The sequence below is a fragment of the Pelodiscus sinensis genome, chromosome 1, assembly GCF_049634645.1.
Source record: "Pelodiscus sinensis isolate JC-2024 chromosome 1, ASM4963464v1, whole genome shotgun sequence".
Taxonomy (NCBI): Eukaryota; Metazoa; Chordata; order Testudines; family Trionychidae; genus Pelodiscus; species Pelodiscus sinensis.
The window spans coordinates 20,540,899-20,612,987 of NC_134711.1; the positions used below are offsets into that span (position 1 = coordinate 20,540,899).

The window sequence follows — 72,089 nt, forward strand, 5'->3', positions numbered from 1 at the left end:
ATTGCAAGAAAGAACATTTAATGCTTGGTCTTTAGAAAAACCTGTTCTTCCACCCAAAATCAAGGGAGAATTATATTTCTAACTAAACCTCCAACTACAGGAAATGCAAAGTGGGAAACCAGGAAAGTCAAACTGCTCTTGTTGGGTAAATAAATAATAATAATCTACTACTCCTTCGACTGAAGAATTGTTTCACAATGAAACTAAATGGGGTAGTAGGAATTGGCAGGGAATGCCATAGCTTTTCCCAAAAGGTACCACACAAAAGTGTACTCCTGCAGCTACATATTGTTACAGAGTTTGAATAGGAGTCAATTCATATGCTCATATGTGTGGGCATGTTAATAATTAATTCATTCTTAAAAGATGTGATGTCATCAATAACTACTCCTAACCTCGACATTTCTATGGGGATAACAAGAACAATCTGAGCTACATTTGTATGGATTAAAAAAAATAAATACAGCCAAATGTTTGGAAGGGATTAATAAACCTGTAGGCTTCAGGGCATAACACAGCCACTGACTTCTGGGAAGAGAGACTAACTTTCTGCATAACTAAGTTATTCTGTAATTGCCCACTTCTGGTTTCTTGCACCTTCCTCTGAACCATCTGGTACCTACCACTGTCACAGACTGAATACTGGACTAGATGTACTCCTGCTGTTATCCGGTATGGAAATTCCTGTATCATGATTCTCCAGAGCTATAATAGCCGAGTAGGGCATTTTAATTTTTTGACATCATAACACACTAATTCCATGTACCTATGTAAATCTTTTTTTTTGTGCCATCTCTGTATCATGTGATGAATCAAAAGCAACTGCTTAGTCTGAAAGCAATCTGCAGTTAAGAGTCTGAATGGGAATTTTAGACTCCCTGATAACATTGCTTTTGCAGGGGCTCTTTGAACAAAAGCAGATCTTCTAATTAGAAATCAACCAGCTAGGTCAATAAACGGATTCTGTTACACCACACCATGGGTAGTGGTGTCAGTTCAGAGAGTAAGGAGTCTGCGAGAAGATCTAAAGAACTAGAAAAGAAACTCCAGGAAGATGCAGAGCGGGATGCCAGGACAGTCAAATTGCTCTTGTTGGGTAAATAAATAATAATAATCTATTACTCCTTCTATTGAAGAATTACTTCACAATGAAACTAAATTTCAATACAGTGATCAACCAGCTCTTACAATTTTACTTTAAAACAGACGATGATGTAAATATTTTTTTGTGATTTTACAGTGACTCCTGGCACCTACTTTATGTCATGAAATGGATGATTAGGGACAAGCAATTAAGGGGAGATAAATGGGTTGAAAATGAATGTGGTTTTATAATATTTAATCATTTTAGATCATTTAAATAATTGGAATGACAGAATATGAGGAACAGAAATAACTTTTAGAATAATTAGAGTAATTGCTGTTGTCATTTGCAATGTGTAATACATGAAGTAAAAGGTAATGGTACGATAAGCACACCATAAATGTCCTAGTAAACGGACTGACACATACATCTGATTAAACCACAAATCAACAGATATGACTGTCTAATAAAAATTAATTAATTGTTTTAAATGTGCAAAACTGTTTCAACTTTTGTATGCAGTAAAAACAGATGGTTTAATGAAAATTTCTATATGTAAAAGTGCTTCTGTGTAAAATCATTTTATAGCAGATTATACAAAATTAATACACAAGGATTTTGCTATGTACCATTTCCTCTAATAGAAACTGTGTACTAAGGAATGCTTGATGGCAAGCAACATGGGCAATATCACAATATTAGTTCTATGCAAGAAAAAGTGTGGAATATATCAGACCACTTATCAGTATGTATGTACTTCTATAGATTTTCTTAATATTCTTCTTAATAATTCCTACTTGTGTAATAGTTGGCATAACAATGAATTTGATCAGCTGAATAGGACTCATTAAAACTGTATTTATGTAATACTAACAAAAACTTTACCATTATAGTTTATTCATACCAGATCCTCAGCTAATGTACATGAGTTTAGCTCCATTAATTTCAACTTTATGCCAGACCTCAATTTAGACCAGCTGAAGATTGAACCATCATTATTTAAATACATTATGGAGTAAATATAACAACTTAGGTATCATGAGCAATAATGAGAAGGTTCCAGTTTAGTAAACATTATTATATTAAAATATTGATTGATTATATGATATTAAGGATATGATGTATTTTAAGTGGGAAAAGTTGTAAATATATTAAGATCTGTTTAGTTGCATATCACTTTGGCAAAGACTATATACATGAAAGGTTTCTCCCTGGAAAATTAACAAAGCAACAATGTTAAAGGAATATATCTCTATAATCTACTGATGAAAAGTGCTACCTAAGGGTATGTCTACACTACAGCACTAATTCGAACTAACTTAGTACGAATTAGTTAATTCGATCTAAGCTAATTCGAATTAGCGCATCTAGACTTAAAAACTAGTTCGAATTAGCATTTTGATAATTCGAACTAGCATGTCCACATTAAGTGGACCCTGAACCAGGGTTAAGGATGGCTGGAAGAAGTGCCGGCAGGACATCAGGTTAGGACTTAGAGCGTGGAGCTGCTGTCTCAAGCTAGCCGAGGGCTGTGCTTAAAGGGTCCTGACCCCCACCCCGGACAGACAGTTCTCAGGGATTCCCCACTTGCAAACCAGTCCTGGCTTGGAGTGCCCTGAATGCCCACACTGGGCACATCACAGCACTCGGCCATCAGCCCGGCTGCACTTGCCACAGCCTGCCATCTGGAGGGGGGGTCAATCAAGGGGCTTCAGGAGAGCTTCCACTCCGAGGAGCCCACAGAGCCAGCCCAGTCCTCCCCATCGGGGGCTCGTACTCCATTCCTCCCTCACCTCCTTCCACTTATCCATCCCTAGCCCCCCATCCTCATGTACAAAATAAAGGACACGTGTGTTCAAAAATAGAAACTCTCTTTATTGAACAAAACTCGGGGAGACTGGGAAAAGGAGGTGGGAGAGGGGAAGACAGACGGTGGGAGAGGGGAGGGCAACTAAAATAATCAGGGGTTTGGAACAGGTCCCATATGAAGAGAGGCTAAAGAGACTGGGACTTTTCAGCTTAGAAAAGAGGAGACTGAGGGGGGATATGATAGAGGTCTATAAAAACATGAGTGGTGTGGAGAGGGTGCATAAAGAAAAGTTCTTCATTAGTTCCCATAATAGAAGGACTAGAGGACACCAAATGAAATGAATGGGTAGCAGGCTTCAAACTAACAACAGAAAGTTCTTCTTCACAAAGCAAATAGTCAACCTGTGGAACTCCTTGCTGCAGGAGGCTGTGAAGGCTAGAAGTTTAACAGAGTTTAAAGAGAAGTGAGATAAATTCATGGAGGTTGGGTCCATGGAGTGGTATTAGCCAGGGGGTAGAAATGGTGTCCCTGACCTCTGTTTGTGGAAGGCTGGAGATGGATGGCACGAGACTAATGGCTTGGTTATTGTCTTCGGTCCATCCCTTCCAGGGTCCCTAGTGTTGGCCACTGTTGACAGACAGGCTAGTGGGCTAGATGGACCTTTGGTCTGACCCAGTACGGCCATTCTAAGCTCAGGGCTCAGGGTCAGGGGTCTCAGTGGACCACCTTGATTTTCATGCACACCTCCACCTGGGTGGCCAGGCTGGCAGCTATCCTGCCCTAGATAGCCACTTTCCTGTGCCTAGTGCGGAGGTCATGGATGAGGTCCACGATGTCTGCACTAGACCAGGCAGGCACCCGCCTCTTGCGGACCTGGGCAGGCTCCCAGGAGCCGCCAGCCTGGTCCCGGGAAGAGGCGGAGGGCTGGGTGGCAGCGGGTGGCTGGCTCGAGCCGTGCCAGGTGCATGGTCTGCTGGCTGGGTGCTGGCAGGCTTGCACCTGGCACGGGCACCGTAGCCAGCCCGTGCCCCTTTAAGGGCTCCGGGGCCGGGAGGGGGGCATACGAGTTTCCCTGGTGGTGCCCAGAGTGGCCACCAGGGAAAGCTGGGGAGGGCTAGCCTCCCACTAGTTCGAATTAAGTGGCTACACGGCCCTTAATTCGAGCTAGTTAATTCGAACTAGGAGTTAGTCCTCGTAGAATGAAGTTTACCTAGTTCGAATTAAGCGCTCCGCTAGTTCGAATTAAGTAACGCCTATCAAAGTTACGTCTGTTAGTAACGTCTGTTAGTTCGAATTAACTTTGTAGTGTAGACATGCCCTCAGAGCTGAATAGTTATTGAAAAGGCAGAGCTGTGTGTGACCTTAAAGAACCATGAGAAACTATGTTCCCTGAATTTTCTGATCACAGGTTAAAAAGCTTTAATTGTGAAGAACATGCAGGTCAACTGTGCAAAACAATTAATTAAAATTCTAAAAGTTGACAAAGATTTATTCAAAAACAAAAAAAATTGACTAGGTGTGCCAAAAAAATTGTTGTCCCCAAAAAAAGATTAGATAGATAGATAGATAGATAGATAGATAGATAGATAGATAGATAGATAGATAGATAGATACTTGTGGGAAATATTAGAATTGCCATACTGGATCACACGTCTGCTAGCTTTGGTCCAGTATACTGACACTGACTTGCATTGGTTCCTGCATAGTATGGTGTGGGAAAACACACAGAAGGATAGGACATAGGATAACCTGTAACCAGGAAAATTTTATTTTCAAACTTCCATTATTTAGAGTATTTATACTTTGAATCATATGCAGTTTTATCCCTACCAGTACTTTTCTTTTTCAGGTTTTATTATTATAACTCTGGATATGCTTCTCCAGATAAGAGTTCATTGCCTAGTGGAATCCCATTAAGAACTTAGCCTCAATGATATTCTGTGGCAATGAGTTCCACAATCTAACTGAATGTTTTATGAAACATAGTATTAGAGATGTAGCCGTGTTAGTCTGGTCTTGCTGAAACAAAAGACAGGCCTATGCAGCACTTTAAAGACTAACAAGATGGTTTATTAGGTGATGAGCTTTCGTGGGCCAGACCCACTTCCTCAGATCAAAGTGGATCTGTCCCACTAAAGCTCATCACCTAATAAACGATCCTGTTATTCTTTAAAGTGCTGCATAGGCCTGTCTTTTGTTTTATGAAACAGTGTGTCTTTTAATCATTTTAAATTTGTCACCTTTCAATTTTGTTCACTGTCCTCTTGTTTTTGTCTGTGGAAGCAGGGAAAGTAGCCTGGTCTATCTTCACAAAATTGTTCATTATGTTTAAGCCCCTTAAACTGATTTTTACTGAAATTTACTAGTTTTTACAAAAAGTTCTATTCAGTTTTTTCCAATTTTCACTCTACCAAATGCATAAAAATAACTTGTTTATTAGAAAAATACAATACACTGCATGAGATACATGTACTGTATTACAATAATACAGTAGTCTGTGTGTATACACAAAGATGACTGTTGAAGTAAAACTATGTATTAATCTAGAACATACACCCAATAAATCAACAGGCATGCATGTAAGCTCAGAAGTGCTGAGCATCTGAACATACTGGTGAATCTCAAAACTACCATGTACACATTTTAAATTGTTATCACGTTAACAATTTAACACAAAAAAAGGAAGAAAATGAATATCTGTATCAGAATACATTTTGGAACGCAAGGAAGTATTTGAAAGTGTAAACAATATATATTTATTGGCTAGTAGTTCTAAGTCTACAACAGTAAACTGTTTATTCAAATGAAAAGTTTTATTTGGGAATTAGAGATATATTGTTTTCTTAAATTCTGACATGTGTTTTGAGTTCTGTCATACTTCTGGAGCAAACCACACTGATGAACAGAATTCATAGCATTAATCTGAATACTTTTCTCCCTGCCTATCTGTCCACCAAAACCCTGGGGCAGAGAACCTGGTGACATGGGAGCAGGGGAGCCTGGTGATCCGCTGACAGACCACGGGAGAGCCCAGAGTCTGTCAGCAGAGGGGCCAGAATTGACCTCCCTTGGTCCAGCAAACTCCCTCCTCTGGGACCATTATTTAAATCGCGGCTTCATTTCTCTTTGCCGATCAGCCTAATCTACATGGCTTCATCAATGGAGCCGTGTAGTTTAAACATACCCCAACTGCAGTACTTGAATGGAGTTGTTTATTCATCACAACTTGTGGCAGTTGACAGTGTGACTAAAAAAGAGTAAATGACTGGTACCCAGAGATAAAAGACCTGGGATATGGTGAGGAGTCTTGGGCTTTGGGATAGGGTGAGACCATTTGGCCTTCACAGGCTGAGATCAGATCTTATGGGCCAAGGTCCCCATCCTTCTGCAGGGGCAAAGGTACTAAGACTCAGAGAATTGAGTAATGGGGGACTGGTTAAGAAAAGCCTAGCCCAACTTATGGGTTATATGCTAAAAAGCTTTGTGGCCTTCATAGTGGAACAAACTGACTGGTATAGATGAATATAGGTGGTGAGTAAGTAGTGCTCCTCCCATGCTGAAATGTAATACAGTTGTGTCTTGCTGCTTAATTTGAAGCATGGGTCTATCCTCATTTCACTACATCAATCAATAGTTGCTTTTTTGAACTCACAGACATTCATAATCTGTTGAATATATTTCCTTCCTTTCTTCCTTTCTTCCTTCCTTCCTTTTGTCATTCATTCCTAATCAGCATTATTCTTTAAAATTATCAAAGGGACGCATTCATCATGGTGGCATTAATTCTGTCAAGGTTAGTGGACTTCCACTTATAACAATTCACTATCCTAGGTATTGAAGAATCAAGTTTTATGTTTAGCTATTTATACCAGTCTGAGCATAAATGAAGAGTGTATTTTAAATTAGAAATGACCTATTATGGGTTTAAAAGTTTCATCAGCTTAGTTCTAAAAAGCACCCGATAATTTTTCAGGAATCTAAAAGGGTGTCATGAGGAGGAGAGAGAAAACTTGTTCATCTTGGCCTCTGAGGCTAGAAAAGAAGCAATGGGCTTAAACTGCAGCTAGGGAGGGGAGGTTTAGGTTGGACATTAGGAAAAAGTTCCTAACTGTCAGGGTAGTTAAACACTGGAATAAATTGCCCAGGGAGGTTGTGGAATCCCCATCTCTGGAGATATTTAAGAGTAGGTTAGATAAATATCTAGCAAGGATGGTCTAGACAGTATTTGGTCCTGCCATGGGAGCAGAGGACTGGACTCGATGACCTCTCGAGGTCCCTTCCAGTCCTAGTATTCTATGATTCTATTATTAGGATGTTTTTGCAAACTTTATCCCTGTAACTCAAACATCTTCACACTCCAAATATCACAGGAGCTTTCTTTCTAGAACATTTCCATCACTGCATTTCATATTCCTTTAAGGAAGAAAATGCTAAGAGAAGTCTTTTCTTATATAGTCAACAAGTTCTGATGGACTGAGTATGGGGCTCAGGGCCAGGAATCTGTATTTTTTATCCTGTTTTACCAGTGAGTCACTGTGTGATCTTAGGCAAAGCAAATAAACATTCTGTACCTAAATAATAAAATACTTCTCTAGCTCACAGTAATGTTGTAGCAGCCCTATCCTGGCCAGAGGATCTGGCTGAACATGAGGAAAGAAGGAAGGAAAGATTCAGGACTGCAATAAATTCTTACTATTCTGCTTCCTTGGGAGTCAGAGCTCCTCCTGAGGCAGTGTATCTAGGAGCAACTGAACCTAAAAGTTCCATGTAGCAAATGACTAAGTATTTCTTAGATATTAATTAAGAGTATACACAGAGAAGGAGAAATGAATATAAATTCCTGCTCCTAGTATAAATTAACTTTGTTGGATATTGAACAAGGACTAAATTATGTATTATTTTCACTAACATTGTTCAGGCTAGCATAGGCATTTTGCATGAATGTCCTAAGACCAAACCTGAGGAAGACTCTTCTTGGCTTGAAAGCTTGTTTCCCTCCTGAACAAAAGTTGGCCCTCCTCACTGCTTGTCTCTCTTTGGGCATGTCTACACAGCAGGTTATTTTGTAATAACTGATGTTTTTTCCGAAATAACATAATGGACATCTACACTACAAGCCTTCATTTTGAAATAGTGTTGAGCTGGAGGACTTCTTATTCTGATTCATGATAACCCTCATTTCATGAGGAGTAAAGCGTGTTCTTCCTTCAACTTCCTGCTGTGTAGACAGTGCCAAAAGCCGAATTAAGCTATTTCAACTTAAGCTATGCAATTGACATAGCTAAAGTTGAGCAGCTTAATTTGACTTTAGCCCTGCTATGCAGACATACCCTAATATCCTTCCAACACAGCTATAACTACACTGCATAAGAACACTCTGTCAAACAGTGAAATTCTGGTAAGAATTGCACAATTGGCAGGGGCCTGCTGTGGTTTGCTCAGTTCCTTAAATGGGTATTCAGACGATACTGACCTATACAAAATTTGCAAGTTCCAGATGCAAAACCAATTGTTGACACAGTCGTAATTAATCACAGAGAGTGGCAGATGGCAGCATCAGCCAATGATAGTACAATCATGGTATTTTTCACCAGTGCTCTCTGCCACTCACTTTCGGGGTTTTAGAAGAATGTTTTGCATGTGTTTTGCTAGTTGTTATGACTCATTTGGTGACATTTAAATGCTGTTAACTTTTTTAAAAAATCTGTTTAGAAAATGCTTGCCATGAACTCATTCTGTCCAGTCGATGAACATCCAGCTAGAATAGCAATGACATGATTCTCCACTGTCTGTAGCCATGTACACCTGTGCCAAAGGAGGTTATATCAAAAATATTGTGCACAGGTGCTGTAGTAGACAAAAGGCATAGCAATGGAAACTCATGTTCCTTTAATTCCTTGCGGTTAGCCCCCACATTTATTCCCCCATTGAAACACTAGGGCCTAAAACCCAGTAAGTTGCTCACCTGACCTGCTAACATTGCTACTCCTGGATATCTGTACTTACACTGTATCAGGCAAGCAAAGGCACGTACCACTTCTTTTGCAGCAGGGGGATATCATGCTGTGATTGTTAGGCATTTCAGTATGAGGGCCAGATTCAAGTATATAAGACTACCCATGGCTGAAACTTGGTCCTACTTCTGCAAATGACTTTACCTGGGCAGACCCATGCCCCGAGGCAGAACCTCAGTGAAGTCAATGAGGGCTCTGTGCAGACACAGATTTCTTCTTAAACTGAGCAAGCCTGACTTTACACATACTCTCTCTCTCTCTATGTCTCTCTTCTACACAAGAGTCCAAGGTCATGGTACATAGGATGTGTAGTTTTATATCCACTACAAGGAGTTTGCACCCATGATGCTTCTATATATAGATGAAATGCAACCCTTCCCCACTCCCCTCCCCACCATGCAATGGGATGCAGGATTGAGGGCTGTTTGTTCACTGAAATGAGCTTTCACATGCTTCAAGTGCCCAGTGGATGCTGACAGAATATAATTATGGCCCGTGTTCTTTTCTCTTTGTTTCCAAAATCTATATTCTTTTAATTATATCATTGTTCTTTTAGCTTTTACAATGACATTTGTATTAGGATTTCAGTGCAAAATACACCTTGATTGAAAAAGAAAGCAGATTCTAGGAGATAAAATGATGCCTCTGCAGATTGTATGTGTCTCTCACCTTCCCAGTTTTTGTCCATGAAAATTACAGACTTTGCAAGATGAATTTGATTGCCTGTTAGAGTTATGTGTATATCAGTAACAGTTTTGAATGTTCTTTTTCTGCAGGTGCTGGAGAATCAGGAAAGAGCACTATTGTGAAGCAAATGAAGTAGGTTCATGAATATTAATTTCAGTTATAAAATTTGAATATTTGCAGCTTCTGCAGCAAATGTCTTAGCTACAAGTAATTTTATTCTCAAATAAAATGCAAAAAACAATGAATATCAACTTCCAATTCCAACACACAAACCAAAATACAAAACGATCAGAGATATACAGCTGATTTTCTAATCAAATATATTGGGAAAATATTGCACTGATCCAACTACTTTGGAAGTCAAGCAAAGTCTTTCCACTAGCTTCTGCAGGAGTTGCATGACACCATGAATATTAGATCAAGGAGTGTAATTGAATTTATAAACTTATAAATCAATGCTTTGCTTCTTCAAGTGTCTGTCACGGTTGATCTTCACAGAATTCTCTAATTCCTACCCACAGCCAACCCTCTAGTGAATGGGAAATTGAATCTAGCCCTTGTGTTCTGTGCAGAGTGGGAGGTGCAAGGATACCCCCATTACATATTTTGCACCAAGGCTAGACACAATTGCAGGGAATTATGTCTTTGTGCACCCAAGGATACTAACCACTCCAAAGAGCTAAGGAAGAAGTTAGCATGATTGTCCTATCCCACTTCTATGGTCCCAGCTGAAAGATGCTGGGAAGAGGAGGTGAGATCACCCAAAGGGCAATATCCCCTTCTTGTTGGGGATCTGGACAAAAAGCTATTTTGATTGTGCCATTATCTAAGAGACACCTAGTGCAGTAACTGTTCACTCAACAAGGGTCTGATCCCATTCCCATTGAATGCAATGTATAGTATTTCCATTGTTCTCAAAGGGAGTTGGATTCGGCACTGAATGAGCTTCAATATAGGCTATATTATTATATTAATATCTAGGCTGTACACATTTCTTTGCATGTGTTTAAGCAAGCCAATTTTTCTAAAGGTAACTAAAATAGTAGTTTAAAGAATAACTCAACTGAGTCAAGCCAATGGCAACATAACTCCTACTTAAACATACAGCCCATGTCCTCCTTTATATTTACAAGCTCAAAAACTCTTTTTGTTTAGCTGAGGCTTCTTTTTACAGGTGAATTTGTGAATTATTGCCTGAAATTCCTTTTTATGGTCATCTGATAAATACAGAGGATGGTTAAAAAATCCCAGAGGCATGATCACTGTAATTATTTGAGCAATGCCTCCACATTTTTGGCATCCATCTGTGCCAATCTACACATTTTTTAAAAGAGTGTTTTTAGTAGAGAGGACCCTTTCTCATTTACATTTTATTGGTTATTTCTTATCCTTATTGACTCATTAAAGAATTATTTGGACAATATTTTGCCTAGGGATAAATGCCATAATGGCAAATTTTTACATTTTTCAGTTCACTTTTCAGCAGGACAATTTTAATAATATAACCATAGTTTTCACCAAATGTTTTGCTAACTTTTCTGCTTCATGTAAAATCAGGTATTTTGTATTTCCTTCATTGTAACTCTGATTGAACAGCTCATCCATACTCAGCAAAGTGCTTTAAAACGTAGTTCCACTGAAGTTGTGCTGAAATGTTTTGCTGAATAGGGCTAAATGTCATCTTGATTATCTGAATTGGAAACGCCAAGAAATGTTGACAGCTAATGTACTTGGATAGCAACAGAGGTAAACCCAAAAAACTCTATGTCTTCAAGATTTAGAGTTTGTTGGAAAATAGGTGGTTTTCTGTGGAAAATTATGACTTTTTTTCATTTTTTAAACAATTTCTATGGAAAATTTTGTGATTTTGGTGAATATCAAAATATGATGGTCAAAACCTGAAATATTTCAGTATTCAAAGGTTTGATTGTCAGGTGTTCATTTTTTCAACAACAAAAAATCTAAATTTTCCATGGAAGTGAACAGTAAAAAAAAATGTGTTGTTGAAACTTTCCTGTCAGAAACAATTTTAAAATAAAATTTTCAGCCAGCATTAATGAGGCCATCCTAATATTATTGATATGATATTTTTAATGACTAGATCACAGTACTATAGTTTCTATTATTCATCATGACAGAAATAGCTTTGGATTTGATCCAAACCTCACAGAAATCTGATTTTTGGATAACATTCTCTGACACATAAAAAAGAGTAACAGTATCTTAAAAGAGAAAAAGCAGAAAATTCCAAAGTATTTAATTGATTGCTCTTGCTCAGATTTAGCTAACTGCACCTATCTCAGGAAAATGCACATACATGTACAGATGTGTACATACAAACACACACAGCTAAACTATACCCTCAAATATGTGTATATAATACCATTTTATCATGAATGGTAGCCCAATCCAATATGCTTCCATCTGAGATTTTTTAAGAGTGCTTAAATTTTCAGATGGGATTAAAGAAAATAATTGTTCAGCTGTTTACACTGTTCTCATCCTTTGTGTATTTACAAGATGATATTACTGCTTTTGAATCTTCTCTAAAGAAGGCTATGCTTTGAAGATGCATTTGAAAATGTTTCCTTGTTTGGTTAGGTCACGCATAAAGGGATTAAGAAACTGCTACTGACTAGCTGTTCTTGTGGTGGATAGAATGGAAATGGCATAATATGTGAATATAAATACAAAAGCCTAACAAATAGTTTTTTTCTTTTTGAAATAACAGTTGCTAGTGCTATTTTGAGACCATCTATTTTCTTCCTCTTGTTGTTCAAATGCTTTTAAGGATAATAACAATATTTAAAATGACTGTTTGAGAATTATAAGTGCACTTGCTTGTCTTTCTTCAGATGTTCACAATCCCCTACATTTCAAAACAGACACTAAAAATGTATTATTTTAATCCCACAACTTCCACACAGTACACATTCCTGTGGGACATGCACACTAAAAGAGCCAAGATTTTGAGTGTTCTGCAGTTTGGAGTTTCCTGTTTTTCATGCACATCCTGCTACAAAGGACCTTGACTCTGAGAAATCTTGCAATGGAGCACATCAATAGAAAGGGTACTTTTATGGTGTTGCAAATACTTGTGGATCACCATGAGCATTTTAATGACATCAAGATGGGATGATCTGGAAAAGTGCATGCTGCATACATCTTCAAGAATGCTGGCCAATAGAGAAAGCTGCAAGCAGGGACTTTCTTTCTAGAAGAGAAGATTCCAGTGGGGGATGTTGAAAATTCCCATTGTGATCCTGGGAGACCAAGCATACCCAGTGCTCATGAAGCCTTACACAGGAAACCAGGACAGCAGCAAGGAGCACTTCAACAATAGGCTTAGCAGGTGCAGAATGATCACAGAATGTGCCTTTGGCAGATTAAAAGCTGTTTTGCTGGTGTTGTCTTTATGGCAGGATAGACCGACATGAGGAAAATATGCCCATGGTCCTAGCATCCTGCTGTGCACTCCATACTATTTCTGGGTATGTCTACACTACCCCGCTAGTTCAAACTAGGAGGGTAATGTAGGCATACCGCACTTGCAAATGAAGCCCGGGATTTGAATTTCCCAGGCTTCATTTGCATAAACTGGGCGCCGCCATTTTTAAATCCCTGCTCGTTCGAACCCCGTGCCTCGCAGCTACATGCGGCATGAACTAGGTAGTTCTGACTAGGCTTCCTAGTCCGAACTACCGTTACTCCTCATTCCACGAGGAGTAACGGTAGTTCGGACTAGGAAGCCTAGTCCGAACTACCTAGTTCGTGCTGCGTGTAGCCGCGCGGCACGGGGTTCGAACGAGCAGGGATTTAAAAATGGCGGCGCCCAGTTTATGCAAATGAAGCCCGGGAAATTCAAATCCCAGGCTTCATTTGCAAGTGCGGTATGCCTACATTACCCTCCTAGTTCAAACTAGGAGGGTAGTATAGACATACCCTCTGATGCTAGCGATTAAATGTTTCCCCTCGGGGTGGGGTATGGCAGAGGATCACCTGGCAGTTGATTTTGAGCAGCCAGAGTCTAAGGCTATTAGAGGGGCAAAATTGGCATGGGGGACTATTCAAATGGAGTTTTTGAGGCAACATTTTTAAAATGAGCACCTGAAATGCTTCTTTTTATGCAACACTCTGTCACGCTTTGTCAACTTGATGCCTTGCATGAAAGTTTTGGTGATTCCTGAATAGGATTTGTTTTTCAGAAAATGATAAAGTTGCCATTGGATATTAATTTCCGCAGTAATACTCATGTTTTGGAAACAAATAAAGATAGGTTATCTTTCAAGAGTTTTAAAATTAAATATCAATTAACAATGCACACACAAAAGGTTTGGTGGGTTGAAGATTATAGTGAAGAGCAGTATGTCTTTATCTGGCTATTATTTTGGATGCTATCTGAAGGGGTGGAGTGAACGGGGTACTTAGGCAGGCTAGGAACTTGCAAGACATATGTGAGAGGAGTTTGGGGAGTGCATAGAAAGCAGACGGTGAGCGTCCATATTTTCTACTGCAGCATGATTAGGAACTTAACATCTCTGTTTGCTCCTACATCACTTTGATCATCTGCTCCTGGCCTGCTATAATTCAATCCTAAATTCTGCTTCACTATTTAAAATCTTTCCTTTAACGTCTCTCCTCATTCCTTGTGGTCCTGTTTTTCAGCCTGGGAATTGGAGCATCTCTCAGAACATGTCCTCCTTGGTTGCTTCCTTAATTTAGGAAGATGCTCCACCAGTGTGTAAGGGGTTCCCCAGAAGGCTACATCTTCAGAAGCACAAGAAACAATAAACTGAAGTGTGATTGTTCATGTTCAACAACCGATTATTATAGTAAAATATGCCTCTTTTTAAATAAGAATCAGTTTTTTACTGTCCACTGGCAAGTACTAAAATCAGCAAATACCCTAAACATGAGGATTTCATCCTGGATGGCGGAGGGGGGCGGGAGCGTGGGACAATGAACCCGGGCCAAAGGATCCAGGTGATTTTTTTAAGGGGATCACTGCATGTTACTAGGGACAATGTTGCAAATTTTGCCACCATTTTCTATAGGCATGGGTCACTGAAGCCAATAGTATACTCCTGAGGATAAGCAAGGATGCAAAGGTGCAGTTCCTGCATTTGAATGCAGGTCCCTGTGCTTCTCACCCGTGTGCCACTTTGGTCCCTGCACAAGGAATTGCTGATTGGTGCAAAAAAGAGTCCTACAGTGGATGAAGGCACAAAGCAGCTCTTCCAAGAAACCTTTGATAGACAATTGGAAACTATCCCCTGAAAAGTTTTCTTGAGATCTCACTGGATGATTCCCATGACATCTCAGTGTTCATTAACACGCTCTTCTGACCCACTCCAAAGCTGCACAGGAGAATGTGAACCAGAACTAGTCCTGTACATTTCTATCCCTTCACACACTTCTAGAATATACAAAGCAAAGGACAGTTCTGTCTCATATAACCAAGCAGCATCAATTCAAATTAAAAAAAAGCATTCACCTGAGCTCTTCTCTCCTGTATCATGAACACCAGAGATGGACTTCTGGGAATGCCTGGAACCCTCTAGAGTGGAAAAGGGGTCCAGACTCACCATGCCACCAGATGATCCTGCCGTCCTCCCCATGGACCTTCAACTCAACCTCCTCATTTGCAGCTTCATCCTTGGGATTGAGTCTACTGTCCACAGTTTCCAATGCCACTGAAGTAACCACAGAGTTAGTGAATTTGGGGTCACTGCAGAGGATGACATCCAGCTCCTTATAAAACATCAGGTCTCTGGCATAGCATAAGAGCAACAGTTTTGCTCCCTCACCTTCTGATATGCTTGCTCCTTTATTTTTGTATGGCACTTCTGTATGTACCATTCATAACCCTTCTCCAGAGTGAAATCTGACCATAGGTATAAAAGTTACTCTGTCTGGAGCAGTGCTAGGAATGCACATCCTCCTCTCCCCACAGTCACAGCAAACGCAACAGTGCAGGTATGCTCCAAGTGAGGAGCCACCATTGTCCTCTGGGACAGTGTGATATGAGCTGTCCATGAGCAAACAGGAAGTAGAAATTCAAAAATTCCCAAGTCTTTAAAGAAAAAGAACCAGATATGTAGCTGGGTGCAGGGCAGCAGAGTTCTAACTACTGGGCAGAGCAGTAATGAAGGTCATTGTGGGATGCATCCTGAAGGCCATTTATAGCAATATAACCAAGTGCAGTCTCTACACTCCGATACAAAAAGCTCATTGCCTCTCATTAAGGTGTTTGTGGGGGTTTTGTTGTTGTTGTCAAAGCAGGAAAGTTTTGTCAGTAGACAGAGCATTGCAGTGTGTACATCTGACTTTTGTCAACAACTGTGTAGTGTAAACAAGGCCCTAGAATAAGCTTGTCCCTTGCAAAACAAGTGTCCCTGTGCACTTCTGTTCATTTAGAGCAGGGGTGTCCAAACTTTTTTCAAAGAGGGCCAGATTTGATGAAGTGAACATGCGTGAGGGCCAGCCATTTTGCCTGACATTCTTTGAACGATTAAAATTAAATGCAAATTAACTATTTTATGCAAAGTTTATTGCAAACGGCATACTTTTCATTTCGTCACATGGATGACAAATCTAAACAGGTGTTAAATCACTCTGCCTTTCATATCTGAAGGCCAGATGAAAAAAAAATCCAGGAAGCTGAAATATATGTCAGGAACATTGTAAAGTACATTACATATTATTGATAATAAAGGTTGTCTGTCAATTTTAAGTTCAAAAAATATGAACAGGAACATAACACCAAGTATACATGTTGTGTCTAAATATATTTATAACTGATTTAGACCAACTGACATTAACTGAGATTTTACAATGTATTCATCTCAATACATATGGATTCGTTGGGGGCCATAAAAGATAGATATTGCCAAATTACCTGGGGGGCCGTATTAAACTGGAACACGGGCCCAATTGGCCCGCGGGCCGGACTTTGGACATGTCTGATTTAGAGCAACGTTGTCACAACCCTTATTCTTCTAGGCAGAGAGTCCTACCTAGGCCTGTTCAGTTTGCAACTCTGACTTTGTCTGGAAATGGATGACAGGGGAGGGATCATATGAGGATTACCTGTTGTGGTCCCTTCCCCTGGGGCATCTGGCATTGGCCACAGTTGGCAGACAGGATACTGGGCTGGATGGACCTTTGGTCTGTCCCAGTATGGCCATTCTTATGTTCTTATGTACAAGAAAATAGCAGGAACACCTCACTCAGTATTCCTGCACCTTTAAGTAAGTGGGGAGGAAGGGTGCAGGAAGTAGGAGTAGCCTTGCCTCTCGGCTCTTTATTTGCAGCCAAATGGCTGGATGGATGCACAGGAGAGAATAAGCTACACATCAAAATAGGGGGAAGCAACTTATTCCCCCCCCCCCCAGAGTCCATGAGGAACTGGGTTAGATGGCTTGCCTTTATATAGAACTTAAGTGAAGACACTGCTATACTGAAGGGGAGCTTCTACTTTTGCTATAATTCATCTGCCTCCCTAAGAGATGGTAGCTATGTTGACAGCCAACATTCTCCCATCAAGATAACGCCATCTACATGGGAGTGGGGGAAGTCAGTATAACTATGTTGCTCAGGAGCATGGACTTTTCACGCCTCTGAGCAACATCATTATACCTATAGAAGTCGGAAGTGTAAATCTGGCCTGAGTAAAAATTTGTTCTCTGGGCTGCTCCTGGAGAAGTGTAGTTAAATGCTACCCCTATCTCTGTCAGATCATAAAGTCCCAATGGTATCCCTCAGTGTTAGAGCTTCCATTCACTCTCACTGTTCATCTACCTATTCACCTTTTCACCATCCAGAAGAGCTGGCTGATTTCAGAGACTCACACTTAGCTTTATATTTCCTGAATTGCAAATGATTCTCCTAGGGCAGGCTATAATAAGTTCTTTGTAATATTCAAACAGAATTCAAAAGCACTTGTCATCCTTTACTTGAAAATTGTCTTAGATCAGTTTTTCTGTTTGCATCACAGGATCATCCATAAACAAGGATTCACAGATCAGGAATACATGGAATTCAAATCGGTCATTTACAGTAACGTGTTGCAATCCATCCTGGCTATCGTGAAGGCAATGTCAACATTAGGGATTGATTTTAAAAACCCAGCCAGTAAAGTGAGTATGACACCTGTGCCTTTGAAACAGGCATACAAATATAAACTTGTGTATTAAAATCTTGAATCTCTATGGGATAGCAAGAGAACTCAGCCTTTGTTTCCCAGTAGTGGACACATTTATTCTGCTTCAATTTTGTTTGTGTCACAATGTCCTTGGTCTTTTGAACTCTAACACTTATCCATTAAATTAACCTTTTGTGAAGGATGAAACAAAAGATTTGAGATTTAAACTTTTATGCAAAATGTTATTCAATTTGTACAAACATTAACCAGAATCGAAACCAGTAACTCAGTATAATTCAGCTTCTGACAAACAGAAGCTAGAGACACCATTTCTACCCATACTGGTGAATAGACATTGATGGACCTATCCTCCATGAATTTGTCTAGTTCTTTTTCGAACCTTGCTAAGTCCCAATATTTACAACATCCCCTTGGCAAGAGGTTCCACAGGTTGGCTGTATGTTGTGTGAAGAAATACTTCCTTTTATTTGTTTTAAACCAGCTACCTATTAATTTCATTTGGTGACCCTTCATTCTTATGTTATGGGAATAAGTAAATAATTTTTCCTTGTTTACTTTCTCCACACCAGTCATGATTTTATAGCCTTCTATCATATCCCCCTTTATTCTTCTCTTTTCTAAGCCAAAAAAAATCTCAATTTTATTAATCTCTCCTCATATGGCAGCTATTCCAAACCCCTAATTATTTTTGTCACTTTTTTCTGAACTTTTTCCATGTCAAGATACCTTTTTTTGAAATGAGGTGACCATGTCTCTTTGCTCTATTCAAGATATGGGCCTAGCATGGATTTATACAGAGGCAATAAGATATTATCTGTTTTATTCTCTAAAAAAGCTGTTTGCTTTTTTGACTGCTTGCTGCACATTGAGTGGATGTTTCTAGAGAACTATCCACAATGACTCCAAGATCTCTCTCGACTGATAATAGCTAATTTAGTCTCCATCATTTTGTACATATAGTCGGGATTGTGTTTTCCAGTATGCATTACTTTGCATTTATCAACATTAAAATTCATCTGCCATTTTGTTGCTCAGTCACCTGGTTTTCTATCACCTGGTTTTCTGAGATCCTTTCGAAGATCTACACAGTTTGGTTTGGTTTTAACTATTTAAGCAGTTTAGTATTATCTGAAAATTTTGCCACTTCACTGTTTTCCCCTTCATCCACGTCATTTCTGAATATGTCAAATAGTCTTGGTCCTATTGAATGGTTCACTGCCATGAAGAAACTACAATGCAGGTATGTTGCTGGACCTGATAGTATAATACCTACATTTCTCAGGTGCATGGCCTGTGAGTGAAGCATCTTGACAAAGTGCCCTTTATTTCTAAATATATTTCGAAATAATTGGCGCACTATTCCGGCATGCCTGAGGGTCAAGGGACTTGTTGGGCTAGCAGAGGCGTAGCGAAGGGGAGGCAAGGGGGGCATTTGCCCTCGGGTGCCATGCCAGGGAGCGCAGGGCTGGGCTGGGAGCAAAGCACACGCTGCTCTGGCCCACATGATACTTTTGAACAGAGACTGAGAGTTGGCTAAATGCTCCTGGCTCTCTACACACTGTGAGTTGAGGCAGCAGGGCCGGGTGGCAGCAGTGGCCACTGTAAAGATTAGAATCCCTTACCCGGCTGTTCCGTTACTCCCGTGCCTGGCTCTGGGGGGGGGGGAGGATTTGATGGGGGCACTCCCGGTGCTGGGGAGAGGCTCATTCAGGGGGAGAGGTGAGTTCATTTGGATGCGGGTTCTGGGGAGTCGGACTCGGGGGAGGAGTGAGTACTTTGGGATGGGGCACTGAGGGGGCTGGCTCTGAGGGAGGTCTGAGTGCCTCAGGATGGGGGGACACTGGTGAGGGGCTGGCTATGGGGGGAGAGGTGGGTGCATTAGGGTTACTTATAATTTTTTAAAATAAAAGATACTTTATACCAAAAGGAAAACTTAAAAAAAAATCTGGTTACATTTTAAAGACTAACAAACATATAGATCAGGCATGTCAAAATTGAAGCCCACTGAGGGCCACAAATGAAAACTGATAGCTTTCAGGGACACCAAAGAAAATGTACTTCCATTGGAAAGTTGTTATTATGTATTGTTATAGATTATGTTTTAGTAAATTTTATAATATTTTTATAATTATAATATAATTAATATATTTTATAATCTAATATTATAGATTATGTTTTAGGTATATTTTATAAGGGTTTTCAGGTCTTTTTTAATACAGTACAATAATTTGATGTGTAAAATTGTTATTTACTCATAAAATAATTTTTAATTTAAATATAAATTTAAGGTACGTTTAAATTTTGTATATGATACATAACTTGTTTTGTTGAAATAAAAACAAGTATAGACCATGGTCAATCAAATAGAACAGGCTTCTGTACAAATTTCAGATACTTTGTAAGTTTGAGATTTTGCATAAACGTATAATTATTTGTGCAATTGCAAAAATTTGACATATATTCGATATAAAACTAATATACATTTTGTGATTTTATTTGGAAATAAATAAATAAATAAATAAATAAATAAAAACCAAAACAGTAACAAAATATCCCCCTCCACTGCCCCAGAGCCAGGCACTCCCATATCCCCGTTCTAATCCAATTCCCCTCTGTTCCCCCAGAGAACCCCCCCTCTAACCCAATGCCTCCTCCCTCCCCAAGACCCAGGCACTCCCAGCCCCTCCCCCCCATACCTAATGCCTGGGTCCCAGAGCCAGTGTCACTGCCACCACACGTTTCTTCCTCAGGTGCTGGCGAGGTGTGAGCACAGCAGCCAGCTGTGAGCAGGCACCTCATATTCGTCTTTCCTAGGAATTGAGGGACCGGCCCTAGCCTGATATGCTGGAGTTGAGAGGCACAGAAAGGGGGTAAAAATTGTACCTGGATCTGTACTTTGTCTTAAGTGTACACATAGACTTAGAGCTCTTTAAAGATTAAGCTGTCACTTGGTACCATTATTTCTATTTTCTATCTTTATTTTCTTTGTAACCATTTTTAAGATCTATATTTGCTAGCAGTTAAGAAATAGAGCAATAGCCATTGTAACCATATGATTTATAAACTTCTTTAATAAACCTGTAACTGTTTAAGCTTTAACCTGACTCCTTCAGTTGCTGTAACAGAACCAAGCACAATTTAAAAGAACTCCAGCCGGTCACAGGGAGCAGACGCAGGCAGAGTTGGGCATTTGGATCGTGTCACCTCCAGGGGACAGATCCGTAGGGGCATCCGTCAGCCTTCTCAAGGCTGCCCGCTGCGATGGGACCTTGGTCCTAGCAGCTAAAGACACGGGTGTAATAAGCTCTCTCTGCAAACTTTGGGGCATCTGTCAGCCTGTTGGCTGCCCGCCGCGAAGGGACCCCGGTCCTAAAAGTCAAAGATATGGACGTAAAACTTCTCGGGGCACCCGTTGGCCTCCCCTAAGCCCGCCCGCTGCGACAGGACCTCGTGTCCTAGTAGTTGAAGACTCGAGTGTATAACACACACACACACACACACACTGCTCTGGCCATCGGCTGACAAGCAGTCTGCTCAAGGCAAAGTTGGCCTTGAATCTTGATATCTATGGCTTCAATTGTATGTCTTATGTGAAATTTGGAAGATCAGCTCAAAGAGACCTCTCTCCTTTACTTAAATATAGAATGGCATGGCAGCCAGAAGGAAAAAGTCCTCATGGCAAACAGAAAGCCACTCTTGCAGGGTATCTTCAGCCTTAGGCTACTTATTGCTTCAAGTGCCTTCAAGAGAGCGAGTGTGTGTGTTGTGTGTTAGTTTTATTTAAAAGTTTTTTGGCGTGTTAGTTTAACAGGTAAGTTAATCTCTTACACTGATAACTCTTGTGTAGTTTTTTGCTGTGCGATTATGTGAAAAACAATTAGGTTAAGTAGGTAAGTAAATGGGCAGTTAAGAAACACTACAGATTGCTTATAATGCATTTATTAGGTATCTCGTTAGTCTTTAAAGGGCCATATAACTTTTTTTCTTTTTGTTTTACCAAGATTCGACTAACATAGCTACCTCTCTATTACAATACATTTGATATGCTCAAAATCTTTTTTTACTTTTATTCATTAAAGCAATGTGTTACTCGTTTGCTATAACAGTGGTTTTAAATGCTTGAATGAAATATAGTGATGAAATTCATATTTAGGTTGTATAACATTAACGTCTCATGTTTTATAAAACTTATATATTTAAGAATTTGACTTTTTTTATGTAAAACACATGAACCTAATAAGAACGGGATATGAACAAATTAAAGAGATTTTTTTTAACAGAATGTAAACCACAAAACTATATAATTTATATATCTGTAGTTAGTAAAATAAGTAATTCATTAAACAATAAATATCCTAAGAGGTGGATTATTTACAGTGGGGTAGTGAGAAAGGTGTAGGGAAGGGGGATGGGAAGTGGTCCCTGGGTGCCACACTAGTGAGATGCCTGTATAGTCCCTCTACACTCCCTCTGTCATCCCCCTGCTCACCTGCTCCTCCTCTGCCTGCCACCACCGGCTGGAGCTACCTCCTCCCTGTCTTTCTGCCCCCAGCCCGACTCCCTCCACCTCTGCCAAAGTATTAGTGTGTGCGGGACCTAGCCCCAAACTGGAGGGGGTCAGGTAAGACTCGGTACAAGCTCCCCCCACTCCTCCCAGGGTCGCGCTCAGCTATACACCAGTATTGGGGCCCCACCATATGGCAGGAGGGGGCACCAATTTTGTCTTCGCCCCCGGGCGCATAACACCCTCGCTATGCCTCTGTGGACTAGTGCTTTATTTTGAAATTTGGCACTGTGTAGACAGCACCAAATTTTGAAATAAGCTATTTCGAGGTATGGGTGGTGTGTAAATGCACCCGGAGTCCTAAATGTTATTCTGAGATCAGAAGGTGGCATTGCTTGGCTATAGACTGGCAGCAGCCAAATGGTCATCCATGCTTAACTTGGCAGATCAGTACTTTTAGACACCTGGAATAAAGCTATACAATTTGGCCATGGACATTTGATGCCACAGATCTTTGCTGTCAAACACATTGTTGTTGCTATATAATTCACATCCTGTTACAAATTTCTCAAAGGTTTAATCATAGCCAGAATTTCTATTGGCTTTTTTCATTATGGAATGAGCTGCTTATTGAATGTTACTCTTGCATTCAATATAGATATTCTCCAAAGATTTATTTTATATTGAATTGAAACCATTTATGTGAAATTAACTTCTTATTCCAAAAGGCAGCATTTTATGATAATGGCATATGGCATATTGGCCTAAAAATTATAAACAAACACTTAGCAGTTTGAAGAAAATGAAGAATGATGAAATGTAGAAAAATATAAATTCTGCTAGTTTATAACACAATGAGCCTGTTCCAGAGCTCACTGGCATTAATAATAAAATGGTTCTCTAGAATCAGAGCTGGACCCTGCAGATACAATGTTTTATTCATAACGAGAGATGTGAAATGTTTCTGATGAAGCCTCAAACCATTTGAGTTTCATTATGAATGTGAAATGGAGATCATGTTTGTTCCAAAGTCCATCAATTCATATCCCTCCTTGGTGAGCCTGGACTAAATTATGCTTTCTATTGCACCATTCATAGTTTTTGGAAAAGAAACAATTTCCATATGAGGAGAGGTTTAAAAGACTGGGACTTTTCAGCTTGGAAAAGAGATGACTAAGGGGGGATATGTTAGAACAGTATAAACTCATGACCGGTGTGGAAAAAGTAAATAAGGCTGTGTTATTTAGTCCTGCTAATAACACAAAAACTAAAGGTCATTAAAAACAAAGGAAATTAATAGGTAGCAGGTTTAAATAAACAAAAGGAAGTATTTTTCCACACAGTGCAGTCAATGACTATGTCTAGACTATGGGGTTTTTCCAAGATACCTCTTGTATTCCAAAGAAACTCCACCACGTCCAGGGAACGCATCTGCTCTTCCGCTTTTTTTTGCAGAAGAGCAGACTCACTCTTTCAGAAGCACTGTTTTCCTCCTCCCACGAGGAAGAAGTACTCTTCTGAAAGACGGTTTTTTTTCCAAAATTTGGCCCAGTGTAGATGGGACAAATTTCAGAAAAGACTCTTCCAAAAAAATATGGGAAAAAGTACACAAATTGCAAAGCGTAATTTGCATACCTTTTTCCGATAAAGCCCCATAGTGTAGACATAGCCAATGTATGGAACTTGTTGCCAGAGGAAAGGGTTCAAAAGAGAATTAGAACTAATAGAAGACAGGTCCATCATTGGCTAGTAGTCAGGATGTGCAGGGATGAAAAGCCATGTTCGGAAGTGTTCCCTGCCTCTGTTTGCCAGAAGCTGGGAATGGGCACTGCAGGATGGATCACCTGATTACTTGTATTGTTCATTTCCTCTGAAGCACCTGGTATCAACCACTGTTGGGTGAAAGGATACTAGGTTAGATGGACTGTTGGCCAGATCCTGTATGGCTTTCTTATAGCCTTATGTTCTTACCCTTTCTTGGAGTTTCAACCTGAGACTTGGAAATACTCATAGATTTCAACAGGGCTTTGCTTTTAGTTGCAAGTTTTGGCCAAACTCAAACCTATGAAGACTGAAGCAAGAAAAAAATGTTTGCACAAATTTGTGTGGGTAAAACTACTGAGCTTCAGAGACCTCTCACGGCTACTGTAACCGGTGCTCCAAGCCGTTTAAAAATCACTAATGTCTAGAGGAGCAGCATGCTTTGGGCAGCACACTCTGGGCAGCGCTGAGGGCCTATGGTTATACATAGCCTTTGTACTTGTCTGCTGCATGGAGATGAAGACACAAAACCATGGGTAAGGAAGAGAAATAGGGGAGTGGCTAAACAGTAAAAAATGGATAAAACAATTTCACCAAAATCTTTCAATATTTGGAAACTCTTTCTGTTATGCAGAGTTCAAGATTAAACATTTTTTAAAACCACAAAATATTTTTATCAAAATGTTTTGGATTTTCACTAATTGAAATTTTATTTTCTCCCTCTCCTTCCCTTCTCCTCCTGTGTTCACCACTGAACATAATAAAATAAATGGGGTTTTAAAATTCTGTTTCTTATTTTTTCATTATAACTTGTCAAAAATTAGTCCAACTTTTGGAAAAGTTCTAGTGTCAAAATTCCAATGTTTGAATTTTGCCTGTCTGTAACTTTCACAAGACTTAATGCAATTTTGAAAAATTACAGAGAGGAGAAAAGAAAAAGGAAAAGTGGGAACCAAAAACTAGTCTTTTTAGTGAATTCAATGTCAAAACAGGAAAATGGGGCATAAAGAGAATAAAAACATAAATCAGAAGTTTAAACAAACTCTTTTTGAAAATGGAAACAAAAAAAAATTGAAATTGAATGAAATAAAAATGTCTTTCATTTCTAAATTTCTCATTTGAAAAATTGAAATTTAGAATTAAAAAATGACATTTCCTGTGGGGGAAAACAATTTTTGACGAATCCATCATTTTTGGTTGAAAATTGTAATGCAGCTATGCTGCTACCTGGTTACAGTCATTTCAGGTGTGTAACTATATTACTTGGTTTGGTGAGAAATTATTCTGATAATTTTCTATAGTTATCCATTCTAGCAAAGTGTATAAATTGATCCTAATATGATCACACTCTTTATTTAAACTCTGAGTCTAAGCTATTAGCTATTGAAACGTTTTCCATACAGACATTGCCTGTAGTTTTTTAAAATTAATTACAATAGGACACACACAACTAGAAAGTATATCTAAACTGTTCATCTTTGCTATTTCAATTACAGTCTTCTACCCTAAAGTCGAGATCAGAAAGGAAATGCATTAGCTAGATTCACTTAGTAGTTTTGGGGCAGGAGTTTGAGAGGGCTGTAGTGCCTTAAAGCAGCAAAACCTATGTAATTTTTTCAGCTACATTAAAAATATCCTTAAGAAATATTTAAGTCTTCAATCTCACTAACACTTTCGCTTAGAAGACATGACTCCTACACTACATAATAAAAATCTTTCTTGTCATGTGGATCTGCTGTGAATAGTTCTAATAGGATGAAATTGACCTATAGTACAGAAAGCCACAGGAAGTCTCTCAACCATGTAAGTCCTGATTTGGACCTGCACCAGAAGATGGTGTGATAGCCTGGAAGGTCATGAAGGTGTGTGCCCCCCAGAACTCTGTGATTTGTTATAAGTACACTTTAGAAAGAGATCAAGGACCTCAATATGTTTGAATTATACTTATTGTAATTTCTCTTTAGGAGGATGAAAGTCAACTGTACACTATGGCAAATACTACAGAGGATGGCACCATGACTCCTGAATTGGCTGAAATCATAAAACGACTGTGGCAAGACCCAGGGATCCGGACCTGCTGTGAAAGGGCAGCAGAATATCAGCTCAACGACTCAGCAGTTTAGTAAGTGACAAGAATTATAGCTTCAGAGCATCTAGATAGTATAATATTGTGCTCTCAAGAAAGACCTAAAATTAGATGATCTTTCCCAGAGCTTTAAAAGATTGTGTAAAGCAGTATAGCTCCACTGACTTCTATGAAGATACTCCACTTTATGCCTCCTGAGGATCTGGCTCAAAAAGTTTCATTGATGAATCTTTGAACCTTTCTGTTGGGTGAGTGCAGTAAGTTTGTACACTCTCTTTCTTTGTGGTGTTTTTATTGTTTGTTATTTTTCTTAAACTTCTCAAGCTCTGGGGAGTGTCTCTACTATTAGGGAGTTATAATTTAGAAATTCCTTGTCCAAATCAGTTCAAATTTGGCTGAAATTATTTACCTTGGAATCAGACATAATTTATCTAGATTTAATGTCAGTATAAGGTACAAAATTAGGATTATAATAAAAATGCAGTTGCTGCCGTAATCATGGAATGAGTAAGACTAGCAGTTAATACTTCCTGCATGTTCAGGCACTTCACTGTTTTTGGTTTAAAAAGATCCAAAGTGTGTGTATATTGACTAGCATCTACTTTACTACTTCAGTATCTACTGAAGACTGCTGTGGCTGCTGACTTGCATAGAACTGACCACTGGCTAGAATAACTGATAGCCCAGATGCTCGGAGAATGGGAATTTAGGCTTAATACATAATAGTTAGACTGAAATTTTAAAATACTAATTTGGCCATTGTCTGCTGAACATATACATCAGGCTGACATTGAAATGCTGAGAAGAGCGGAATTACACCTTCCTTCTTCTGATCCGGCTTTTCAGTTTACAGTGTGAAAATCCTATTTCAAAACATATATTTACTAATCTGCAAGGTCAGAAAAATCCCAGCACTTGCACTTTTTAAATGTGCAGTTCTGTTAATATTGCCAGATTAGAATGGTGAGCTGTGGAGTTTGCTTGGAGTTGAACTGTATGTATCCCTCACTGAGCAGACCTTGTGTGAGAAATGAAAAAAAGTACAAAGCCTAACAAACATCAGAGAGACTTCCACCTGGGCTACATTCCCGGTTTGCCTTTGCTTAAACAAATCACTGTCAAAGTGCCAGCTCAGAGAAAGCCTAGGGGTCTGAAGATGTTGACGACATTGTTGAGACACATATCAAAACTAATGTATTTTACCTTTACATTGTGTTCCCTGTTTGGATATCAGTTGTAAGAGTCAATGTATTTATAAGCCAAAAACAATCTTGCCTTCCTTTTTTGTTGCTAGCTCACAACTCTCTTTATGTTAGCTTCTAAGCTCTGAATGAAAAGAATCTTTACATGTTAGGGAGTTGGGTTACTGATGAGCCCTTTCTCAACCTTTTCTTGAAGTTAAAAGTGACAAGAGAAAGGTGGGTTTAAGGACAATCCAGGCATTTAAGATTCAGGAGATCTGATTAAATCCCTGACTGAGCCACAGACTTCCTGTGTGATTTCAGGAAAGGCAGTTAAACCTACATGCCTCAGTTTACCCACTCTGTAAAATGGGGATATTTGAGGATATAAAAAAAATGGGGCTCCCAACTTGGGTTAAGGTTCCCCCTAGCACTACTATAATATAAATTTTAATTAACAATAGTAATTTATAATAAAGAGCACACACACATTCCTGGACCTTCAACTTGTGAATTCATGCATGTGCAGGGAAATGAACCTTAGCTGTGAATTCTTCTGAAGCATTATGTTGTCTCATTATGGCATTATTCCATTTAGAAGCTGAAAGATATTATACGAACAACCTGGCAGCATTGTCTGATGCTCAGTTTCCTGGCAGATCTGCCTCTATCAGGGATTTTGTCTCAATGGCAATTTCTACTTGATTGAACTGATTTTAGTAGACAAACTACCTTTCTTACCTGTTCTTCTATAAAGCAATCTTGAAGAATATTAAAGAGATTAAAGATTAAATCTGTCCTGAATCTGAAGTTTTCCAGTAAACATTGAATTCATGGGGCTAAATTCTTGTGGGTATCCCATAGATCCCCACTGATATCTATGAGATTCCACTATGTATGTGAGAGTAGAATTACTTCAGTGGAGTTTCTCTCAATTTACCGGTGTGCAAGAGAGAAAGAGAAGTAAATACAGGTCCATTTATACTGGGAAAAACACTTTATTGGTATCAGAAATCCCTTTTGATTAATGGATTATTAATCTCTCTTCAATTTCTTTAGCTATCTCAATGATCTGTCCAGGCTGACAGCTCCTGGATATATTCCTAATGAACAAGATATTTTGCGCTCACGAGTGAAAACAAGTGGAATTATTGAGACTCAGTTTTCCTTCAAGGATTTGAACTTCAGGTATAAAACCGTCTGAAACTTCTTCCTGGATTTGTCACATTTGAAGCTCTTTGTATAAAGTTGAGAGAATAATTACAAAAGGCTGATTCCTCTGGATGCTATATATATAAAAAGTCTGGGATATTAATAACTCAGGTGTGACATTTCTGAAACTTCTCTTAGGGTATATCTACACTACCCCGCTAGTTCGAACTAGTGGGGTAATGTAGGCAAACCGCACTTGCAAATGAAACCCGGGATTTGAATTTCCCGGGCTTCATTTGCATAAGCCGGCCGGCGCCATTTTTAAATGCCGGCTTGTTCGAACCCCGTGCCTTGCGGCTACATGCGGCACGGGCTAGATAGTGGAACGAGGCGTACAGATAGTTCGGAATGGCTTGCTAGTTCGAACTATCTAGCCCGTGCCGCATGTAGCCGCAAGGCACGGGGTTCGAACAAGCCGGCATTTAAAAATGGCGCCGGCCGGCTTATGCAAATGAAGCCCGGGAAATTCAAATCCCGGGCTTCATTTGCAAGTGCGGTTTGCCTACATTACCCCGCTAGTTCGAACTAGGGTGGTAGTGTAGACATACCCTTACTTATTTGATAGTTCATAGATGAAACAAGGCAAATACTGGGCTGTAAACTTATCTCATTTAAGTTCATAGTGAAATGACTTGCACGTGTCAAAGAATCAGGTTCTTTGTGACTTTGTGATTTTTGACTTCAGTGCCATTTGCCTATCTAAATGACTTTAGCAGCATGCAAACATTCTACCAGTACTGATTTGCATCAACTTTCTTTCTTTCTTTTTTCCCATAAGAAGAACTACACTTGCATTGATATTGAAAATTATTAGTGTGGGTCAAAAATTGGAATTTCTGTCCAGTGGGAAATTCTGTCCCCTGCTGAACTACCTCCCACCATTGTCTTGAAATTCTCATGATGCACTGTGACTGTTCAACTAGGTGAGGGGGGTGGGGGAACTGGAGGTGTAGTCCAGCCAAGGAGCCCAGCACATAAGGAATAGTAGGGGCATGAGTCACCTCAACTACAACTCTGGTGATTAATTCAAACAAAAGCAGATTAATGTGCACAGGCCACAACAAAATGTTTCAATTTGACAAACTAATATGTTTACATTTGAGTTGTCCCCACTTGGATTTTCTCTATTATGAATTTTTTTTAAATCAGCAAATTCAAAATTGTTCTATAGAAAATTTGATTTTGAATCAACTGAACATTTCATTGTAAAAACATAACCAACTGTTGTAGTTATGTCTGCTTCCAACTAAAGTCTTTTCCATAAAGACTAAAGAGTAAAGCAACCCCCAACCAACTGATCTGTACTTCCAACTATACAATTTTTGAAAGGATTCATATTAAAAATATACAAGTACCTATACAGCTGGGTGACCAAAGGTTCTTGAGTGATTAAGTACCTGTTAAAAAGTAGATATTTTACTCTTAATTCAGTTAAGCATTTTGATTCTGAGCGTAGCAATATCTAAACACCTTTAAAAATCAGAGCCTTAATTGTTACTGCTAAGTCAGCCTGGCTTTTCCTGGTCCCTATGTTTCCTATTGATCAGTTTGCCCATTTTCTACATGCAAAAGAATTAAACAAACAAAATGCTAATGGATCTGTGTTGCTTGCTTTCTCCCTGCCTGTTTCTGTTACAAAGAGACCCTTCCCCATTCATTTCAATGGGAAATTTAAGGTGCACTCCTGCACTGAGCTCTGGATAGATGGATTCCTTCACCCATGTGATGTAACAGAAGCCCTAGTGATGTAACAGAAGCTCTGCATGAATGCATGGTGCCAGCCACATACAGTTCCTTGCAGAATTAGGGCTTTAGTTTGTACTGGATCCCCAATACATATTTGGAAGAAAAATGCCAATGTGCTTGGCTTCCATGAGGAGAAACAAGAATTCATGCCCACCCATGGCTTGAGCCAGCTGGGGATTTCAATATCCATCCATCCATCTAGTAACTTTATGTACTTTAGAAGTGTGAGTGTGTCTTCAGTACCTATTGACATACATGAGATGTATATTATTCTTTTCTGCCCAGAATGTTTGATGTGGGTGGACAACGATCAGAGAGAAAGAAGTGGATTCACTGCTTTGAAGGAGTTACTTGCATCATATTTTGTGCTGCACTCAGTGCGTATGACATGGTCCTGGTGGAAGATGAAGAAGTGGTGAGTCAGAAGTTGGGGGGGGGGGGACTTGTGAGTTGGGAAGATTTAATGTCTTCCCTGATAGCACATTAGACTCCTCCCCTTTCCTTTTCCTAATACCCTTATTTGAATGGCTAACACACTGTAGTGGTATAATGCTAGAAGAGCACAGCAAAATAAAAGCACCATGAGGCAATGGACTCTATCAGATTCTAATGGGTACTGTTTGCATTTTAACAGAACAGAATGCATGAAAGCCTTCAGCTCTTCAATAGTATCTGTAACCACAAATACTTTGCTACCACCTCCATTGTGCTGTTTCTAAATAAAAAGGATCTCTTCCAAGAAAAACTAACAAAGGTTCATCTCAGCGTCTGCTTTCCAGAATACAATGGTAAGTTATAGGTTTTAAGAGGAAAAATACATTAAAATAGTCAGCATTGGCAAAGCTGCCGAGAGCTGTCAGTAGACTATTAGGACAAAGGGCCACTGTTTAATTTTCATTCTGTGTAAATGCTCTATGGATACATATCAAACCAAATGCAGACCAACAAAAGTGGGTTCAGTGCTACTGAAATTGATGGAGTTTCACCACAGCCATATCCACACTACAGATAAGATCAAAGCAGCTGCAGTCAATCTTTCAGGGTTCAAATTAGCAGGTCTAGTGAAGACATGCTAATTCAAACTGACAGAGGTGCTCCCATCAATGCCAGTAGTGCTGCTTCCACGAGGAGTAAGGGACATGCTCCCTTCAACTTCCCACAATGTGAATGACGTCGAAATTCGAGTTAAGATACTTTGACTTAAGCTGCGCAATTAACATAGCTGTAGTTGCATATCTTAATTCAAATTTATCCCCTAGTGTAGACCCAACCCTATTTATACTGGGCCTGAATTTGGCCCAATCTGTCTTCATTACATAAAGATATACTGTAAAATGTGTGAATGCTAGTTCTTCTTGGAGGTCATAATTTCTATGGATATAGAAGAAAGCTGTCATTATATGCTGGTACAGTAGAAGATGTAAAGTCATGTTGCAATGCACCAGTAGAAAAAACGTACCGTGCTCCAGACTGTTATCCTAATGTGTACATGAAGGCCCACATTTTCAAAAGTGACTACTAGTTGTGAGTGCCCAACTTGGGATACCTTTCACAGGGTCTGATTTTCAGAAGATGCATTCTCAGTACTTTTTGAAAATCAGGCGTCTTAAAAGTGTCTTCGGTTGACCAGCCAAAATTGCTAATCAATTTTGAAAAATGAAGCCAAACATTTAAACAATAGGGTCAGACTTAATGGAGTGATGCTGATACTGGATTAGGATGTAGTCTTGCATAAACTTGACTGAGGCTCAGCACATGTCCGGGCAACAGCTGGCCAAAAGATTTCTCCACCACATCCCTAGAATCTCCTTCTAAGATCCTTCTTTCTGTTAGAGAAGCTGTCAGCCGACGGTCAGGGCAGTGTGCGTGTGTATGTTTCCGAGAAAAGGTTTAACGTCCGTGCCTTTACTGCTAGGACCGGGGTCCCATCGCAGAGGGTGGCCAGCAGGCCAACAGACGCCCCGTTATATAGGAAGAGCTTATTACATCTTAGATTTCAGCTGCTAGAATTTCATAATTCCTTCGCAGCGGGCAGCCTTGAGGAAAGACTGAAAGATGCCCCAGTGGATCCTGTCACCTGGGAGTGACACAGATCCAAACACCCAAGCTCTTCCTATAACTGTCCCTTTAGACCGGCTGAAGTTCTTTTAAATTGTGCTTGGTTCTGTTACAGCAACTGAAGGAGTCAGGTTAAAACTTAAACAGTTACAGGTTTATTAAAGAAGCTTATAAATCATATGGTTGCAATGGTTATTGTTCTATTTCATAACTATTAGCAAAATATAGGTCTTAAAAATGGTTACAAAGAAGATAAAGATAGAAAAATAGAAATAATGGTACCAAGTAACAGCTTACTCTTGCTATGTGTACACTTAAGACAGAGGACCACATCCAGGTACCATTTTTACCCCCTTCTGTGCCTCTCGACTCCAGCATGTCAGGCCAGGGCCGGTCCCTCAATTCCTAGGAAAGACGAAAATACGAGGTGGGCGTCCCCATAGAACCTCGGGAGGTCAAACACCTAACCCGACCAGCAGGTAGAGGGTAGAATGACACTCAAAGTGAGTGTATGCTGGGCCCATCTTTTATAATCATGGGGTCACGTATTTCTCTTTCTTATCTGTAATGCCAATTGATGCTGGTCTGTCTGCTGTGAGACCAGTTCTTACAAGGGAGTTGTGAACTTAATTTACACTTGTAAGAGAGATTTGAGATGATTAAATTTTGAAGTACTGGACATTGTTTTCTCAGTGGGAAATTCCTCTTCCTGGGACTGTGTGTTCGAATCAACATAGGTGCCAGCCGCAGCCTGGAGGCCAGCTTATTGACTTAGCTGCTCTCTATCCACATATCTGTGTTTCAGCTCTCAGGATCAGATGAGCCAGCATAGACTATGCTGATTTTATTGCTCCTTCTCTTTCCTGTATGCTTTAGAGAGGCAAATAAGATGGATGTGATGGAGGCGGGCTGTCTGGCCACAGAAGCACAAAAAGAATTCAAGAAAATTACATAAAGAAAAAATATTGCATTCTAAGAACTATTTGACTTTCTTGCTTTTTTCTTGATCTTTTTCCTCTTTCTTCTTCGTGCCTGCTTTCCTGTCAGCCTTTTTGTTTCTATGCTCACTCTTGTCTTCCTTTCCATTTCTGACCTGCTGTTTTTTATCTTGTCTTGGTTCTCTCCTTACTGTTCTCCTCCCTTTGACAAGTCTCCCAACACTTTTGCCAGCAGAAAACTGGCACCATGTTCCAAACTGTTTCAAAGGGGTCTAGTAATTTTGAGAGCCCAACCCGAGACCTCTATCAAAAGCCCTAATTTTCAGAGGATAAGTTCTCAGCATTTTCTGAAAATCAGGCCACTTTAAGGTGCCTTAAGTTGATCCTCCAAATTTGCTAGTCAATTTTGAAAATTGAGGCCTATGTGGTTTTTTTCTATTTCTCCACTTCCCCCCGCTTTTTTACTCCTTCCTTTTCTCACCTTCCTTTCTGCCAGTCCTTTCTTTTCTATTTTCCTTTGTTCCATTCTATTTTCATCCAATTATTTTCTCATCTCTTCCTGTTTCTGCTACTTACTAATTTCCCCTTTTTGACAAGTCTTAAACCAGGCCAATTATTTACATGTTGAGATATGAATTTTGGTTCTGACCTTAGTTTCAGAATTTTAAAGCATGAGTACCTCAAGTTATTTACCTGACAAAATTGTTTCCTATCAGCCTGTGTGAAGACTTCGGTGAAAAATGTTTGTCATCTGCTCTTGTCTCCAACTAGGACTAAACACATTTGAAGATGCAGGAAATTACATCAAGCAGCAGTTTCTAGACTTGAATTTAAGGAAGGAAGACAAGGAGATATATTCTCATATGACCTGCGCCACAGACACCCAAAACATCAAGTTTGTTTTCAATGCAGTAACAGACATAATAATCAAAGAAAACCTGAAAGACTGTGGGCTCTTCTAATATCTGTTCCCTGAACCGGAATCCTTTCTTTCTTCCTCTGCCTCTCTCTTTTTTTCCCCTCTTTATCCTGCATATTGATTGTAGTAGAAAAATGAGAGAAAAGAGAACATTCTATCAGCTAGGCTTAGGTCAGATGCAACTTTATACGTTGGATGTAGTTTGCATTTTAGGGGGGCGAAATGTGTAAGGAGTGTGCCACTAAAATCAATATGAGTGAAAGGTGATCAGCACTTCTTAGGATAAGTCCATGAATACTATAGTTGAAGGGGGGGGGGGGGGGGGGAGAAATGGTGGAAAGTGAAAGACAATATCCAGGAACGTTCATGTTGGATTTTTTAAGGCTTTAGAAAAACAATATTAAAAAATAACTCCAAATATTATCCAACCATTTCAGTTCAGTGTTCTTCTTGTTTAATGTTACATTGATGGTTTGAAATTATGCTGCATGAATTCAACAATTTTGTGCAAATATAGACTAAGGTGCCCCCTGCCCCCTATCCCCCAACCCCCCGGAGGAATTTTGATTGTTGTGTTTAGTTGGCTTATGACATAGCAATGCAAATCAGATTTCTCAATATTATTTGTGCTAAATTGATTACAGAATATATATGCCTACATATAAATACATATATATCAATTCATTCAAGAACTATATATAGAATTTGAAAAAAAAATCAATTTTGGAAGAAGCATGAGGCATCCATTTTGGGATATGGGATAAAGCAGAATTAAAGATATACCTTACAGTACATCCCTTCTTTGATGTGAGTTTAGGGCTCTGAAACCACTTATCTCTGGTCATAGTGTGATAGCTGCCATCTTGGATGATTGAAAGATCTGTATATGCACAGAAAAGTAAGGGATACAAAGAACAGTCTATAAATATATGAAAGGCAAACAGCAAAGACTGAAAGGATTCAAAGGTAGGATTAGTGGAATAAAATTAAGAAAGATAAATTTTAGTTCTTGTTTCAGGAAGATCTTCTAGACAATGACACCCATTAGACTGTATATAGCTGCTCACAGAACTTTTAAAACTAAATTGAGCAGAACACTAGAAAATAGAGTGTAGCAGAGAGTCCTTCATTATACAAGATGACCAAATAGAGTAGGGTGTGCCATCCCTAATCTCTGTGTTTCTGTTATCTTCTAAATTGCAAGCCTTTTACTTAAGTAATTCATCATTTGTATTTTAGTAACTTGTATTCAACATCAAGGTCTTGAGATGACTTTAAGCCAACCAATTATGTTTAAAATGAACTCTGTTAAGAGTGGCAGCATCAACATTAATTTCTGAGTGCCATTATGGAATAATGCAAAGCAAAACCTTTTTTTAATTGCAAAATCCTTGTGTTATTTATGATATTGTCCACACCACTTTGAGCAAGAACATGAGCAAAAAAATAGACTTTATACTGTGCCCAGAAGGTCAACAAATGCAAATTGCACATTAGAGGGGTTTATGTTGCATTCTTTGAAACATTTGGCTGGTCTCAGAAACAGGATTCTAGGCTGCAAGATCCATTGCTGTGATCCAGAATGGCAATTTCTTTGTTTTTAAAACTGAGCTCTTATAAGCTAACAATAAGAAAGAGCTCCCCAGTTGAAAGCCCAACTCCAAAAATGTGCTAATCCTTCAAAAGTGCAAAGTGAATGACTTTTAAGAGAATCACCTCTTCTGATCTCAGCTGTCAGAGATGCAATGTTTATTATAGCAAGAACGTAGGTCATGCTTATAAAATGACCAGGTTTTGCTTTGGGATTATTTGCATGCAAAGCCTGATCTTTTCCCAAATATTTGCAAACTTGGTCAGAGGCAAATTTACCACCGAATACAGCTCTTCATGGCAAAATGATCTATTTCTGCCATCTAAGCAAACTCAACAACTTTCTTAATATCACCCTAAGAAGAAATTCATGATGGGCCCAGTCCTCTGAGGTGCTGAGAGCTAGACACTCCCTTTGAAATCAACATTCACAGTAGAAAGAGTTTGTTGCTATAAAGTAGAGATACTTTCAGGCCTATAGATTATACATCTATTCCTGCACAGTGATCTTTTTAGGAATAGAGAGCATGGTAATAAAAATGAACTACTAATTCCTGATTTCTCAGTTGCTTTCCTTGCTTAAAAAACATAATTGATGTCATTGATTATTTTGTAATTCATAATACTTCTTGAACCAGTGCACAAACCCAGCAAATGCGCTGTATCAAATGATAACTACCAAAATTTACAGACTGGCACATCATGGTTCTGACAGCTGCCTATAGAACTTTTTTCAGAAGTCCTGATTTTAAAAAACTACACCTAAAATTCTAATTTAGAATAGCAGCAATTATATGATTAGTAAAGTAAAGAAAGGCCCCCGGGATCCCTTTCAAGTCTCATGAAAATAAATGACCATTAAAAGTTTCTACAATGTGCTTGAGATACTGTAGTAAGATTTTTAGAGAAACCACTTCCATATATTCATTTCATTTTGCAGTGAAATGATGAAGCAGGATCATTTAAAGGCAAAACACTAAAGCTCTACATGCTTTATCTGTATTTGATTCTCAGCTGAATAATTAGCCTCTAAATCTCTCCCAGATAGTGAGCAAACAATAAAGTATACAGCCACTTGGGGGCATGTTGACACCATTTTTGTCCTTTCAAAATATATAGCATAATTTCATGGCTTAACTTCAGTATCAGTTCTGTGCTTCAGTATCAGTTCTGTGTGTGTAATGGAACAATAAATAAAAATGGATTAGACATCATTCCTCCTAGACACATAGTTCATGCTCCCAATCCAATAATATTCAATGCCATTCAAGCAATACCATAATATAATTTAGATATTTTGTATGCACATGCATGCACACAGTGGCTAAACATTGCTGACTAGAGACTCTCCCAAATTACTGTCTATGAGAATGGATAAAATTGAATTGTGATAGAGATTATATTTATCATTAAATCTTCCATCAAGTAAATGTTATTTACAGGAAATCATTGAAATCCAAACTGCCATCCTTTGTCTGACTTCAGTACGTTATTATACAAGGGACTGATCTCGCTCACACTAACTCCCAGGAGGATAGAGCAAGCCTTTACACTTTAAATACTCTGTCTTCATCTTATACAGAATCTTTCATCCATGAATTTCAAAGAACTTTACAAATAAAAATATTATGTCTTGTTGAGTGACAAATGAGGTCCACTCCAATTGGGATTTAGTTTCTTGGAGCCTTTATTTTGTATGATTTAAGACAATGTTATTACCACCTGTCATTTACGTGGAAAAAATAAGACAATAAAAGTGATTGATTAAATTACCTCTCTTGGGAACAGGGCAACTTTTTCTAAATGTCCGGTTTCTGCTATGTGCTGCCCATATTTTCTCCGCTTCCCTATTACCTGTATTTTTACTTCAGTTCTAGGCAGAATGTTACCTCATCTGTGTACCTATTCATTCTAAGCCCTTGAATAAATATTTTATGAATAAAATACAATAATTTACTAACATAATACATTTTGCTTAGCCTATCAAAAACGTATCTGTTTACTTGTATCATTTGTTTTCCACGGTTAGTCCCACTGGCTCCCTCCAGTTGCTAGAATTGATCTATTTTTCCACCCTTAGGTTTTTGCTGGTCAACTGGTCTTGGAGTGCACCTGAAGCTAACAGTTCTTTCCTGACACTCTGATTCACCCTGCTATTTACACAGACCAAAGTTTTCAAAGTAAGACACATAAACCAGGTTTCATGGTTTATACAACTCTGAAGCTGTTTCAGCTAAGTTCTGGAATGCTGTATCAGCAGAGATACTTAATAAGAAAAACATGCTTTTTGGTTTTTGACATATATATAGGAAATTATATATATATATATATAGGAAATTATATATATATATATATATATATATATATATATATATATATATATATATATATATATATATATATATATATATAGTCATTTCTTTTCCTTAACACACTATTTCACAACAATCTATTGTACAGTAGCAAAAACTGATGCATGGACCGATGAAATGACTAGGCCAAGGTCAAAGAACAGGCCAGTGGCAGAGTTGAGAACAGAAGACAGGTCTCCTGACTGGAGGCTAGTGTCAAAGCTACTAACTTAGGGGTGGACAAATACTGGCCCTTAGGCCAGATCCATGCCGCCTGGGCTAGCTCCTAACAGGTCCCCACCACTATAGTTACCTGTACTGGCAATCATAGCTTCCCTCGGCTGCGGATCACTGTTCCCACCTATTGGGAGCTGCGGGAAGCAGTGTCCCAATCCACACTGCTCCCCACCACTCTCACTGGCCAGGAATGATGACCATGTTATTTCCCACCCTTGCACTAAATCATGCTACTGCTATAGTAGCAAGACTTGTTGACCACTGAAATTCAAACAAAAATGATTTGCTGATTGATTATTTTGCTCCTGACAGAATGTTCATTTGTATTTCATTTTCATGTGAGGGTATGTCCACACAGCAAAGTTATTTTGAAATAACAGCCGTTATTTCGAAATAATTTTCCTAGCGTCTACACAAGCCAACTGCTATTTCGAAATTAATTCAAAATAGCGGCAGGCTTATTTAGAAAATGGTTAAACCTCATTCGATGAGGAATAGCACCAATTTCGAAACTGTTATTTCGAAATAAGTGCTGTGTGGATGCTTATTTTAAAATAGGGGGCCTCCAGCCCTTCCCAGGTTGCCCTGCTGGCCACCCTGGCCACAAGATAACTTCTGACCTGATGCCCTGCTCGAAACAGTTCTGGCTGGCCTTAAATGCGAGTTAACATCCAATCAGTGTGGATGTGCTATTCTGAAATAGCAAAAAGCTATTTCGAAATGCATTTTGTGTGTAAACACGTTATTTCAAAATAAAATATTTCAAAATATCTCTGTAGTATAGACATACCCTGAGAGAATTTAAAGAAAAGAAGTGGCGATAGTCTCTAGCTCTAATGTCTGCATTCTTTCATGTTGTCACCTCCCTTTGCCCCCTTCACAAGTAAATGGGAAAATAAATCAGGACTGCACATTTGCTTAGTTGATTATTACTGTTATTATTAGACCAAAACAAGATTGGTCAGGTAATAGACCTTATTTGAGCAACTTCTATTGGTGAAAAAGACGATCTTTCAAGCTACACCATCTTAAAGAATAGCTCTGTGTATTGGAAAGCTTAGCCAGGTCTGCCGTAGCAGGTTGCACAGGAAGGTACCAAGTGGCAAGTGATAGCCACTGCTGACCTGACTAAGTGTTGAAGTAGATGTTGAAAGTGTGTCTCTGTTACCCACAGAAGTTGAGCCAATAGATGAGATTACCCCCACTCACTTTGTTTCTCTCATATCCTGGGACCCAGATGGATACAACGGCACGGCACACGTTATTAAATGGAGGGGTCTTTTAAACCCAGATGTAGAACAAGTTTGATTTTCAATCATGTTTGTGTCGCAAGCAGGCCTGCTGATGGGGAGGAAGGGGGCGGTTGCCCCGGCTCCCATCATTCAAAGGAGCTAGGAGCTCCCGGCCTCTGCTCCTGCTATTGCAGCCTCGCGACAGCCAGAGCCCTGGGGCCTTTTACATTGCAGCCAGAGCTCATGCTATATACTCCATGCAGCTCAGAGGGCTGGGGAGGGCGTGTCACAGTCCAGATGGTGCAGAGAGCTCTGCAGGCCTGCCCCTTCAGCCCAAGGCAACACACATTCTGGGGACTCAGAGCCAGGACCCCCACATACCTTGCCCAGACAGAAGCACAGCAAAATAGCAGAAGTGTGCAAAACAAAAGGAATAAAAAAGAAAACACTATTTCACTCTGCCAGGATAGAAAGAGCCTTTGATTGCACCTTTTAGATGAAATACAATATGCAGTGATGTCTTATTTGACTGTGTTCACATAATTACAAACGATGGGTTAGGATTTTCAAATACCTAGGAATCTGGTGACTTTGGGAGCATTCAATGGAAGCAGAGTTAGGGCAAAGCTAATCATTCGTGGTCCCCTCTAGTAAGCTGTCAGCAGGTGCAGGAGACTCAAAGGCCTCAGTGAACCTCTACTGACTCAGCTCTCAAAGTGGGTGTCACCCTTATAAACCTATAAAAGCCGCTGTGATGTTGAAACAGGCACTCAGATGAGCTACCCCGACTTGTTTGTAAGTCAGTGTCCAAGGCTGTCAAATCTTTTGAGGCAGAAATGGACATTTACACCATTTTTACTTGCTGGATAAAACTGGAAATCCAGGTCAAAGTCTTTGTAAAGAATTACTGAGTCATGCATTGCATGGTTCGCATTTTGTGGTGTTTCCGTATCAGTGTACAGAGTATGTAAAGTTGATGGGCCAGATGCTGCACCCCATTGCTACATTATGAACATGAAAATGCAGGACTGTACATTAAGCCTCAAACTAGGTAACAGAGGTTTTAGACTCTTTTTACTAAAGGGTATGGATACACTAGCCACCCTAGTTCAAACTAGGGTGGCTAATGTAGTCATTCAAACTTGCAAATGAAGCCCGGGATTTAACTATCCCGGGCTTCATTTGCATGTTCCCGGGTGCCGCCATTTTTACCTGCCCGCAGCTACACGCGGCATGGGCTAGGTAGTTCGAATTAACACTCTTAATTCAAACTGCCGTTACTCCTCCTGCAATGAGGAGTAACAGTAGTTCGAATTAAGAGTGCTAATTCGAACTACCTAGTCCATGCCGCGTGTAGCCGCAGGCAGGTAGTTCGAGCTACCGGGCATTTAAAAATGGCAGCGCCCGGGAACATACAAATGAAGCCCGGGATATTTAAATCCCGGGCTTCATTTGCAAGTTCGAATGACTACATTAGCCACCCTAGTTCGAACTAGGGCGGCTAGTGTAGCCATATCCAAAGAGACTAAAGAAACCGTTAAGATCCTACTTTTTATATCTGATGTGGATTAAAAGATATGATCTATCACTTACCTGCTTTTGTCTTTCATAAAATATAAAGGTACGTGTGAAATTTCTGTGCATGAGATTTTGTGATCACCGAACAATGATAAATGACACAATGGCACAAAAGACCTATTTATTCATTGATTTGTATTTCACATAGGTATTTCCTAGCCCTCATCCTTTCTTTTCTCCCTTCTTTTGCTTTTCTTTTACTTCCCTCATCTTCCTCCATTCCCATTCACTTTGCATCAGGCAACCGTCCTCCCACATGAGAAGGCCAGGAGCAGCCCCCTTCTGATCTGAAAGAGCAATTACTAGAGCAGAAGCAGCAAGCTATTCCTCTTGTCTCTGACACTTCCTGGTTGAAAGATGCTTCTGAGAAAGAAATAAGCTGCCCTATGGTTCACATCAGTATGCAGTACTGCATCTCACAAGATGGCATATTTCCTCATAAATAACCTTCCACCACTGTGTCAGGGAAACCCGAGTGTGTTTAATCATGTGAGCAGTCCCTGAAGTGAAGGAACTACATGTGCTCAAGTGCATTGCTGGATCAGGGCCAAAGTGGTCAGAGAGGTCACTAGAAAAAGACACAAACAACATTTTCATCCTCTGAGATTACACATAGTTTTTCCTACCATGCTTCTAGCCTAAGAGCAAATAATTGATGTTAAGTCTCAAATATGGAGCCTCAAAAGTTCACGTTCCCTCTAGACCTCTCAGTCAGCCACTCTTCACTAAAAATAAATTCTTCATCTACTAAATTGAAGACTGCAGTCTATTCTCCCATCCATGGGGACCTATAACTCTTATTACTGTCAATAAAGATTGCACATGCCCATGGAGAGGAAAATAAACCCCTACCGATTTAAATCAGCTACATTCATTACATATCCTAAAGCCATTTGTAGGGTACCGTTGCTCATAAGCTTTAAGTAAATATAGCCCCAACTCTGAAAGGAAGGGAGATGCAGTTGCTGCAGGAAGGGCCTGCCCATGAATCAAATGGATTTTGAGGCTGAGATAATGAATATCACAAAAGCCTCTTTATTCTTGGCACAATCCAGAGTCCATTAGAAAAAAAACTTAAATATTAGAAAGCATTTAAGCATGCTCATCTGGCCAAGCACTTAGCTTTTGATTGCGTTTGAATGGCGGGGGAGAGGGTATAAATGCTGTCTATATCAACACAGAGAGCACTATATGCAGTGGACAACTGATTACTCACTGCATGGGCAGCAACCAGGTAAGGGAACCTCCAAAGACTTGGCATGACACTACGTGATGCTACCCGATGGCTCTCTTTGCACCCATAGGGTGTACAGCTAGTGACAACACTGTAACCTCTGGTTAACACTCTGCTGTTGGCATAGAGAAGAGAAACAGCAGCTACAGTTGCTTTTGTAGTGTATGTAGAAGTGGCTGTACTAATGGTTCACGGTCTAGGGGAGTAGAAGAATCCCTCATCCCCACCAACTTTATGTACAAGGAATGTTTAGTCAGGCTTTGCACCGCCCTCCAGAATTCCACCCTTTTTGCCTTGCTCTGACATGATAATGGGTTTTCCTATTTTTTTTACTTAGTAGGTGTGTCTAAATTACATGGCTCCATTGATGTAGCCATGTGGATTAGGCTGATCGGCAGAGGGAAATGAAGCCGCGATTTAAATAATCGTGGCTTCATTTAAATTTAAATGAAGCTGATGATCAGCTGTTTGTCGGCAGATTGGGGCAGTTTGGACGCGCCGCTGTCGACAAGGAAGCCTTTGTCAACCGGAGCAGGTATGCCTCGTGAAAGGTTTACCTCTGCCGCTCGACAAAAGCTTCCTTGTTGACAGCGGCGCTTCCAGACTGCCCCGATCTGCCGACAAACAGCTGATCATCAGCTTCATTTAAATTTAAATGAAGCCGCGATTATTTAAATCGCAGCTTCATTTCCCTCTGCCAATCAGCCTAATCTACATGGCTCCATCAATGGAGCCATATAGTTTAGACACACCCAGTATGATGCAAAATAATTTCCATAATGCATTTCTAAGATGTGCTAAGGCAGTCAAGAACTGAGGCACTTCTTCCGAATCACCATTAACATATCTAATGGGATGGAACAAGAATCAGAGCTAGAACACCACATCTGCTGTGCAGATCAGTTGGATCTTGAGTGCCTGTCCTTATGGCTTTAGTTCACCACGTGGCACCTGCTTGCTGATGCATATATGAGGGTCAGCTCCAGCCTCACTGATGCTTCATGCAGCCCCACTGTATGTGAAATTGTAAGGACCTCAGGGGTGGCGAGCTGCATGGGTCCCTGGTGCCTGTGCTCTACCAATATGAGAGCACAGGGGCACAGCTCCACCAAAGTTCAGGGCTGGATCTCCCCTGGCCATGCCTACCACTCCTACGTGCTTACCCAGCATGTCTCCTGGCCCCGCCTGCCACCCCAGGCGAATGAAAAGGGCCTCAGGCCCCCACCACTACCACTAGCAGTGCAGCAGATCTTCCATATCCAGAAGTGGCTGCTCGCACCTCGCTGCAGCCCCTGAGCTTGGGGGGCAGGATATGTCTCAGTGCACTGCCCCCACCCTGAGCACTCCTGCAGTCAATGGGAGCTGTGTGGTGGTGCCTACAGGTAGTGGCACTTGGCAGCCCCTTAACCCCCTTGCCTAGGAGCCAGTGCCAGTCACTTACAGAACTGGCAGGTAAGTCCCAGGTAAGCACCACACCTCTCATCCCCTCCTACTCCCCCTCCCAGCCTAGAGCCTGCACCCCACCTCCAAACTCCATCCCAGAGCTAAACTCTTCACCCCTCCAGCCCTCCTGCACTCAAACTTCCTCCTAGAGCCTTCAACCTGCACTCCCCTTCTGTACCTCAGTCCTCTGCCCCTGCCCAGAACCTGCAACCAGCTCCTAAACTTCATTCCAGAGCTTCGGGCAAACCAGGGGTGGACTTGTACCCAGTCTGGGCATCACCAATATTACTATAAAACCACCATGCCTGATGGGCGGTACATCACAGATAATCCATCTGTCTGAGGAATAGGAGGCCTTACAACTCGCCTTAGCATTCAAATTGTTCTATTCTTGGTGGTATCATTAATCCTCAAGAGGTTAGAACATCTTCCCAGGTGAGAAGGGTTTTAAATAGGGCCCTACCAAATTCATGGCCATGAAAAACACATCGTGAACCCATGAAATCTGATCCTACTATACAACTATCACAGGGGAAACCAGCATTTCTCAAATTGGGGGTCCTGATCCAAAAGAGAGTTTCAGGGGGTTGCAAGATTATTTTAGGATGTTTGCAGTATTGCCAGCCTTACTTCTGGGCTGCTGCAGAACTGAGTGGCCAGAGAGCGGCAACTGCTGGCTAGGTGCCCAGCACCCTGCCAGCTACAGTGCAGAAGTAAGGGTGGCAATACCACACCATGCCACCCTCACTTCTGCACTTCTGCCTTCAGAGCTGGGTGGCCAGAGAGTGTCAGCTGCTGATTGAAGGCCCAGCACTGAAGGCAGCCAAGAAGAGGTAAGGGTGGCAATATCATACCATGCTTCTGCACTGCTGCTTGCTACCTTAAGAACTGGGATCCTAGGTAGCAGCCAGCCCTCTCCTACTACCCAGCTCTGAAAGTAGCACCATCAGCAGCAGTAGCACAGAGATATGGAAAGCCGTACTATACCACACACACACACACACACACACACACACACACCTCTCCCTTCACCCTTCACTCCCGCTATCAGTACTCTGAAGTTGTATCTCAGCTACGGGAGTGGAGTCTAGTGGACTACAGCAGGGGGTAGAAAATCTGGGTATAGAACATCAGTATAGCCAAATAGGGACAGACCAAAGGTCCATCTAGGTCATTATCTTGTCTTCTGACAGCTGCAAATGCCAGATGCTTTAGAAGGAATGAACACAACAGGCACTCACTGGCTACATCTACATGGCAGCACTATTTTGGGATATTGGAAGTATCCCACAGTAGCTATTCCACATCTTTTTGTGCATCCCCATTATTTTGAAATATAACGGGCTCACTATTCCGACGTCCCTGTAAACCTCGTTCCATGAGAAGTAAGGGACGTTTTGGAATAGTGATTTATTTCCAAATAAGTGCTGTGTCGACAGTGCCAAATTTCAAAACAAGCTATTTTGAAAATGACTCGAAATAAGCTATGCAATCTGCGTAGCTCAAATTGTGTAGCTTATTTTGAGCTCCAGGTGCAGTGTAGATGCACCCACTGAGTGATTCATCCCATCACCCATTCCTAGCTTCTGGCAAACAGAGGTGATGAATATGCATAGTGTTGGATCTCTGCCCACACTGGCTAATAGCCATAGAGGGACCTGTTCTCCATGAATTTATCTCATTCTTTTTTGAACCCTGTTATAATCTTGGCCTGCACAACATCCTCTGGCTGAGTTCCACAGGGTGACTGTGAAGAAATGCTTTCTTTTGTTTATTTTAAATCAGCTGCCTATTAATTTCATTGAGTGACTTCTAGTTCTTTTGTTATTTGAAGGAGTAAATAACACTTCCTTTTTCAATTTTTCCACATCATTCATGATTTTATAGACCTCTGTCATATCTCTCCCTTAATCATCTCTTTTCCAAACCGAAATGTCCTAGTCTTTTTAATCTCTCCTCATATGGAATGTATTCAGTACGCTTAATACTTTCTGTTGCCCTTCTGTGTACCTTTTCCAAATTCAATATGTCTGTTTTTGAGATGGTGTGATCAAATCTGCCCACAGTAGTCAATATGTGGGTGTACCATGAATTTATATACAGGCAATATGATATTTTCTGTTTTATTATCTATCCCTTTTCTAATGAGTCCCAATATTCTGTTAGGATTTTTTGATTATCACTGGATATAGAGTATATATTTTCAGACAACTATCCACATTGACTTCAAGATCTCTTTATTGGTGGTCTCAACTAATTTAGATCTCTTAAGAGAGAGAGAGAGAGAGAGAAAGAGAGAGAGAGAGAGAGAGGGAGTGTGTGTGTGTGTGTGTGTGTGTGTGATTATATTTTGCCAAGTGCATTACTCTGCATCTCTGCATTTATCAACATTGAATTTCATCTGCTATTTTGTTGCTCAGATACCCAGTTCTGTGAAATGCTTTTTTTAACTCTTCCCAGACTGCTTTGGATTTAACAATCTTGAATTAATTTTATATCATCTGCAAATTTTGCCATATCACTGTATACTCTTTTTTTTCCAAATCATTTATGAATGTGTTGAACAACACTGGACCCAGTACAGACCTCTGGGGGACACCACTAATTACTTCTCTCTAAGGGTGAAAGTAACTTAACTTTCTTACAGGTACTCTGCTATCACAATACCTTTACTTCTCACTGCTCTCACCATTTATTCCCACCCTTTCTTTCCTATCTTTTGACTGGAGCACCTGACAATGTTTTCTGGATCATCTAATGATCCTTAGTTTGCTTGAATGACAAGCATTCTGTTATCTTATTCACCCTGCTCCTGTTTAGAAACAAACTCCTTGATGCAAAGAATATGTTGCTCCTAGCTTCCAAATTCATCACATATCACACCCAGGATGTGTTGCAGGTAAGGATTCTATCTGGGACTAGGGTGACTAGACCTCTGGCACAAAAATATGTGGCCGGGGGGGGGGGGGGGTTACAAATCCTCCAGCCCTGCCTAAATGGCACTCCTGTAACATATTCATAAATGATCTGGAGAAAGAGGTAATCAGTGAGGAGGCAAAATTTGCAGATGATACAAAATTGCTCAAAACAGTAAAGTCTGCAGCAGATTATGAAGTGCTTCAAAAGGATCTCACAAAACTGGGAGAGTGGGCAACAAAATGGCAGATGACATTCAATGTTGTTACATGCAAATTAATGAATTTTGGAAAGCACCCTCCCAACTATGTATGTAAAATGATGGGGTCCAAATTAGCTGCTATTAAGAGAGAGATCTTGGAGTCAGTCTCTGAAAACATCCACTCCGTGTGCAAAGGCAGTTAAAAAGCAAACAGAATGTTGGGACTCATTAAGAAAGGGATACATCAGAACACAGAAAATATTGTATTGCCTTTCTATAAATCCGTGGTACCCCGCATCTTGAATACTGTAGGCAGATGTGGTCACCTCATCTCAAAAAAGATATATTGAAATTGGAAAAGATTCATAACAGAGCAACAAAAACAATTGGAGAATGGAACAACTGCCATATAAGGAGAGATTAATAAAACTGGGACTTTTCAGCTCGGAAAAAAGCTGACTAAGGGGGAATATGATAGCAATCTATAAAATCATAAGTGGTGTAGAGAAAGTAAATAAGAAAAAGTTATTTACTCCTTCCCATAACACAAGAACTAGGGGGTCACCACATGAAATTAATAGACAACCGATTCAAAACAAAAAAGGAACATTTCTTCATACAACGTACAGTCAATCTGTGGAACTCCCTGACAGAGGATGTTGTGAAGGCCAGGACTTCAAGATTCAAAAAGGAACTAGATATTTGCATGCAGAATATGTCTATCAGTGTCTCTTAGCTAGGATGGGCCGGGATGGTGTCTCTAACTTCTATTTGCCAGAAGTTGGGAATGAGTGACGGGATGGATCACTTGAGGATTACCTGTTCCATTCATTCCCTCTGAGCATTGTCCACTGTCAGCAGACAGGATACTGGGCTAAATGGACCTTTGGTCTGACCTAGTATGGCTGTTCTTATGTTGCAAAGTAAGTTTCAAAGGAAAGCTTGGATATGTGACCTGAGTATAATCCAGGATGGGCAATAATTTTTCAGGAGAGGCCACTCCAAGAATGTGGTAAGTGGTCAAGGGCCACACTTTTCTATGATATTAATAGAAGGGGAGCATGGTCTGGGATTGAGCTTGGGTGCAAAAAGGAACTCAGGATAGGGCACTGGGGTGCAGGAGGGGATCTGGGGGTGAGGGGGTTGGATGAAGGATGGGATTGTTATGGAGGTTGGGCATTGGGGTACAGGAGGGGATGCAAGCTCTTGGATGGGGGTGGGTGCAGGAAAGGATTATGACCGAGGGAGACATGTAGGAGGAGGTGCAGGATCTGGGAGGGAGTTGTAACCTGTGGCACAGGTGCAGGATGGGGTGCAGCGGTTTGGATTGTGATCTAGGGTAGGAGGGTACGTCTACACTACAGCGCTAGTTCGAACTAACTTAGTTCGAATTAGTTAATTCGAACTAAGCTAGTTCGAACTAACGCATCTAGAACTAAAAACTAGTTCGAACTAGCGTTTTGCTAATTCGAACTAGCAAGTCCACATTGAGTGGACTCTGAACAGGGCTTAAGGATGGCCGGAAGCAGTGCTGGCAGGGCATCAGAGGAGGACTTAGAGCGTGGAGATGCTGTCTCAGGCTAGCCGAGGGCTGCGCTTAAAGGGTCCCGACCCCCACCCCGGACAGACAGTTCTCAGGGGTGCCCCGCTTACAAACCAGTCCTGGCTTGGAGTGCCCGAAGTACCCACACTGGGCACATCACACCACTCGGCCATCAGACCGGCTGCACTTGCCGCATGCTGCCATCTGGGGAGAGGGGACAATCGGGGGGCTGCAGGAGAGCTTCCACCCCCAGAACCCGCAGAGCCAGCCCAGTCCTCCCCATCGGGGGCTCGTGCCCCATTCCTCCCTCACCTCCTTCCACTTACCCTTCCCTAGCCCCCCTTCTTATTGATGTACAAAATAAAGGACACATGTGTTCAAAAATAGAAACTCTGTTTATTTAACAAAACTCGGGGAAACTGGGAAAAGGAGGTGGGAGAGGGGAAGAGAGAGGCTGGGAGAGGGGAGGGGGAAAACTGGGAGGAGGGAGCTGAAAGGGGGAAGCAAGGGAAAGGAGGGGGTGGGGAAACTGAAGGATCAGGGGTGGGGGTCTCGCCGGGCCGACCGCCTCCCAGTACAGCGAGGGAGGGGGCCTCGGCGTCCCCGGGGCGATGGGGTGGAGGGTGCGGAGGTTGAGGTGGGGGGTGTGGACATTGAGGAAGAGGTTGTGGGGGTTGAGGAGGGAGAGGTGGGAGGGGGAGCAGGAGTGGGAGGAGGGACAGCAGTTGGGGGGACAGCTGGTGCAGGATCAGCACGGGGCACCATGCTCTGCAGCAGGAGCTGCAGGTTGGTGCTCAGCCCTCGGACCTCAGACAGCAGCTCGTGGCGGACCTGCAGGTCTTCCTGCATCCATGACCGCAGTGTGCGGTGCACGGCTTGCAGGGCCCCAAGGTGCTGGTCCCAGTATTCCTGCTCCGTGCTGGCAGTCCGGAGCAGGCCGCGGGTGCGGGAGCATGTCCCAGGCGGGGTGGTGCGCCCTGCACGAGCAGCTGGTGCAGCTGTAGAGAAAGAAGAGAAGGGGTCAGTTCTCCCTGGGGACGCAGAGGATGATGCCCAGCCCCCTCCCCAACTCCGCAACGTGAGGGTGACCATGTCCTGCACCGTCACAGCCGCTGTGCTTGTACAGAGGCCATGGTCAGGATGTCTGGCTCTCCCCGGGACTGGAAGCTGCCCCAAGACCGCACCCATGTCCCTGTGCCATGTATAGTGTGGCCGGGGCGGTGGGGGGAAAGGGGAGATGTCCCCTGCCTCCGTGTAGAGGGGACATGTGAAGGGAAATCATCCTGCTGGGTCCTGCCCCGGGGTCGGGAGCATGTCACGTCTCTTTGCACAAGCATGTGCCTATTGGGCAATGGCCCCTGGGTGTCACGCAGCTGGAGCCACCTGCCCAAGGGTGGCATGGCACGTGCTCGCACGTGTACAGGTGTCTGCGTGATCCGTGGAAGGCATGGCCCACGCGCGCGGTCCCTGGTCTCCCTGCCACCTCCCCCCCCGAACTACTTACTTCAAACTACTTACCCGGTACGGTCTCCCTGGACGACCCTGCCGACTCCGGTGCTGGGACATCCTGCGGTGGCCCCTCCGGTGTGCCCGGGTCAGGGCCCTCCAGTCCCGGCTCGCTGTCCCCCAGGCTGGCACGGACCGCCCTGCCCCCCAAGAGTCGGTTGAGGGCAGAGAAGTAGGGGCAGGTGGCAGCCCCTGCTGTGGCGCCACCCCTGGTGGCCCTGGCGTACGCCTGGCGCAGCTTTTTAATTTTAATGCGCACCTGCTCCTGGGTGCGCCTGTGTCCCCTGGTGGCCATGGCGGCTGCTATGCGCCCATAGACGGCCGCATTCCTCTTCCTAGTGCGGAGATCATGGACGTTGGGGGCCTGCCCCCAAACCTCAATGAGGTCCATGACCTCCGCACTAGTCCAGGAGGCCGCGCGCCGTCTACGGCCCCTGGCTGGCCCCTGGGTGCTGGGGGACTGGGCAGGGGACATGTCACTCCCACTGGCTGCCTGGCTCATGGTGGGGCCACTGGTTCGGGGCAGAGACTCCTGGCAGGGCTGGCTGACTCCAGTGCCGTCTGGCCAGAGTCTACCCCTTTAAGGGCCCGGGGCTGGGGGAGAGGAGAAGAGTTTTCCTGGTTGTGCCCAGAGAGGCCACCAGGGGGAACCTGGGAAGGGCTAGCCTCCCACTAGTTCGAACTAAAGGGCTACACAGCCCTTAGTTCGAACTAGCTAGTTCGAACTAGGCGTTAGTCCTCGTAAAATGAGGTTTACCTAGTTCGAACTAAGCGCTCCGTTAGTTCGAATTAAGTTCGAACTAACGGAGCGCTAGTGTAGCGCATAGGAAAGTTAGTTCGAACTAACGTCCGTTAGTTCGAACTAACTTTCTAGTGTAGACATACCCAGAGGGAGTTGTGACCTGGGTTAGGGAATTGGAATGAAGGAGGCAGTGGGGTTCCAGGTGTAGGCTCTTGCCAGGAGGCATTTGCCCAAGACAGCCCCTTTCCAGTAGCTCCCTACCAGCCACTACCCCACATGTCGCTCATAAAGGCCAGCGGCTGGAGCCAGCATGTGCGTCTCTGCACAGAACATGCCCTGGGAGGAGGGGCCGGTTGCACATGCCCACACGCATGGCCCAAGTAGTTCCCATTAGCAAGTTTTCAGCAAATGGGAGCTGCAAGAATTGTGCAGGGCAGGCAATATGCGGAGAGCTCCAACCTCCCAAGGGGTGCGTGCCATGCAGAGATGCACATGCTGGCCCCAGCAGCTGGCCTCTTTGAGTGGTGTGTGGGGCCGCAGCAGGCAGGGAGCCTATCCAAGGGTCCTGCTTTCGCTCTGGACTTTGGCAACCCAGAGATTGTGGCGGGCCAGACCCAAATGTATGGTGGACCAAATGTGGCCTACGGGCTGTTTTTTGCTCACCTCTGCCTGGTATAACTGAAATAGTGATAACTGTCTGAATCTGAAAACAACCCGAAACTACAGCTCAGAGAGAAATAGTCATCCCCTTGCATGTCAGGTAAGTGTAACTCCCAAACCCACTGCTCTGGAGGGCCCTGCCAACATCACCCCAGAATAAATTCATCCATTCCAAGGCCAGCAGGGACCATGGTGATTACCCTGTATAAAACAGGCCACAGACTGTCCCCAGAATGATCCAAGAGCAGATCTTTGAGAAAAAACACCCAACCTTGATTTACAAATTGTCAGTGATGGAAAATACTCTTGCAACTCTTGATAAATTGTTTTAATGGTTAATTACTCTCACTGTTTAAAATGTAGAGAGCTCTATACAGACATTTGTGCAGAGGTCTGTATGTGCAGCAGCCAGAGGCGGATGCGCAGGATTACCACACTTGTAGAAGAGGATTCACCCTCAGCAGATACACCCCTTCTCACACACCTCACCACTTTCACCAGTGTCTCTACAGGAGCCAGGGGACCCCAGCTGCCACACTTGCTGTTCCTAAGAAGAGAAAATACTGCTGCCATTCTTCAGGCAAGGTGTTAACAGACCATGTGCCACAGTCTGTTAAGCTCCCCTGCCACTTTTACTCCTCTAGGTAGAGGACAGGACCACATGCAAAGGGGAGGGGCTGCATTGTGATGTGCTTAAGTCCGTTCTGATCTCAATGAATTCAATGGGAGTTGTGTGTACACACTGCTTTCAAGATCCAGCCCTTATTTCGGACTTGATATCAGAGCTGACCAAAAAAATCTGCATCAGAACCATTTTCCATTGGCAAATGCAATTCCTCCAAAATAGAAACACTTCACAAAACTGTTTGGATTTCATCAAAACTTTTGTTTCAGAGATAAAAAGCAGGGAGCGGAGCTTTGACAATTTTTCTTTTAGAAATGATTGTTTTGAAAAATTATAGTTTGTGTTATAATTAAAAAAAAGTTTAAAAAGAAAAAAAAACATTTGGATCCACCTCCAAGCAACTTTTTCTTCCGAATTTTGTTCCAAATCAAAACCAAAACAAATGTTGAAATCTCACAATCCTCCATGAATGGGAATTGCCATTCTGGACACAGCTGGAGTTAGCTGTATGTATCTCTTCTTTGTTTACGTCTGCATGGCAAGTAGCAGCAAGTGTCAGAGCCTGGCTATACAGACCCAGATTTGGGCTCATGCTATGGCACTCAGGGTATGTCTACACTGCACACTTATTTTGAAATAGCACAGCTATGCTACAGGGAAACCTCAACATTAGTCTGAGGCAGGCTCCCCTAATGTGGATGCCCTACCTCGATGTAGAGCCCCAGGAAGCACTAGGGAGTAATTACTTTGAATGGCCCCGGAAAGTAGTTATTTTGAAATAGCTGCAGTGGAGTGCCCACACTACAGCTATTTTGAAATTGCTGTTTTGGAATAGGTGTTATTCCTCACAGAATGAGGTTTATTGGAGTCCGAATAAGCCATCCATTATTTCAAATTTATTTTGAAATAACAGAATTGCTACGTAAAGACTCGCATTGTTATTTCAGAATAACAGCCATTATTCCGAAATAACGCCGCTGTATAGACGCACCCTAAAACAACCGGGTACACATTCAAGGTCAGTCTGTGAAGCTCCCCTCTCCCCCTTCTCTAGCCTTCTGAGACTGAATGTCTCTGCCAATCTGAATGTCTACAGCTAATTTTCTCACTGTAGCACAAGCCCTGTGACCCCAAATCTGAAGATCCACACACTGAGACTCATTGCTGCAGGTTTCTGCTTGCCATGCAGATGAACCCTATCTCAGCCTGCATGTGGGAGACACAACATACTTTGGGAGCAGCAGCCTTAAATGCCTGAATAGCTTTGACAAGACATCCAGCGATGCACAGTGGTTCTCACACCCAGGGGCAGATATAGGGCAGGGCGAACGGGGCGGCCGCCCCGGGCCCCGCGCCTCAAAAAGCCCCACGCATGCGCCATGGCAAAGGGGGGCCCCGCAAAATTATGCTGCCCGGGGCCCCGCAAAACAGTCATCTGCCCCTGCTCACACCACACTTCATCCAAAACCCAGACACTGCATGAGCTGAACACTCTTAATTCCAGTGAGATACTCAACAGGATTTGAGGGCTCTCAACACCATGTGGGGGGTGCACTATCAGAGGAGATACCATGGTCATGAAAATGGTTTTCCCAGGGTGAGGCTCATCCATTGCACGGTGGGTGTGCTGACCCCTGCAATTTCCCCAAACGTAGGAAACTCAGCTGCATAATTTGTGGTAGTGAGGGACAGTGTTCGTGCTTTCCGCTGAGGAAAAAAATCCTCGCAGGATCAGGCTCCAGTACTTTCCACCTTGGGGATGTTTTATTTGTTTGTCTGTCTTTGTGAGTTTACATTATTAATTTTTCCCAATGAGCCTGTAAATATTTGTTGCCAATACAGTCTGATATTTACCTGTTGAGAACATTATTTCTTCCACTCAGAAAGGCCCTGTTTATACAAAGAAAAAATCTCCCTTCGTTGCAAATCTCCTAGTTCAAAAAAGGTCCCAGATAATGCCTGAACTAGGAGGTTTGCAGGTTGGAACTAGTGCAACAAAACCCCCGGCTGAGCCCAAACAGTCACAAGTGCAATGTGTTCCGGAGGTTAAGCTATCAAACATCCACTAGCTAATTGTAACATTAATCTCTTTCTGCCAACTGCTGGGAGGTTAATACTGTGCTAGAGGCATGTTGCCATGTAAAGCCATTTAATTCTGTGCTGGAAGTCATGACTGCTTGTACAGATCCAACAAAGTGACAGTGAATGGAAAGAAAAAGGAAAGCAAAGAAAAAAGCTAAGACGTTTATTGCTTTGAAAGGACAAACGTTTGAGAAGTGGCCTCTGGTCTGAGAGGCCTCAGTGTTTAGAGTGCCCAACACAAGACACTCAGAGGTCATTTTTGAAAAATTGGACCAAAATGTCCAGATTATTTCAGAGCAGCTGGTGGCTTTGGGGATCAATGCAGAGAGTGGATTAAGTGGCTCAAGGCTGCAAAATGAAGGATGCTAATGGCACCTCTGGGAATTCTGTCATCCTGTCTCTTTTTTGAGAAATGTAACTGGGTTCTGAGAACTGTAGCGAACCCTGAGCCCACAAACATGTATGACAATCAGCTAAGGAGGGTTACCCTATAACTAGGGCCCTAACAAGTTAACAGTTCATTTTGGTCGATTTCACAGTCATATGATTTTAAAAATGGTAAATTCCATGACTTCAGCAATTTAAATCTGAAATGTCACGATGCTATGATTCATAGGGGACCTGGTTCAAAAAAAAGTTTTGGGGGAGTCAAAAGGTTCTTGCAAAGGGGTATGCCAGCAGCAGCAAAGATGTAAGGGTAACATGGAATGGCATGCTGCCCAGCTCTGAAGTCAGCACAGGAGTATGGGTGACTATTCCATGATCCCCTAAATTAACCCTGTGACCCTCCTGAAACTGTCTTGTAGGTCAGGAACCCCACTTTGAGAAATGCTGGCCTCCCCTATTAAATCTTTTAGGAAGTGTAGAGCACGCAAAAGACCAGATTTCACAGGGGAAAATCAGATTTTATGGTCCATGATGCACTTTTCATGGCCATGAAGTTGGTAGGTCCCTAGTTAAACTCCCTAGTGCCAAAAGAATATTATTTGATGGATGAAGGGCAAGAAGTGACCCTGGCACTGAGACCCAAAGGAGTCTGAGCTTCAGAGCAGTGGCCGCACATTCTGGTTCATCTTTAGATAATCTGTTTGGGAGCAGCAGATAGTGGAACCAGTGGAACAGGACACACTGTTGGAGACAGAGCCTGGAAAGTTTCTGCTGCCATGTTTATTGTTATTAAAAATGGACACTGGGGCTACATCTAGACTGGCATGATTTTGCACAAACGTGTCCGCGTTTGCGCAAAATTTTGCCACCTGTCTACACTGTCTACGAGTATTTGCGTAAGAACACTGACTTTGTAATGTATAAAATCGGTGGTTCTTGCACATATACTCTGACGCTCCCACTCAGGGATAAGCCCTCTTGCGCAAGTATTCTTGCACAAGAGGGACAGTGTAGCCAGCCACGTTAATTTCTTGCGCAAGAAAGCCCGATGGCTAAAATGGCATTGGAGCTTTCTTGCGCAAGAGAGTGTCTACACTGGCACGGATGCTTTTGTGCAAAAGCACATCTTTTGCACAAAGGCACATGCTAGTATAGATGCTCTCTTGTGCAAATACTTTTAACGGAAAAACTTTTCCGTTAAAAGTATTTGCACAAAATCATGCCAGTCTAGACACAGCCCGCGATTGGCGGGGAAACAACAAGCAGGTCTCATAAAATTTTTACAGATTCTTTACTGATTGTTGCCAATATGGGCTGGAGCTACAATAAAGGACGTCACATACTCCTGCTAATATTATTCACTTTATAAACCAAACACCCATTCTGTATTGACTGACCCATAAACTGCATTCAACAAAAACTGGCTGTAAAGAATCCAAACCAAATCAGAGTGTGTATTTTGGTTGATAGCTGGCTGAAATATGAGTCCAAATCAGGGGATGGTGTTGTTAGAAGGGGGACTCAATGGCTGGAAGTCACCAGGATGCTTATGAGGAGGCTGCACTATGTCCCTTTGCCATATCAGCATCTTGTTGATTTGAGCATGGTTTTTTGCTCATGTCCTATGCAAATTAAAAGTGTCTGAGGAACTGGAACATCTGGTAACTCTGGAGATAGTTGCAAGAATGTTTTAGGACCAAAAAGGCTTACACATTTTTTCACTTAAAGATCTCGTATCAAATTCTGAAACATGTGGGGAAGGCAGAGAAACTTGCAATTCCAGCATCCATTCTAGGGAAGCAACTAAAAGCTCCCATCTGGAATTGGCCAAGAACTGTCATGTCTAAAAAATGTGAGCTAAGTAAAAATGTCTGCTTTCTCTCAAAGGAGGAGCAGTTTATTAAAAAATAACACCCCCCCCCCCCCCATGCTACCTGTGACGGTCACAGACAAATCCCAGATGAGATTTTCCAGCCCCTGCAGTAATGGATTCCTTTTGTTAGCTCCTCCATTTCCTCGGATACTTTTATGTTACATTATAAAGGGCACTCAAAGGACAGAAATCAACTGAGCCACAATGAGCAAAACCTGCCTGCTAGGTGCCCCTTGAAAACATACACATCTTCACAAACATTTCTGTGCTGCTACAGTGAAACCAAGAAACAATCTCATTTTATGAGGTTCAGAAACAGCTTTTTCGCCTAACTCCTGAATTTCTTGGGAAAAGGGCGGGGGGAGGGTTTACTGTGCATGCTCACTCATCAGTTTTGTAGGCTGAATTCCACCCTTCAGTGACAATGCCTCTGGAAAGGAAAAGATACCATGTTATCAGGCCAGGCCCAGGCAAACCCACTGACATCAGTGCAGCTGCAGCATGCTTAGCACTTATACAGCACTTTATATATTCAAAGGACTGTACAAATATTAACTCATTAACTCTGGCAATGGTCCAGGGAAGGAGAGAGTTCAGCAAACTCAGCCCTATCTTGCACACAGTAACTGAGAGACACAGAGGGGGTTAAGGCTCCATAACACCTTCCAAGAGGAGCACCCAAAGGTATTTTTCCCGCTAGAGGCAGGATTCCTCCCAGAGCCCAGAGATGATTAGTGTGCCACATCCAATGCTTAGGGTTGGTCTGGTTTGTGACTGGAATGCCCGGTTTTAAAGGGACCCTGGCAATGCCAGTCAGCACCCTTAAAAGACCACTTGGGGATGCACTGGACGTCTGGTGCTAAGACTGACCTCCTATCTACCCTGGCTCCATGCAACTTCCAGATGTGACCACCAAGTCCCTGCAACTGCTAGGCCCAGGGAAGCTCTGCACACTGCCCCCTCCCCAAGTGCCGGCTCCACAACTCACATTGGCCAAGAACTGCAACCAATGAGAGCTGCAAGAGCAGTGCCAGTGAGTGCGAGAGCAGTGCGTTGAGCTCCCTGACTGCCCTTGCACCTTGTGGCCACTTCCTGGGAGCCATAATCAGTGCTCCTGGGAACCTGCACCCCAACTCCCTGCCACAGACCAGTGACCTCTCTTACACTCCAAATCCCTTATCCCTGACCCCACCCCAAAGCTGCCTGCGCCCTCAGACAGAGCCCTCACTCCCTTCCCTCAACCCAACCTGCAGTTCCATTCTACTGAGGGTGGAGGACAGCAAGAGATAGATGGAAGAGGGATGGAGCCAGCAGGAAGCAGGGCCTCAGAAAAGAGACGGGGAAGAGGCATAGTCTCAGGGCAGGATCTGGCAGGGGGCAGGGCAGGGGTGTTAGGTTGGCAAGTCAACTAATGCTGTACCTCTTTATGGAATGCAAACTGTGACCCACAGCACAAGCACGAGGCTTCATGAGCCAGTGGCTAGACAAAGGCCCTTTGGGGTGCCATGTGTCCCCAGGTAGTAGGCACAAAGTAGCCCCTAGGCATAAGGGAACAGCAATCCCACCAAGCCCTTACACAGGCCACTATAAGATGGGTCTTTATACACTCCTCACCACCACTGTGCCCCTTCCTATCTAGCCCAAATGGATTCAGAGATCTTAGGTGAGTAATTTGCCAGTGCTTGGATTAGGCTCTGACTAAGGGTACGTCTAGACTACCGCGTTTTGTCGACGGAGGTTTTGTCGACAGATACTGTCGACAAAACTTCCGTTGACAATTTGCGTCCAGACACATGGAGTTCTGTCGACAAAGCAAGCCGCTTTGTCGACAGAACTCCGTAGTCTGGACGCAACGTTACAGGCAATAACACCTTCTGTCGACAGAACTCTGTCGACAGAAAGTGTTTTGCCTCGTAAAATGAGGTTTACCAGCGTCGACAAAACTGCGGAGTTCTGTCGATGTTATGTCGACAGAACTCCGCGGTAGTGTAGACGCTGGTATTGTTTTGTCGACAAAAGTCCACTTTTGTCGACAAAACTAGGTAGTCTAGACACACCCTAAATGCCCAGAGCTTAAATCACATCCGCAGCTATTCTAAGTTTGCCGTAGAGCGCTGCACATGGACAGTTCCTAGAGCCTGCCTCTGAAGCAATAGCCTTTTGCCTTCTTGTCATACCGAATAGATGAGGCCTGTTAGAGAGGCACATGCTGTGCCCTCCCAGGCCATGCTGCCGCAATTGATCTTCTGTGGTTCGAATTAGCGAGTCTAGTGAAGACCTGCTCATTTGAACTGAGAGGGTGCTCCCGTCAGTGCTGGTAGTCCTGATCTTCACAAGGAGTAAGGAAAGTCGACCTCCACTATGTGGATGGCCCGAAATCACAATTTAAGATACGTAATTAATGTAGCTGCAGTTGTGTATCTCAAATGGATTTTCCCCTTTAGTTTAGACCAGGCCTCAGGAAGACTGTTACTGTGGTTGTTTGCTATTTTCTCTTAATCCCAAAGGGTATGTCTACAATTGCAGCCTATTTTGGAATAGGGCTGCAAATGTAGGCATTTGGAATTGCAAATCAAGCCCGGGATTTAAATATCCCACACTTGATTTGCATCTTCCCGGCGGGGCGCCATTTTTGAAATGTACAAGTCCGGAATAACTGCCCGCATCTACACGTGGCAGTGAAATGGGCGTTCGAAATAAAGCCCTAGTTCGAACTACCTGTTATTCCTCCTGCAACGAGGTTTAACAGGTAGTTCAAAATAGGGCTTTATTTCGAATGCTTGTTTCACTGCCGTGTGTAGACTTGGGCAGTTATTCCAGACTTGTAAATTTCAAAAATGGCGCCTGGCCAGGAAGATGCAAATCAAGCTTAGGATATTTAAATCCCGGGCTTGATTTGCAATTTCAAATGTGTACATTTGCAGCCTTATTCCGAAATAGGCTGCAAGTGTAGACATACCCAAAGTTCATTCAATCAGCAAATATATGACAGCTTCTAGAAATCATTAATGGGTACCTTTGGCTCCTGCTATGCCCTTCACTAGTGCCCTGCAGTATCTGAATGAACTAATGGGGTATTAAGGAATATAGAAAATGAGTATAAAAGAGAACTCATTGCTCTTCTTAAAGGTTCAAAGTGAAAAATCCAATACAGGATCATGTTAGCCCTCTTCTCTTTCACACGGAGCTGGTTTCGGAGAGATCTTGTCCTGGAAGGTGAACCACAATGAAGCCAGCAAGCAGCAATTTGAGGTAGATCAGAACCAGTGGTTTGTCAAAATGTAGACACATTTTTAAGATAAAAAACTGCCTGCTTTTCACTGGTTGCATTTGATATTTATAATACCGAGCTCCAGTGGAGGCGGGGGAACCACTGTCTGTAATAGATATTTTCACCCAACCCATTCTGAACTCCAACATATCATTTTCTGTAGCCATGAAAATTACAGGACTGTTCAGAAGCTGCCAAACCAGCGACATGCACAACACGCAGCTTTTGACTCAAAACGTTTTGAAGGCTTTTCTTAAAAACATCTAAGTGTGTCTCATGCTTCCAGAAACCTATAATAAAGAGCCAAACTTTGTGTTCACAAATGGTGGGGCAGGCTTTTCAAGAGACAGGGCCTTTCACTGGCTGTATACATTTCTATTTAGGGCTCTGCCCTTTCAAACGTAGGAAGCACAATACTGGAGACAGCCTGTCAAAGCTAGGATTAGACACAAACTTGCCTCCTGAGGTACTTTGGGTTTATGGATATTTCACACTCATTCTGGGAACTGCTATTAATGACAATGGACCAGAGAGAAGATATAGAAGAGATTCTCCATGTAGATACGTCTCCCCTTTCCCCCATGGTCAGGATCAGCTTCCTCCATGGCACTGCCTAATCCCAGCGCCTCAGGGGAGCACTAAGTGAACTGAGATTTTGGAGAGGGCTGAGAGCTGGTGGCAATTTGGAACAAGGCCAGCAGGGTCCACATCATTCTCCCGCCCTCCCTCCCTCCCCCGAACCCTGCTGAGATTCCCCAATGAAGTCCATACAAGTGAGGGCTGCATCACCCACCCTGCAAATCATCCTCCATATTAGGGATCCCCCTCGCATGGGGTTCCCAGGACAGCAGTGATCAGGAGGACACCTTGGGAGAGCACCTCCAAAGAACCATGTTGAGTTCAGACCTAGAAGTACAAGGGTCCCCAGCAGGCTGCCAGGAATAAGGAATTCCCTGAAAGTTTGATCAATGGCTGTTAGGGTCCATCAATGGCCAGAATGGGCTGGGATGGTGTCCCTAGCCTCTGTTCACCACAAGCTGGGAATGGACAACAAGGAATGGATCACTTGATGAGTACCTGTTCTGTTCAGCCCCTCTGGGGCACCTGGCAACAGCCACCCAAGCTACTGGGCTAAATGGACCTTTGATCTGACCCAGTATAGCCTTTCTAATGGTCTTAACACAAAATGTTCCAGACAAAATACTTCAGACTCAAGGAATCACCAGTTTCATCAGAAATTCTCCAGCCAGCTCTCTTCCATTCAAACACCAGTGTCGGTCTTCGTATAATCCAACCAGTTTTTGCCAGTCACCACTATTTTTAAGCACCATGTCAGGTATGCTTGTTCTGAGCAAGATTACAAAAACAATAGCTGGATGTCTGCACTAGGGCTCCCATAGGGGATAAACAGACATTTTGAGACAATATCGCTAGTGTAGACAACCTCTTGAAAAAACCTGGGCATGAACAGTCTCTCAGGGTACGTCTAGACTACATGGCTCCGTCGACGAAGCCATGTAGATTTGTTTGTTCGGCAAAGGGAAATGAAGCCGCTATTTAAATAATCGTGGCTTCATTTAAATTTAAATGGCTGCCCCGCTCTGCCGATCAGCTGTGTGTCAGCAGATCTGGGCAGTCTGGACGCTCCCCTGCCAACATGAAAGCCCTTTATCGACCTCCTCGGTAAACCTCATCCTACGAGGCATAACGAGGTCAATAAAGGGCTTTCAGGTCGACACGGGAGCATCCAGACTAGCGCGCTGAGCCGAGAAACAGCTGATCATTTCCCTTCGCCAATCAGCCTAATCTACATGGCTCCATCAATGGAGCCATGTAGTTTAGACACTCTTTCACTGTCCTGGTTTATTATTGTTGTTTGCTTTATTTGTTGCTGTTTTACAAATCCATAGCAACCTTTGACATTGTAAATGATATGTTAAAGTCCATGTCCCCAGGAGACTTTCCTCCCTTTAGGGTGTTTTTTTGTTTTAAGCCAGAAAACCAGAGTTGACTGGACAGATAGATACAGACTTTTATTACTGGTCTCAGGAACTGCATGAAGGGATGTGATTTTTTTTGGTGATCTTCACTTTTTAAGCCTCGTCACAATGCAGTGATCAGTTTCTGTCTTTATACTGCACACCTCCCTACTAATGAACAACCCCATTCTTGTGAGATCAGTACCAACAGACAATGTGGCTCAGCACATTCTTAAATCCAGCAGAAATAAGAGCATCAGCTTCTAAGCAATTCTAGGAGAAGTCCCACGCCTTGTGACTTCCTCATTAGTTACTTTGGAATGGGATTTGATTATACATGTACAAGTGCAGAAGAAGGTCTAGCCCTCACATTTTCCATTTCATTAAGCTTCAGAGCTCGGTAGATGACAGACATTCCTGATCATGAAGGATTTTGTGATTCAAAAAAAAAGTTTGTTCTGAACAACAAAACCTGAAAATTTCATAATTCCCCACAAAGGAAATCTGTATCTATCTAATCTATCTATCTATATCTATGATAATATCTGAGAGAGTTTGTCTGTCTTTGTGCCAGTCCGTCTGTCAGTTCAAGAACTCCTCCAAATGATAAGAACTAGGACCACTAAATTCGGTCGCTATACAGCTTCCTGTTATAATAACTTAAAGCAAGGTAGGGGTTTAGTTGTGCCAGAAAAATGGGAATGAAATGGAATTGTTTCTCAGAAAACCTTATATACAAGTGACAGAATCACCAGGCAGGTGAGAAGGGCTAGTGGGGGCAACACTCCCCCTCCCGGGGACTGGCCAAGTCTCGAGCCTCTCACTCCCAGGTGTCCTTTGTGGGTGGGGGGAGGGATGTGGCAGGTGCCCTATCCCCTTGGCCACCCCAGGGTCCATCCCCCCTCCCTGCCATCAGCCTTCAGGGCTGAAGCTCCTTCCTTCTCATGGGCATCTGGTTTGCTGAGCAGAGGAAGGTGCTGCCTACTCAACTAGGACTGTGATCGCCCTGCCCCTCCTTGCCTCCAAGTTCCTCCTGGAGTTACTGTGGAATGCTTACTAGTAATAGAGATGCAGCCGTGTTAGTCTGGTTTTGCTGAAACAAAAGACAGGCCTATGCAGCACTTTAAAGACTAACAAGATGGTTTATTAGGTGATGAGCTTTCGTGGGTTCAGGCAGGTTGCAGGGCGGCCTGGAAGGCAAAGTAGCAGGGAGCCTCCTCAGCAGCCTGCCCCTGAACCTGCATGGCATAAACACAAGACTAGAGTTACAGTCACATGGGCACACAGCCTGCAGATCAATCTGGAGAGCCACTGCCAGCCCTGATCTGGAAACGCCCTGTGCTTGCTGCGTTGCTGCTGCTGCTGCTGCTGCTTGCTTGCCTGTCTCTTCCTCTCCTCAGCTCCCTCCCTGCTTGGCCTCTCACCCCATCCAGCCCCCCTTCCCTGTACCTTGGCCCAGGGTGAGCAAAGTGGGCTTCCTCCTTGCTCCCCACCCCCTTCTCATCTGCACTCTCTGGCTCAGTTGGCTCCCTCCTCTTGCCCGTGCGTGGAGTGATGGTGGGTTTGGTTTCGCTTCCCCAGCCCAGTTGCTACTGATCCTTCTCCCCTTGCTCTCTCCCCACACGTGCACCCCATAATGCCCCTCCCCTCTTGTGTGTGTGGAGTGGGGAGGTGGTTGTCTAGCCCTACAGCCCTGCAGAGAGAGCTGCCTGGTCCCCTCCTCTTCTTGTCCTCTCCCCACATGTTTCCTGTTTTCTGTGCCCTGCAATGCAGGTGGGGTTGGGGTACGGAAGGGGGAGTGAGGGGAATGAGAGGAGGGGTTAGAGGTGGGGCAAGAGGCAGTGGGGAAGGAATGGGGGAGTGAGAGGAATGAGAGGTGGGGCAAGAGGCAGTGGGGAAGGAATGGGGGAGTGAGGGGAATGAGAGGTGGGGCAAGAGGCAGTGGGGAAGGAATGGGGAGTGAAGGGAATGAGGGAAGGGGGTGAGAATGTGGGGGCAAGGAGCTATTGGGAAGGAATGGGGAGTGAGGGGAGAGGGATGGAGAAGAAAAGGGGATGAGGAATCGAGAGGAGAGGAGCAGGAGTCTGGTATGCAGTGTCCCCTCAGCAGCAGCTAGGGCTCCATGGTTAAGCAGGCTCATCTAACCCTCATCCTGACTAGTCCTGATCCCCTAAATCTGCTCTCATCCAACAAGCTTTCCACCCACAGGCCCCCACTCCACTGAGCCCCAACAAGCTGCACCTGGACCCTCTACCTTATCAAGACCCACTTAGAATCATAGAACCATAGAGCTGGAAGAGACCTCAGAAGATCATCAAGTCCAGCCCCCTGCTCTAGGCAGGACCAATCCCAACTAAATCAACCCATCAACTTCCTCAGCACCTGGATCTCACACCAGGCCCCGACTCCTCCACTGAGCTCTCCCAGAGTCCTGTTGCCCCTACACCAGAACCCAATGAGCCCCTATGCATCCAGATCTCCCACTGAGCCTCCCATACCCAGACTGCCCCACACCCAGATCCCCACAGCATCCTCTCCACCCTTGGATCATGCTGGGCTGAGCCTGCCCAGCCACACCAGGTAAGCCTGGCACAGTGGAGCAGGGCCAGCCCCTACACTGTGTCAGGATCAGGTGCAGCCTCACTGCTGAGTTCCTGTACTGGGGAAGGAGGAGGTTTCAGGTGATATCCCCACCTCAATGCATCCAGTGGCCTGTGCTCCCCTCCACTAGATCTGGGTTTTTCTTAATTGTCTTCCTGTCACAGACTTCCAGTATGACATCGGACCCCTCATTTTAGGCTTGGTTTCAAAGGGAGTTTTTTCCATTGATTTAAAAAAAAGCGGATAAGGAACTTAATTAACTCATGCCTCGGTTTCTCCATCAAAAAAAGGAGATAAAAATAATACTTGCCTATCTCACAGGAGAAGTGCAATTTTGCAAAGTATTTTTTACAATTTCAAAATCTTTCTGCTTTATTCATGCAGTAGCCACTGCTGCTAGATTACAGGAGAATTTCAATTTGGGACTTTATGGGATGGCTTCTCTCAGTGTGTGATGCTGGAGCAATTTGCCAGAAGAGGCAGGGGTAATGAAAGTAGGGCCCCATCAGGCCTCCGCCATCATCACTTTGCAAAGAGCTAAACAGAAGCAGGTAGGACAGACAGCCTTATGCTGCATACGTTCTGCAGTGAGCTGGATCATTTGTAATAGCAGGTACCTTGTGCTAGCCTTTCCTCAGGGCCAGGGCCACCTAAGTGGGACTGGGCAAAACAATAAATGGCCAGGAGTAATGGATCCCTCTCCACCTGGGCCAGAGCCCTTCAGAGCTTTCCCATGGGTAAGCAGTGGTCTGAGCTGGGGCAATTTTGGTTTTGGGGTGGGGTTTTTTCAAATTCTGTGATGGGCACGGCAGGGAGAGCACTTGGTTGGGGAGGGCAGTGAGCTGGAGTGGTGGGAGCCTGAGAAGAAAGGGGTATGGAGAGAAGAAAGGGGGGGGAGAGGGAGGAGGGACGTGGTGGCAAGGAAGAGAGAAATTATTGGTAGGATAGATCTCAACTCTTGTCAGTCTCAGCTCTTTTCAGTGGCTGGGAGAGTATGTTTTCCTGGTGAGAACAGGGATTAGGTTCCTTCACCCCTGGGGATATAGGGTCTACCAGTCTGATACATAAAGCTGGCATCATCATGCTGCCTCAGTAGGACATTTTGCCTTCTTGGTTCTGAGAGCTGAACTAGTGCTGTTGTTAAAGCAGCAGCCAGCCTGCCTTTTACTGGCAGGATCCTTGTCCCTTGACAATTCTTGTTCGTTGTCTGTGGTGCTTACTGCTGTTGAAACTATCAGCACAGGAAGCCCTCAGCTTGTTTGTGTGAAGTAGTGAAAATGAGATGACAACTTTTACAGTCTGATTCTAGTCATTTTCTTCCTGTCAGGGGGCAAATACCTGCTGAGGTCAGGGCCTGACACCTTGTATGATTGTGTGAAGAAAGGACAGAGATTTCTCAGTTAGCTTTAATGCTGGTGCTTGCTATTCTGTGTTCCCCAGGATCAATGGGGGGAGGGGAGTTTAAGACATTTGCAAGCAGCCTGCATGTCAGCTATGAAGATATATATGATAAACCTAAGACTGACTTTTCTTATTACCAAATTCAGTGCTTTTAATTTTTGCATGTCTGGCACATAGTACAAAACATGTTCCATTTTGTTGAGAAAGAAATTGCGGAAAAGTGGAGGGCTTTTTCAAGAATAAGTTGCTTAGGTTCAAGGATTTGCCTGGAAGGGGACAAGCACGCAGTGAGAAAAGACACAGGAAAGAAAAGAGGGAGACAGTGGGAAGGGAGTGGGGCCTGGAGGGGGAAGCTACTGCCTCCCCAAGTGGAAGCTTCACCAACAGCCCATGCTCCTGCTAGGATGTTAAATTGCAGGTAATTGTCTAATAGAATAGTCGATGCATTTTTCATTGATTATTCAAATAGTCGATAGGGCATCTCTGCCTTTGACGTGTAGAAACAGCCCTAGCGTAGAAACACTTTAAAGGTGAAAGTGCCGTGTGGCGCCTGGTGCCAGCTGGGGATGCTGCACTGACCCCCCCCCCTCCGCTGCCACTTTGAAATGCCACCACGGGAGCCCACTCCGGCGCCTCGCGGTATTTCAAAGTGGTAGCGCTGCATGGATCCCAATGTCAGCGGGGGAGGCCCCAGCTGATTCCAGGCTCCACGTGGTGCTGCTGCTTTGAAACGCTGGGAGGAGCCTGACACCGGGCTCCAGTGGAGGCATTTCAAAGTAGCAGTGCTGTGTGGAGCCCGGGGTCTGGCTTCAGGCTCCCTATGGCGCTCCTGCTTTGAAGTATCCTCTCGTTCTCCACTCCCCTCCACCTCTTTCTGATAAAGGCAGCAAAGTGGGGGAGCAACTAGTTGACAAGCTTGTTGACTAGTCAACTAGTCGTTCACAACCCTAGTTCCTTCCCGATTTGTACAGGAACATGGCTGGCTGTTCTCCTTCATCAGGCAGTGAGGGGAAATTATTCAGTTTGCTGCATTTTTCACTCTGACTGAGGAGTGCAGGAGGCAGATGAACCTGGACCTGCCCCAGCTGGGGGATATTCTCCCTTCCCCAAGTTGTGTCCGCTGGAGCTGCAGTGGCCATGGAGAGGGGCTTCTCACCTGGCCCCTACCTGTTACAGTGAGAGACATGTAGGGTAGTCCCCTCTCCATGTGACACCCTGCACCCTTCATCCCTAGCCCCATCCCAGAGAAATGATTTAAATGAAGAAATAAAATTATTTGAGTTAAGAACTCAAGCAACACAGGGTAAATTTTCTAGTTCGTATTCTAGTCAATTTTTTGGTCGATTTAAATGTTTCATATTGACAAAAATCAAAATATTTCAATTTAAGTTTTTAAATGTCCCATTTTAGAATACAAAATGTAAAAAAAAATAAAAATAAAAATGAAAAGTTGCTTTCAAAATAAAAAATGGAAACATTATGTTCTGGAAATGTCAAAACATTCCATTTTGACATTGTCAAAACATTCTCCTCTCCTCAGGGTTTTCTTCTAAAACAAAATTCCTGCATATTGACCCAATTTCATGAATACCTTCAGTTCTGATGCTACACTGCATGTTCTGAAAATGCGTGTGGCAAAAGTTTGTTTTGTTTTTCCCCGAGCAGCTCTACTCAGTAATTTGGACCAGGGATATCGATTAGTCGGTGTTGATGTCTGGACAACCTACAACATTTGGCAGCAAATGATGTGACCCAAAGGACTATGAATGAATGGGTGATAAATCATTATTGGGGTGAGTTATTATTGTCTAGGGGATGGCAAATTCTGTGTGCCATATTTTCTGCCAGATTGACTTGGGGCAAACTTCCACTTAAAAAAGCTGGCTCCCTGCAATCCATGTAGATATCTGAGTATCTGCTGCAGCCCAGGAATTTCTGCCCTGTACCTCCACCGTTCTGTGAGAAACCAAGACCTCTGATAGGGTGGCCAGACCTCCAGATAGTGTGAGAATTGTCCAGGCATTTGCAGTGTAAAAGAGCCAGCATTAATTAACCAACTACAAACCATATGGAGCTGATAGAGATGAGGTCTGGAGTGAAAAACAGCCATCACCCAACCCACAACTCTGTCTCTAGCCTTCCTGCTCTTACACTTTGAAGCCTGAAACCAATGGGGCATCTACAGACAAAATTGTGGGAAAAGGAATAGTGAAGTGCTACTGAAGTGAAACCCCTCTTCCTGCTCCACCCATCGTCTGGCCTGGGATTCTGGAGAATTCCTGTCCCACCTGATCAGAGAAGGGATGGGACATGACCCTTTGTTATTATTGATATCTAGTGGGGTATTTTTAAAATCTAATCAATGAGAAAAACCACTAAAGACACTTTCATGGCAAGAGAGGATGTTGAGTGCTTATCTTTCTCCTTTGCCTTATTATTGACTGGAGGAGTCTGGCTGTAATATGAGGCTCTTCTATTGAAAGCCAGGAGTGGGGGAGGTATGTGATGTGGATGTCAGTCCTATTGTACTTTGTAAGAGACCTTTGCCCTTTAGATTCTTATACTTGTAACTTAGTGCTGATGACAAGCATACATGAAGCTTATCAGAAATGTTACGGAAATTGTACAGGTTGAGCCTCCTTGGTCCAGCCCTCTCAGGACTTGACTGGTCTTTTCCCCCTTCATCCCCCCACCCCCCAGCTACCAGCACCCTGGGCTCTGGCCCCACTGCCCTGCTAGTCCTCATCCCCCCTTGCCTAACAAGCCAGGCAGCCCAGATGGGGTGCTCTGGGCCCTGCTGAGGTTCTCAGCTCCACTGGGCAGCCCCACTGCAGCGAACCAGAGTCCCGACCCTGCAGGCAACCCAGCTGGGTCACAGTGGGCAGCCCCACTGCGGTGCTAGGGCACACTCAGTAGCTCAGCTGCAGAGAGCCAGGCTCGCAGCCCACAGCCCGTCCAATCCACAGGGCTCATAGCTATCAGTGTTTCACCGGGACGCTCTGGTTCTACCAGACCACGGATGTTGCTATACAAGAGAGTCCCAATTTACAGAAGTTCAACCTGAATTTGAAAGATTCACTCATAAAGAGGATTTACTTTTGCCAGGATTCTGAAAGCCAAACTGGGACTGATGGGAAAAGCGAATAGATTTATTCCCAGATGACATTCAGAGGCTACAGTTAATGAAAGTGCCTAGAGAGAGAGATACAGTTCTGCTTCTGTGTCTGCTGCAGAGCTGGAGCTCTGTAGAAAATCATCATGGGGGCTGTAGCCTATGAGTTAAATACAGGTTTAAACTTAGGTTTTATATGAACTGCCTGTTATATGAACATAGACAGTAATACAAGAAACCTTCAGGCCCAAACCTGCAACACATTAGCTTAAGGATTTAGCATAAACTATGCCTATTCAATCTTAGCCTGTGTAAATTGATCAACAGTAACCCTAAGTCACAACATGACATAAGATGTAATTTTGCAATAAATAATTCTGCTGAAATTTTGCATATAATGCTGACTGGTAACCACAAGAAGTAAGTCAATGCCAGCTTGAATATTTTAGGCTAGGAACATCAGCATACGCTTAACCACAGGGTTGTTATAGTAAATAATTGACACATATACTAAACAGTTTGAGATATTAATGTAGTAACCTATAGAATAAGGACAACACAACATTATTAGGATGAGGATATTTGTTATGGGAAAAGTATATTCATGACATGCATCTGATCCTATAATAGGGTACTAGACTATCAAGACCTTGACCACTAGAATAGTTTGGCTTTCCAGAAACAGGATAGGACCCTCACAGACAAGTCTTCCTAATCCCAAATTTCCACAGGGATGGTGCTAGCATACATATGACAGGAAATAAAGTTAATATTGCATTCCTGTTATATTTGCATTTAGGTCGGAATATTTGTTTCTTTCTTTACTAACATTGTTAATAAAAGTGTTAAAAGCTCAGAACGTGTGTATGTGTGTGTGTGTGTGTGTGTGTGAGTGAGAGAGAGAGAGAAATTGTTGCAATCATGCACATTGCGATTTCCAATTTAACTGTAATTCTGATAATTGTGAGCCTGGTTTTGGAATGGACCCGTCAGACTTTAGAGAATTAATTTGCAGAATTGGGAATGTTTAAATAATCTATATAATCAACAGGTCAGGCAACAGAGAGTGCTGGGCCACAAAATATACTCTTCAAGTAAGGGTATGTCTACACTACAAAGTTAATTCGAACTAACAGACGTTAGTTCGAATTAACTTTGATAGGGGCCACACACCAGAACCGCTAGTTTGAACTTAATTAGAACTAGCAGAGTGCTTAATTCGAACTAGGTAAACCTCATTCCACGAGGACTAACGCCTAGTTCGAATTAACTAGTTCGAATTAAGGGCTGTGTAGCCACTTAATTCGAACTAGTGGGAGGCTAGCCCTCCCCAGCTTTCCCTGGTGGCCACTCTGGGCACCACCAGGGAAACTCTTCTGCCCCCCTCCCGGCCCTGGAGCCCTTAAAGGGGCACGAGCTGGCTACGGTGCCCATGCCAGGTGCAAGTCGGCCAGCACCCAGCCAGCAGACCCTGCACCTGGCACGGCTCGAGGCAGCCACCCGCTGCCACCCAGCCCTCCGCCTCTTCCCGGGACCAGTCTGGCGGCTCCCGGGAGCCTGCCCGGGTCCGCAAGAGGCAGGCGCCCGCCTGGTTTAGTGCAGATGTCGTGGACCTCATCCACGACCTCCGCACTAGGCACAGGAAAGTGGCCGTCTAGAGCAGAAGAGCTGCCAGCCTGGCCACCCAGGAGCAGGTTTGCATAAAAATCAAGGTGGTCCACTGAGACCCCCGACCCTGAGCCCTGAGCTTAGAATGGCCGTCCTGGGTCAGACCAAAGGTCCATATAGCCCAGCAGCCTGTCTGCCGACAGCGGCCAACACCAACTGCCCTAGAGGGGATGGACCAAAGACAATGACCAAGTAATTTGTCTCGTGCCATCCATCTCCAGCCTTCCACAAACAGAGGCCAGGGACACCATTTCTACCCCCTGGCTAATACCACTCCATGGACCCAACCTCCATGACTTTATCTCACTTCTCTTTCAACTCTGTTATAGTTCTAGCCTTCACAGCCTCCTGCAGCAAGGAGTTTCACAGCTTGACTATTTTCTTTGTGAAGAAGAACTTTCTGTTGTTAGTTTGAAGCCTGCTACCCATTCATTTCATTTGGTGTCCTCTAGTCCTTCTATTATGGGAACTAATGAAGAACTTTTCTTTATGCACCCTCTCCACACCACTCATGCTTTTATAGACCTCTATCATATCCCCCCTTCATCTCCTCTTTTCTAAGCTGAGAAGTCCCAGTCTCTTTAGCCTCTCTTCATATGGAACCTGTTCCAAACCCCTGATCATTTTAGTTGCCCTCCCCTCTCCCACCCTCTCTCTTCCCCTCTCCCACCTCCTTTTCCCAGTCTCCCCCAGTTTTGTTCAATAAAGAGAGTTTCTATTTTTGAACACACGTGTCCTTTATTTTGTACATCAGAAAGGGGGGCTAGGGAGGGGTAAGTGGAAGGAGGTGAGGGAGGAATGGGGCACAAGCCCCCGATGGGGAGGACTGGGGTGGCTCTGCGGGCTCCTCGGGGTGGAAGCTCTCCTGCAGTCCCCTGAAGGCCCCCCTCCTGGATGGCAGCCTGCGGCAAGTGCAGCTGGTCTGATGGCCGAGTGCTGTGATGTGCCAAGTGTGGGCACTCCGGGCACTCCAAGCCAGAACTGCTTTGCAAGCGGGGCACCCCTGAGAACTGCCTGTCCGGGGTGGGGGTCGGGTCCCTTTAAGCACAGCCCTCGGCTAGCCTGAGACAGCAGCTCCACACTCTAAGTCCTAATCTGATGCCCTGCTGCCACTGCTTCCGGCCATCCTTAACCTCGGTTCAGGGTCCACTCAACGTGGACAGTCTAGTTCGAATTAGCAAAATGCTAATTCGAACTAGTTTTTAGGTCTAGATGCACTAATTCGAATTAGCTTAGTTCGAATTAACTAATTCGAATTAACTTAGTTTGAATTAGTGCTGTAGTGTAGACATACCCTAAGAGAGTAGAAGCTGGGAATATTATTTTTCTGCTCAGGCGTGAGATTGGACCCATAGTATTTGAACCACTAAGGAGCCTGTTCTGTCCAGCCAGCCATTGAACAGAACCTGTGGCTCTTGTTCATTCCTGTTGGGGGGCTGCACCCCCCTTCGGAGGGCACCACCCAAGTCCAGGGCATAGTTTAGACTGCTTGGGTTTTGTCTCACAGTACGCTGCCCCTGTATTTGGAGAATTACAGCCCACTGGCCTAGTCTTAAAGTACGCAGGCCCTGAGGCCTAGTCCTTTAGCCAAACCCCTGCTCGCCGGGGATCAGCAAAGGAGGGGTAAGAGGGCCCGGTCCCTCCCTCTCCACCGGGCCCTGACCCAGGGCCCTATCAGTGGTGGGCGGCTCC

General features: G+C 43.1%; 1 protein-coding gene and 1 non-coding gene across 2 annotated transcripts; both read left to right on the forward strand.

Annotated features, from left to right (window-relative positions):
* Nucleotides 1–978: 978 nt before the first annotated feature.
* On the forward strand, nt 979–34,290 carry GNAT3 (G protein subunit alpha transducin 3). Its single transcript, XM_006117150.3, has 8 exons — nt 979–1,096; nt 9,685–9,727; nt 17,592–17,733; nt 25,989–26,146; nt 28,351–28,479; nt 30,535–30,664; nt 30,884–31,037; nt 34,017–34,290. The coding sequence occupies exons 1-8, from the start codon at nt 979–981 to the stop codon at nt 34,205–34,207; spliced, it is 1,065 nt and encodes a 354-aa protein (XP_006117212.1). The 3' UTR covers nt 34,208–34,290.
* Nucleotides 34,291–53,574: 19,284 nt separating this feature from the next.
* Nucleotides 53,575–53,733, forward strand: LOC112544814 (U1 spliceosomal RNA). Its single transcript, XR_003088147.2, has one exon. It is a non-coding gene; the product is annotated as a U1 spliceosomal RNA (small nuclear RNA).
* The last annotated feature ends 18,356 nt before the right edge of the window (nt 53,734–72,089 follow it).

Excerpts from the sequence above, each read along its gene's own strand:
- GNAT3 (XM_006117150.3), top strand. The coding sequence starts at position 979 with ATGGGTAGTGGTGTCAGTTCAGAGAGTAAGGAGTCTGCGAGAAGATCT. Across the intron at positions 1,097-9,684 it reads AGTCAAATTGCTCTTGTTGG|GTGCTGGAGAATCAGGAAAG; the intron begins GTAAATAAATAA and ends CTTTTTCTGCAG. Across the intron at positions 26,147-28,350 it reads CTCAACGACTCAGCAGTTTA|CTATCTCAATGATCTGTCCA; the intron begins GTAAGTGACAAG and ends CAATTTCTTTAG.